This window comes from Cervus canadensis, chromosome 18 (genome assembly GCF_019320065.1).
Source record: "Cervus canadensis isolate Bull #8, Minnesota chromosome 18, ASM1932006v1, whole genome shotgun sequence".
Lineage (NCBI taxonomy): Eukaryota > Metazoa > Chordata > Mammalia > Artiodactyla > Cervidae > Cervus > Cervus canadensis.
In genome coordinates this window covers 18,754,300-18,825,477 of record NC_057403.1, presented here as the reverse complement: position 1 = coordinate 18,825,477, position 71,178 = coordinate 18,754,300, and the positions used below count along the sequence as shown (strand labels likewise).

The 71,178-nt window shown below is 48.0% G+C and overlaps 2 protein-coding genes across 2 annotated transcripts; both read left to right on the top strand.

Annotated features, from left to right (window-relative positions):
* The first annotated feature begins 6,996 nt into the window (after positions 1–6,996).
* On the top strand, positions 6,997–14,534 carry AP2S1 (adaptor related protein complex 2 subunit sigma 1). Its single transcript, XM_043437634.1, has 5 exons — positions 6,997–7,154; positions 9,560–9,709; positions 13,346–13,459; positions 13,914–13,973; positions 14,163–14,534. The coding sequence occupies exons 1-5, from the start codon at positions 7,152–7,154 to the stop codon at positions 14,262–14,264; spliced, it is 429 nt and encodes a 142-aa protein (XP_043293569.1). The 5' UTR covers positions 6,997–7,151; the 3' UTR covers positions 14,265–14,534.
* A 44,757-nt stretch (positions 14,535–59,291) lies between these two features.
* SLC1A5 (solute carrier family 1 member 5) lies at positions 59,292–70,874 on the top strand. Its single transcript, XM_043436468.1, has 8 exons — positions 59,292–60,509; positions 62,858–62,900; positions 63,339–63,386; positions 64,225–64,391; positions 67,143–67,376; positions 68,146–68,340; positions 68,487–68,621; positions 70,033–70,874. Exons 1-8 carry the CDS (start codon positions 59,941–59,943, stop codon positions 70,265–70,267), a joined length of 1,626 nt encoding a protein of 541 aa, XP_043292403.1. The 5' UTR covers positions 59,292–59,940; the 3' UTR covers positions 70,268–70,874.
* Positions 70,875–71,178: the final 304 nt, after the last annotated feature.

Genomic DNA, 71,178 nt, shown 5'->3' with positions numbered 1-71,178 from the left:
GGATAAATAGATAAGCAAGAAAACAATTAGCTGACAGAGAGAGGTGCCGACTGTCAAGTTGTCAAAATGTCCCCAGCATGGCCCTAGAGGCCCAAATAGCTGGGACTGGATTTCCCACTAATTGTGGAGCTGGAGTAGGTCAGAAGAAGGACCCGAGAATCTAGATCCGCATTCAGGAGATGCACAGATAGAAAAGTCTGCAAAAGAGTTTTACGCAGAGGGAGTAAATGCTAGGGCATATTCTCTCTCCATTCCTCCCAGTCTGAAAGAATCAAAGGGTGGGGACCAGGTCTCAGATTGACCAAAGAGTCAGTGAGCTCACAGCGCCGCCTACAAACCGAACTGGGGAAGCTACAGCTAGCTGATGCTTCTGGGGATGTCCGAGAGGGGTGAACTCTTCTGCCATTGGCCGGAAGAGCAGCCAATAACGAATAAGGAACAGGAAGCGGGGATGCATGGATTCACTGCAAAATCCCAGCATGGTGGGTACAAGAAAAACGTCTGATGGAAAGGTCGATGATGAACCTCCCAATTTCCATCAGCTTTACAATGGAGGGAATTCCCTGGCGCTCTCAATCCCTGATAAGGGGACTAAGATCCCACAAGCCGTTCCGCTGGACCAAAAAAATAAAATAAAATAAATTTCTAAAACAAAAAAATAAATTTAAAAAGAGACAGATCCTGGACTTTCCTGTCAGTCCAGTGGTTAAGACTCCAGGCTTCCACTACAGGGGGCGCTGGTTCGATCCCTGGTCAGAGAACTAAGATACCACATGCCACACAGTGTGGCCAAAAAATAGAAAGAAAGAAAAGATTGATCGTATTTTTTTCTTTTTAAAAAGTCTTTCTCTTTTAATTAATTAATTTATTTATTTTAGTCCTGAGGCGTGGCATGTTCCAGACCAGCGCACCCTGCAGGGAAAGTCCTGATAGGTCCTGTATTTTTAAATGGAAATATAACACACATGGAACAACAGACTGGTTCCAAATAGGAAAAGGAGTACGTCAAGGCTGTATATTGTCACCTTGCTTATTTAACTTATATTCGGAGTACATCATGAGAAATGCTGGGCTGGATGAAGCACAAGCTGGAATCAAGATTGCCGGGAGAATATCAATAACCTTAGATATGCAGATGATACCACCCTTATGGCAGAAAGTGAAGAAGAACTAAAGAGCCTCTTGATGAAAGTGAAAGAGGAGAGTGAAAAAGTTGGCTTAAAGCTCAACATTCAGAAAACTAAGATCATGGCATCCAGTCCCCATCACTTTATGGCAAATAGAGGGGGAAACAGTGGAAACAGTGTCAGACTTTATTTTTTTGGGCTCCAAAATCACTGCAGATGGTGATTGCAGCCCTGAAATTAAAAGACGCTTACTCCTTGGCAGGAAAGTTATGACCAACTTAGACAGCATATTGAAAAGCATAGACATTACTTTGTCAACAAAAGTCCATCTAGTCAAGACTATGGTTTTTCCAGTGGTCATGTATGGATGTGAGAGTTGGACTGTTAAAGAAAACTGAGGGCTGAAGAATTGATGCTTTCGAACTGTGGTGTTGGAGAAGACTCTTGAGAGTCCCTTGGACTGCGAGGAGATCCAACCAGTCCATCCTAAAGGAGATCAGTCCTGGGTGTTCATTGGAAGGACTGATGTTGAAGCTGAAACTCCAATACTTTGTCCACCTGATGTGGAGAGCTGACTCATTTGAAAAGACCCTGATGTTGGAAAAGATTGAAGGCAGGAGGAGAAGGGGATGACAAAAGATCAGATGGTTGGATGGTATCACTAACTCAATGGACATGAGTTTGGGTAAACTCCTGGAGTTGGTGATGGACAGGGAATCCTGGCCTGCTGCAGTTCATGGGGTTGCAGAGTCGGACACGACTGAGCAACTGAACTGAACTGAACTGATAACACGCATACTAAGAAGAACACAAATCACAAGTGTACAGTTCAATGAGTATTTCAAAAGAACACGCCCCTGTAGCCAGCACCCAGGTAAAAAAAAAACAGAATATGACCAGTCTCTGAGAAGACCTCCCTCCGTGTCCTTCTCCAGTCATTGATTTCTATGCCTTTTTTAATTTTGCCTGTTTTAATATTTTACATAAATGGAATTAAGTGACCTCTTTTGATCAACGTAGTTTGTTGGATTCACCCATATGATTTTAAATAAATGGAGACTGCTCATTCTTGGTGCTGTGTAGCATGCCACAGAATGAAGGCTCCAGTATGTATTTGCTTCCCCGGTGGCTCAGCTAGTAGAGAATCCACCTGCCAGTGCAGGAGACACAAGAGACATGGGTTCAAACCCTGGGTCAGGAAGATCTCCTGGAGAGGGAAATGGCAACCCACTCCAGTATTCTTGACTGGAAAATTCCATGGGCAGAGGTGCCTGGCAGGCCATACAGTCCATGGGGTCGCAGAGTCAGACATGACTGAGTGTGAGCACGTGCATGTGTGTGCGTGTGCACGCACACACACATACACACAAAATGTATTTACTCATCCTATTGTTGATGAGTAGTTTCCACTTTTTGGCTATTATGAATAGGGCTACTATGGACAGTCTAGAACATATCTTTTGGTAAATATGTGTACTCGTTCCTGCTAGGTATGTACCAAAGTATGGAATTGCTAGTCACTAGGTGTACATGAGTACTCCAACCAGTTTCCCAAAGTGGATGTTATTTATATTCCTAGAGACATTTAGAAAAATTTCAGCTGCTCCATGTTTTCCCAAACACTTGATATTGTCCAATCTTTTTTAATGTTGGCCATTCTAATTGGCTGTGTAGCGGTATCTCGTTGTGATCTTAATTTGTCTTTCCCCAGTGATTAATGAGGTTGAACATCATTTCATATATACATGAACCTTCTGAATAGCAGCTTTTATGAAATGCTGTTAAAAATCTTTGCCCATTTTCTGTTGCTATATACTCTTAATTATTTTTAATACCTAATAATACATGAATTTCTCATCCTTGAAAAAAATACTCCAGCTAAGATGGAGTCTCCTTGGACAACCCAACCCCATCCTCTTGCCTCTCCCAAAATGTGGTTTCTTCTAGACTTCTCTATATATTTGCCTGAATGCAAATATTTTGTGGTGATTGCATATGTACTAGCTGACTTTCCCTCATCAATGTGCATTTTGTCTCTTCCCAATTTTTCTCTATGACAAGCATGTTGTAATGGGATCGAAAGGAGAGGATCCTTCTGGTTCTAAAGAGGAAGTGCTGGGACTGGCCCTTTCTGTCTATAGCTATAGAAAATAGATAGGGACTTCCCAGGCAGCCCAGTGGTTAAACCTGCATGCTTCCACTGCAGGGGGTGCAGGTTCAATCCCTGGCCGGGGAACTAAGATATCAGATACTGTGAAGTGCAGTCGAAGAAAAAAAAAAAGATTAAAAAATAGAATATAGATATATATTCTAGACAGATTTCTGTCTATATTTATAGAATACATGGATATATTGTTAGATATCTGTTATATATATTGCAATACAAATGTATATATATAGTTATGTGCTTGTGCTTAATCACTCAGTTGCGTCCGGCTCTTTGCAACCCCATGGCCTGTAGCCCACCAGGCCCCTCTGTCCATAGGATTTTCCAGGCAAGAATACTGGAGCAGGTTACCATTTCCTTCTCCAGGGGATCTTCCTTACCCAGGGATTGAACCCAAGTCCCCAGTGTCTTCTGCATTGCAGGTGGATTCTTTACCGACTGAGCCATCAGGGAAGCCCCCATATATTGTTTTATATACATATATATGTATACATATGCATACATATACATGTGTGTATATGTATATATACATGTATATGTGTATATACATGCATACGTATACATATGTATATATACGTGTATGTATACATACTTATACACACATATAGATATAGATAGACTCACACTGCAAATAACCCGAGCCATGAGATTCTTGAGAGCAGAGACAAAGTCTGTTCCCTGCTTGCACACTCTACCTGACTTTGTCCCTAACACCTCATCCGGACCAGGTGCTTCTACTTGAAGCAGTTGTGGTAGCTGGGCCTCCAAGACGGACCCCACTGATTCTCACTTGTATTCAGGTCCCCTTTTACATTGGATAGGGCAGTTCCATGTACTGATAAGATATTGTGGGACTTTGAAGCCAGGTCATAAAAAATAGGGCAGCTATTGACCTGCCTCTTCTTGACTCATTCACTCTGGGGGAAAACGACTGTCACGTGAGGACACTCACGTGTCCTAGTGGAGAGGGCCACTCGGTGAGGAACTGAGGCCTCCTGACAGCAGCCAGCGTCAATCAGCCAACACTGTTAGGGAGCCCCTGGGAGGGAGGTCCTTCAGCTCCAGTTGAGTCTTCAAATGACTGCATTCCCAGTTGACATCTGACTGCAACCTTGGGAGAGACACCGCCCGGAATCACCTAGGTAAGGAGCTTCCAAATTCCCAATCCACGGAAGATAAGAAATATGCATCATTGTTTGCTCAGCAATTTGTTGTTTATTTGCATATGTCATTTAAGTCTATTGCATATTGTCATTTAAGTCTATATGCATAAGTCTATTACATATGTCTATTTCCTCTGCTAGACCATGAATGCTGTTGGGGTGGGGACAGTGTCTGTTTTCTTTTCTTTCACTTTTTTTATTATGGAAATTTCCAAGCATAAAGTTTGAAAGCTTTACACAGTTCAGTTCAGTCGCTCAGTCGTGTCTGACTCTTTGCGACCCCATGAACAGCAGCACGCCAGGCCTCCCTGTCCATCACCAACTCCCGGAGTCCACCCAAACCCATGTCCATTGTGTCGGTGATGCCATCCAACTATCTCATCCTCTGTCGTCCCCTTCTCCTCTGCCCTCAATCTTTCCCAGCATCAGGGTCTTTTCAAATGAGTCATCTCTCCACATCAGGTGGCCAAAGTATTGGAGTTTCAGTTTCAACATCAGTCCTTCCAATGAACACCCAGGACTGATCTCCTTTAGGATGGACTGGTTGGATCTCCTTGCAGTCCAAGCGACTCTCAAGAGTCTTCTCCAACACCACAGTTCAAAAGCATCAATTCTTCGGTGCTCAGCTTTCTTTATAGTCCAACTCTCACATCCATACATGACTACTGGAAAAACCATAGCCTTGACTACACGGACCTTTGTTGGCAAAGTAATGTCTCTGCTTTTCAATATCCTGTCTAGGTTGGCCATAACTTTCCTTCCAAAGAGCTTTACACAGTGTATACCCATATACTCAGTGTCTAGAGTCTATAATTTTGGTTGATTTATTTTTCACCTCTCTATCCTTTAATCTATCCACTAATCTAACTTCTTTTTCTGACATATTTTAAGGTTAATTGCATGGACTTTCCTGACTGTCCAGTGGTTAAGAATCTGCACTTGCACTGCAGGGATCTATGGTTCCAATTCCTGGTCTGAGAACTAAGATCCCAAATGCTGTGCAGCACAGCCAAAACACAAAAAACGAAACAGTATGCATATCATCAACTAGGGTTCCATTATTTTGACTTATTTTGTTCAGGTAAAAAAGATTTTGGGGTGGGGGCACAGTCCATGGATACCCCTTAGGTAAATTTTATGTAAGGTGAAATGCACAAATTCTGTGTATTGTTTGTTGATTTTTGACGTGTATCTACATCTATGTAACTAAAACCTCTTTCAAGATATAGAATATTACTATGCCAAATCCAGCATAACCCTTGCCTCCTAGCCCCCTGTCCACGGAGATAATCACTGCTCCTGTGTTTACATCATAGATCAGTTTTACCAACTTTCGTCTTCATGGTCATTCAAACAAATTACATACTAACTACTCATTCCTGTAAAACTTCTTTTACTTAGCCTTAAGGGTGTCTGTTTCCTTGATTCCTATTCATTCATTCATTCATTCAGGAAACTTGTCAAACACCAGACTTGTGCCAGGCACTTAGCTGAGTGCTAGAGATCAGGGCTGGGACCAAGGGGAGGCAAGCCAGCTGCTCACTTTCAGGCTCTTGCAAGGACTGGGTCAACATCTAAGAGTGGGTGCCTTTTAAAATTTTGCACCCTGGGCACATTGCTTACTTTATCCTGGTCCCAACCCTGTAGGAGATAGAGGAGTGCAAGAACTGAAAATGTCTCTTACCTCTTTTTGCCCCTACAGTTATTCAACACCTATGTGTTAGTTCTTCTGCTAATACTACACTTTTAATTTACATCCAGGATATGTTTTGTTTTTATTATGGCAAGTCTGCCCTCAGTAGCAATACCTTTATCGAGTGCTTACTGTGTGCCACCGTGTTCTAGTAAGGGGTCCCCAATAGCCAAGCCGTGTAAGAAGACAGGTATACCTGTGAAAAGGAAGCAAGAAGACCCCTATTACCTGATGGAAGCAGTGAACATTCATGATTTTAACTCATATTTATCGAGCGCTGACCATGTATCGAGCACTATGCTAAGTACTTGGGAAACTGGCCGAAGCTTTAAAACCACCCCACTGAGGTGATCCCTTGATCACTTCTCTTTAACAGATGAATAAATTGAGTTAAGAGGTGAAATTGCTCGCCCAAAGTCAGAGCTAGGGAATGCGACGGCAGGATTTGCACAGTTCTGACTTCCAAATTGATGCTGTTAAACCACTGTCTGTCTCCCAGAGAAAACACTCAACACATTTTAAACAGAGCACTAGGTAAGCACGTAAACATAATTACATTTCCCAACGCAGTTTTTTATTTAAAACTGTTATTCCCAGCATGTCCTTCTCGCCTAGGCTGGGAGGTGGAGGGAGGGCTGACGGAACTACTTTTCCCAGGATGCAACGCTCCTGGCTGTCAAGCATGTCGGGAACTGTAGTCCTCCAAGGAGATAATAACCCATGGCTCCCAAAATGCATTTGGAGACTGAACCTTGCCGTAGGAAAAGCCCAGTCGCGCGGCATGCTGGGAAGCGGGACCGGCTCTTTTCCTGGTTTGTCTCCCGGACGAGCGAGCCTATTTTTTTTTCAGGACTACAATTCCCAGCGGGCTGTGCGCGAGAGGGCGGGCGAGTTCTTCTGCCGGAAGTCCGCTCTACCCCTGGGTCCCCCAACAGCTGCCAGAGCCGCAGCCACCCAGAAGCCGCGGGACCGGGGCCGCTGGGGTCCGGACGGGGGTCGCCATGGTAACGAGGGCGCGCCTATGCTGGGGATGGGCGACGGGTGGGCCCACGTGCAGGTACTCCAGGCTCGGTGCGGTACTGACAAGCCGCCCCTGCTGCGGTGCGATGGTCTGGGCCGGGTGCGGGCTCTCGGCATTGGGGCCGATCAAAGGCCGGCGAAGGGGGCAACTGGGGGTGGTTCTGGGCGCGAGTGTGTACTGGGGTTATCGAGGCTTGGGGGGCTTTTGAAGACCAGGTGCCAGGGGAGAGGGCTGTGCGGAAGGGAGACATTCGAGGTGGCTGGAGGGTTTTGAACCAGGGAGGCAACTCACGAGGCAGGATCTCAGAAGCGGGGAGAAGGAACTGGAGGTGGGGAGGGGGCGTCCCAAGCGGAGGGCTTTCCGGGAGTGCGTCAGGAGAGCTAGAGAAGAATGGGAGACGTTGGGATAGGAGAGAGGGGGTCTCTAGGGGCGGGAAGCTGATGTTGCGGGCGGAGGGGGCTGTTGGAACTGGGTGGGATACTGCTGGTGAGAGAGAGTCTTAAGGGTAAGAGACTGGGCACTGGAGACAGGAAGTACTGTAGAGAGTGGGCCTTTAGAGTTAGGAAAAGTGTGCTGTAAGAGGGAAGAAGGCTTGGAGTAGGGAGTGAATACTACACATGAATGGGGCGCAATGGAACAGGTCTCTGCAAGAGGAGGGGTCTCAGAGGGCAGTAAGCATGGGAGGGAGTAAGCATGGAAGTGAGAGGTGGGGAGGGGGTTTGGGGAACAAGGGCTGGGCATTGGAGCTGGCACCAATCCCCAGGGATGGGGCACCCTGACAGAAAGCACTGAAAATGAGAAATCAGGAGTCAAAAGAGAGCAACTCCAAGGGGGCGGGGAGGACTTGGAGGTAGAGAAGGCTGGGGGGGGCGGGGGTACTGAGAGGGGACATCAGAGGGGTGAGGATACAGAAAGGGTGGGACTTCTCAGTGTGGATTCCCTGAGATGGAGAGACTCTAGTTGGGAGGAGAAAGAGGAAGAGGTGTATGAGGGAATTCAGGAGTCAGAGACAGAGCTCTGCCTTAGTTCTGCAGCCTTGCTCCCATCTCTCCTCCCTATCGCCTCCATCTATCTCTGGTTCTGGTCCCCAGGCTGTGGCTGCCTGGTGTGGGTCCCACCCCCACCCCCCACCCCATGCCCTTTGCCTGCCTGCCAGGACCCCTGCCTTGCTAGGAAGTGGTTTTCCCTGGCTCAGCAGAAGGGGTTCTTGGAAGGAGAGCGTAACATCCTGTTCCCGTCCAGCTCAGATGAGTTGGGGGAGGAGGGATGCAGTGTGTGGAGAATGAGGATTACGAAACAGAGCAGCCTCTCATGGCCCGCTGGAGGCTTCCACAAGTTAGGATAAGGGGATTCAGAGCAAAGCCTTTGGATTCCCAGCTCTGCTTTCTGGCTGTGAGACTTCCATTCTCTGAGCCTCGATTTCTTCATCTATAAAATGGACATGAGCACGCCCACCTCCAACAGAACTGGGCTCAAAGACAGGCTTCCTAGCTGCATGCACTTGGCCCATGATTTTCTTAAAGTCAAATGACAATGAATTATATCGAAGAACTAATAGTTGTATAATGCTTAGCATGTGCTCGTCACTGTGTTATCCCTGTTGTGTTCATGAGCTCATGCAACGGTCTCATGAGGGAGGTGCTCTCATTATGTCCGTTGTGCAGACAGTGAAACTGAGGTCCAGAGAGGTGAAGTAACTTGCCTACAGATTCACAGCCAACAGTGCCAGGATTCATTCGGGCTCTTGAGTCTGTGTTTTTAGCCACTTGGTCAAATGCGTCAGTCATAATAGTTAATCTTATTGAGCACTCAGTATATAAACAGGACTGCACAAAACACTTCTGGGATCAACTTGTTCAGTGTTCATAGTAGCCCTGTGACAGTTGAGCTGGCTTTTCAGAATCTTAAAAACACCTTGCGTCTCCTAGCCATCACTGATGATAATTGCAGCTGACACCTGGCTTGCCTGTTAGTGCCAGCCACTGACTAAATTTATAAACTTATTTAACCTTCAAAACACCCTGACAAGGTGAGTCTTCTAAGGAAAACTTGTTTCACTGTGGCGAAACTGAGGCGTAGAGGGGTGGGTCTTTTGTCTAAGGTCAGGGAGGCAAGACTTGGTGGAGCTTGGGACTCAGCGCCCTAGAAACGACTGCAGAGTTGGCCAGTGGACGAGAAATCACTCCACGGGGTGTTGGAGGGACCTGGGACCAGAGCATGTGGCCAGGTCAGCCTGGCTGGGCTCAGGGGAGTGGCCGAGACCCTTGGAAGGCAGGCAGCTGGACCCTATCTTCCCCATGGGGCAGGGTGGGGCTGTTGGGCAGGGCCACCCTGCACTGGCTCGCCCACCCCACCTCTCTCCCTGCCTCCTCCTCTTGCCACCCCCAGATCCGCTTCATCCTCATCCAGAACCGAGCAGGCAAGACGCGCCTGGCCAAGTGGTACATGCAGTTCGATGATGATGAGAAACAGAAGCTGATCGAGGAGGTGCACGCCGTGGTCACTGTCCGAGACGCCAAACACACCAACTTTGTGGAGGTGACAGCTACCTCCACCCCCGCCAGTCCCTCCCATACTCCCCTGCTTTCTTTTGACCCCCCTCTTCCCAGCCTCCTACCTAGCCTCACATGGCAATAACCCCTCAGATTGTCCTTCCTTCCCCCCCCCCCCAATCATTTATTCAGCTTGCCTGCTGTCTGCTTTCCTTTGAGGAGGGTGAGTTACTTTTCAGGGTGAACATTTTCAGACATACAGGTTAGTACAATGAGAAGTCAATTGAAAACTCCTCCAGCTTTCATCAGTATTAAGAGTTTGCATTTTTGTTCTTTTTTCCTCTCTTTTTTATTTTTTTTGGCTGAAGAACTTTTTTTTTCCCCTGGCGCCTTTTAAAAACTTACTACAAAAATGCTCACACACATAAGCGTAGAGAATGGTGTAACGAACCATCCCTGGTTGTCATGTTTTCAGTTCAGTTAGAGAGATCATGGGGGAATCCCCTGGAGGTCTGGAGGGTAGGATTGCGTACTGTCACTCCCAAAGGTGCGGGTTCAGTCCCTGATTGAGGAAGTAACATTGCATGAGCCATGTATTTCAGTGAAAAAAAAAAAAAAAGTATAGAGATAATGACATTTCATCCCTAAATATTTCAGGGTACATCTCAGAAAATAAAGACACTGCCTTCCATGACCACAGTATCATCAGGCCCGATAAAAGGAGTCCTACTTCCTTACTAATGTTACTCTAAATCCAATCAATATTTAAATTTCCCCCAGATCATCAGAGGGCTTCCCAGGTGGCCCTAGTGGTAAAGAACCCACCTGCCAATGCAGGAGACGTAAGAGACACAAGTTCAATCCCTAGGTCAGGAAGATCCCCTGGAGGAGGGCATGGCAACCCACTCCAGCATTCTTGCCTCAAGAATCCCATGGACTGAGGAGCCTGGCAGGCTACAGTCCACGGGGTCACAAAGAGTCAGACACAACTAAAGCGACTTAGCATAGCACAGGTCATCAAAACTGATTGTCCAAAGCCAGTCAGGGATCTTGGCATTGCTTTTGGTCTCTTGATTGAGATGCTTCTAGCTTTAATTCCCACGGTATTAGCCTGTTAAGAGACCAGGCTGATTGTCCTGTGTGTGTGTGTGTATGTGTGTGTGTGTGTATGCGCGCTCAGTTGTGTCTGACTCTCTGTGACCCTGTTGACCGTGGCCCGCCAGGCTCCTCTATTCATGTAGAGTTCAACAGATATTTATTGGTGGCTCGCTATGTACCGAGTACTGTTCTAGGCACTGGTGATACGGCAGGGAATGAAACAGACCCAGCCCCTTCCCTCGGAGAGCTGACCGCTGAGGTTTTTAGTTTTAGTCCATGGGAGGCTGTTATTATAATGAAGATATAGTGTATCAGGTATGATAGATGCCAGGGAGAAAAAGGAAGCAGCTGTGGGGGATGGAATGGCTGGGGTGTGTACAGTGGGGAATGGGGAGTGGAACGTAGGTTTAAATGGTTTTATCAGGAAGTCTTCACTGAACAGGGGACATTTGAACCCAGACCTGAAGGAATGGAGAAGTGGAAGGAGATGATATCTGAGAAAGGAACGTTCCAAGCCCAGGGAACAATAAGTGCAAAGGCCCTGAGGCAGCAGGGCGTACAAGGGCATTCCTGGAATAGCAAGAAAGCCAGTGTATCTGAGGTGGGGTAAGCCAGGGAGGAAGGTGGGAGCAGACTGAAGATATAACAGAAGCAGGAGGTTCTGGGCCTTGTGACCTGTCATGAGGACTTGGGCCCTTACTCTGAGCAAGAAGGGAGCCACAGGAAGCTTTTGAACTGAGGACGGAGGTGGGCTAGCTTAGGCTTTAGGGATCCCTCTCTAAGGGGCAGGAGCAGAAGCAGGGGGACTGCTCAGGAGGTGACTGCTGCGGCCCAGGTGAGAGATGCTGGTGACTTTCACAGTCATGGAAACGGGGTGGGGAGAAGCATTTTGAAAGGAGAGCCAACTGAAGGGCCAAAGATTGGAGGTGGTGTGGGAAAGAAAATGGAGCCGCCAGTAGGGGGCGCTGTCATTTCCCCAGATGGGCTGACTTAAGCAAAGAGCAGGTGGAGGGGGAAGATCAGCAGTGGGGTGTCCATTCCCAACGGAGTGGAGATGTGGGGGGCGGGGTGATGAAGGGAGGGGAGCCGTAGCATAAGGGATGTCGACTCTCCCGGGGCACCATGCTGCCAGTGCAGGGCTGGTCCCACGCTGAGTGCTGGAAAGGACAGCATCTGAGGGACCCGGAGTGGGCAGAGAGGCTGGTTAGGAGGAGCCAGAAAGATTTGATGCCAGGTGAGAATGTCCCAAGGGGTCTGGACCATCTTAGACCCCTCCCGACCCAGGCCCACTCCAGACTGTCGCCCTGTGCAGGGCAGCACTGGTGACACAGTGGTGACAGGAAGGAGCCAGGCGGATGATAGCAGGAAAGAAAAGAAGAGAGCTGTTCAGGGTCAGACCCTGCCAAGGCCACACCAGCAAGTAGAGTTAACATCCTGATATATTCTTACTAATCCATGGATTATGTGCAGGAGCTACTGTCATAATATTGGGCTTCCCTGGTGACTCGGTAAAGAATCTGCCTGCCAATGCAGGAGACGTGGGTTCAATTGCTGGGTCGAGAAGATCCCCTGGAAAAGGAAATGGCAATCTGCTCCAGTATTCTTGCCTGGGAAATCCCATGGACAGAGGAGCCAGGACGGCTGCAGTCCCTGGGGTCTCAAAAGAATCAGACACAACTTAGGAACTAAAGGACGAAACAACAACAGCGGGAAAGTACAGGCATTCACAAAGATAAGCTAGGGGGAAAAAAATGAGAAATCAGGGGCTTGAGTTGGCTTTTGCAGTTGCCAGCAGATGGCGCCACACACATACACGCTGGACGGGATTTTTCAGATGCTTTGCCAGCCAGTACATCATGGATCTCTGTCTATGGCTTTATCTACTTACAAATGGCATAAAATTAGAGTATGCATCCCTGGCTCATGAATATTTATTCCTGGGTTGTATTTATGTGTTATGGTAGGAATATTTATATTACGGTTCAGTTAAGGGCAGGACTAGGATTGTCTTGGTTACAGGAGGCAGTGAGCCTGTACCGCTCAGCACAAAGCCTGCCACCCAGCGTGTACTCAGGCAGTGTCTGTGGAAGAATTTGTTAGATTAGTTCCAGGCTGAGTAGTTTGACTCCTTCCAGAGGCAACAGCAAGTCAAGGAAAGGGGCAGATGGATACCCTGGAACACCCCCACCTCTCGGCCCTGGGCTTTTGCACAGTACTGTTCCCCCTGCCTAAAGCACTCCTGTCTGATCACTCCTGCTCATCCTCCAGATTTCAGTGCAGATGCCCCGTCTTCCAGGAAGCCCTCCCGGACTCCTAGGGTGGGTCAGCCTCTTGTCCCCTCTGAGCACCCGCAGCCCCTCGCTGCCCACTCGGGGGGTGACTAAGGATGACACGCCACTGGACTGTGAGCCCGAGGCAGGGAGAGCCAGGCCACCCCTCCGTCCCCAGCACAGAGTCAGACCACAGAGCAGGGCCTCCGGGACCACGTGGGGAACGCAGGACTGCACATGTTGGTGCCATCCTGCCCAGTACGTGGGGTCCTGGGCACGCCCTGTCGCTGACCGCCTGCCTCTCTGCCCCGCAGTTCCGGAACTTCAAGATCATTTACCGACGCTATGCCGGCCTCTACTTCTGCATCTGCGTGGACGTCAACGACAACAACCTGGCCTACCTGGAGGCCATCCACAACTTTGTGGAGGTGCGCAGGTGGGGGGCGGGGGGCGGTGGACGCCGTCCAGACCCCTCTGTTAGGAGGCAGGGCCCTCAGCTTGGGGGGAGGGGACCCTGTCTTTCTCTGCCCACCTTGATGTTTCCTCAGGCCTCTGTTTCCCTTCAGTTTCTCTCTTGTTTCTTTCCTTTTAATATTTACTGATTTATTTTGCCTGCACCGGGTCTTAGTTGCAGTGCTTGGGATCTTTGATCTTCACTGCAGCACGCAGGATCCCTAGTTGTGGCATGTGGCATCTGATTCCCTGGCCAGGGATCGAACCCCGGCCCCCTGCATTGGGAGCATGGCGTCTTAGCCACTGGACCACCAGGGAAGTCCCTGTCTGCCTTGTTTCCATGCCATCTCTTTCTGATGCCTCTGCTCCTGTGTGTAGGTGTGTGTGTCTCCTTGCTTATCTCGCACTACCTCTGTCGTCTTCTCCTAGGTCTTAAATGAATATTTCCACAACGTCTGTGAACTGGACCTGGTATTCAACTTCTACAAGGTGGGATCAGGGGGAAGATGAGGAGGAGGGAGCCAGAGGAGGGGGCCGGTGGGGGGCCAGAAGCCCACAGCCACCCCGGTGCCTCCGTTGGGGTCTGTTTCCTGGTTCTTGGGCATCAGAACTCCCCAGCTCCCCGGGGGTCCCCCCACTGCTCACCCCAGGGTCTCTCCACGCCCTCGCTTCCCTCAGGTTTACACGGTCGTGGACGAGATGTTCCTGGCCGGCGAGATCCGTGAGACCAGCCAGACGAAGGTGCTCAAACAGTTGCTGATGTTGCAGTCCCTGGAGTGAGGGCGGCCGGCCCCTCCTGCCCCGGTCCCTCCCCGGACTAGCCTGCTCGCTTCCCCTTTCCGGGCCCGGGGTCCACCCCAGCGGCCCCCTCCCTCAGCTGCCCAGGAGGAAGGCACCCAGCTGGGTCTGGGCCACCAGGGAGGCGGCCACACCCCACGGCCTCGGGGCCCCAGCTGTGGGCGGAGGCCACCTCGCGTGTAACCGTGCTGTCCTCGTGTGATGCCGTGAGCGTGTGCGTGGAGCCCCCAATAAACCTGTGGTCCCCGCCTGGCCTCGTGTCTTTGCGCCTCTGCCTGTCCTCCTGGGGACCACGGGCAGCTCCAGGGGCCCTGCCGTTGGTGCGTTGGGTGGTCAGTCAACAAACACACCTTGGGCTGAGTGAGGTAGCGGAGTGGGGGCGGGGGCATTCATACCTGCTGCTGCCCGCAGACGGCCCCGGGGGACTGGGAAGGGTGACAGATTTAGACACCTAACTCTCGCTCCTAAAATAACGACACTCAGAGAGCCAACACCGACGTCTCCCAGGCCGCTCTAAGCCGTGACACGGCGTGCCTTCGTTAACCCTCACAAAATGATGCAGAAGGGATGGTTAGAGGGGATCACTTAGCTCAGACGGTCTCAGAGTGAGTCTGTGGCTGAACCAGATTTTCTGATTTTTTTTTTTTTAATCTAGTTTATTTTTGGCTGTGCTGGGTCTTCGTGGCTACGCGGGGGCTTGCAGCGAGGGGGGCACCGGCTTCTCACTGCAGTGGCTTCTCTTGCTGTGGGGCTCGGGCTCAGTCATCGTGGCATAGCATTAGTTGCCCCGCGGCACTGGGATCTTCCCAGACCAGGGATCGAACCTGTGTCCCCTGCGTTGGCAGGTGGATTCTTAACCACTAGACCAGCCCGAAAGTCCTGAACAAGGTGGGTTTTGAGCCCAGGCAGGCGGCTCCAGAGTCCTAGTCCTCAGGCAGAAGGCCCGAGGTGCAGGCTCCGGGCCCCGTGTTCAGTGGTTCTCAGCTGCGGCCCTGCCGGCCGTCAGGGCGGGTCAGTTCTTCACCGTGTGAGGCTGTCCCGGGCGTGGCCGGCCTGCCCGCCCCCATCTGCCAGGTGCCCGCGCCAAGTGGCCCTCAGCCCTTCTGGCAACAGGAAACAGTCCTGCATGTTTTCTTTGTTTTTGGCCACCTCGCTCTGCTTGCAGGATCTTAGTTCCCCGACCAGGAATTAAACCCGGGACCGTGACAGTGAAAGCGCCAAGTCCTAACCACTGGATCACCAGGGAATTCCCCGCGCATGTCTCTAGTGCCCTCTGGGGTGGCTGTGCCCCCTCCCCCCGTGCCCATTGAGAACAGAGTGCTGGCGGCCAGCTGCAGCCATGGCCGGGCACCCCTGGCAGAGCTGAGAACGCCAGGCATGTGGCATCCGTTCCTAGTGTGACACAGCTTCGTGTCCGTCTCCCACCTGCAGGGGGCGGGTGTGTCCCAGCCCAGTCCCAGGCATGCTGTGCAACCTCCGGGTCAGCCACTTAACCCCACCTGCCTCTTTCTTCATCTGGCAAGTGGGTCGACTATAGTTCTTACTCTCATGGAGTGTCCCTGAGGAGTAAGTGAATTAATCCTGGGCAGTACCTAGCATCGGTCGGCACGCATTCACTGCACAGACATTAAGTGCCTGCTGTGTGCATGGCCCTATGAGAGACACAGGATGCCTATAGACGTGGATGGTGAGCACATCATCATCTCCATTTTACCTGGGACACTGAGGCTTGGGGAGGTGAATTCTTTTTATAGATAAATCGTTCCAACAGTGTATTTGTTTCTTGTTGTTGCTGTAACAAGCTATCATGAACTGGGCGGCTTAAACCAACAGGACTCTGATCACTCGTGAGGAGTGAGAGCATGGGTGGGGGGCACCCAGATGAGGCTTGGATCTGCAGCTGGGTGATATAGGGTGGGAGGTGAGATTTCCACGTGCCACTATGGAAGACCCAGCACAGCCTAGATAAATGAATAATAAAAATATTTTCCAGAACATTTCATCACCCCCAAAAGAAACTGTACCCTTAGCTATCACCCCTCAATCCCTCCATCCCCTCCTCCCCCCGCCCCAGCCCTGAGTCAACCTACTAATCCACATCTACTCTGTGGATTTGCCCATTTTGGATTTTTCACAGAGATGGAATCATACATTATGTGGGGAATGAGAATGTTTTGAGCTGAGGAGGGATAACTATCGGCCATGTTCAATGAAGGAAGTCAAGGGTGGGAGCCAGGGCCAGTCAGGAGGTGACTGCAACAATCCAGGTGAGAAGTGATGCTGGCTTGGGACAAGCTGGGGATGAGGTGATGGGAGCAGAGAGACGTGATCAGATTCTGGACACATTTTGGAGGTAGAATCAATAGGATTTGCTGATGATTGATGTGCGGGGGAGAGAAGTCAGGGATCACTCCTAATTTTATAAGCTGAGCATCTGGAAGACTCGAATCACCTTTTCCAGAAGTGAGAAGACAGTGGCAGGGGAGTTCTGTCAACCTTGAGTTCTTGGGCCTCCAGGAGGAGATGCTGGGGAGGCAGCGGGTCTGGGGTTCAGAAGAGAGATGCAAGGTGAAGACAGACATTTGAAAACACCACAGTGCTGTTGGTGTTTACTGCCATGAGATCAGCCAAGATCACCGAGGGGGCAGGCGTGAAGGGAAAAGAGATCTACAGACCAAGATCAGGAAAAGAAGGAGAAATCAGAAAATGAAACAGAGGCGGGACAGCCAATGAGAAAGAAGGAAAAACGTTCAGTGCAGCACCCTGGAATCAGAGAAAAAAGCGTGCTCAGAAGAGAGTATTCATACGTGAAATGCTGTTGAGGTCACCGCAGCTCTATGAGAATGGCTCGTTAAATACACCAAATGGAAAGGAACTTCCCTGCTGGTGCGCTGATTAAGACCCCGAGCTCCCAATGCAGGGGCCCAGACTCGATCCCTGGTCAGGGAACTAGATCCCACACGCCACAACGAAGGGTTTGCATGCCACAGCGAAGACCTGGCACGGTTACATAAAAAATAAATATTTAAAAAGAATGCACAGTGTGCCAGGCAAGCTTGCAGAGCAACCAGAACTCCTGTACATTGTTGCTTGGAATGGAAAATGGGGCGGGTTCTCTGGAAGGATCTGGCAGGTTCTTATAAAGTTAAACATTACATTTACTTTATGACTCAGCAATCCCACTCCTATTTGTTTACCTAAGGGAAATAGAAACTGATGTACAAAATTTCTACATGAACCCAAGTTAAATGAAGACCTAGGTTCATGCAGAAACTTGTCCGTGAATGTTCATAGCAGCATTACTCACCTTAGCCAAAAGATGGAGACAACCCAGAGACTTGTCAACTGATGAAGGGATAGATAAGATATTCTATGTCCACATTGATGATTATTAATTGTGTAAAAAGAATGAAACATGGATACGTACTGCAATATGAATGAACTCTGAAAATGTATGATGACTGAAAGAAGACAGTGGTAAAAGACCACATATTACATGATTCTGTATCATATGAAATTTCCAGAATAGTCCATGTTTTGTTTTGTTTTTAAACTCCTGTGTGTGTTTGTTTATTTATTTTTGGCTGCACTGGCTCTTCGTAGCTATGCACAGGTTTTTCCAGTTGCAGTGAGCGGGGGGCCACTTTCTAGTCGGGGTACAGGGGCTTCTCTTTGCGGTGGCTTCTCTTGTTGCCAAGCACAGACTCTAGAGTGAGGACTCAGTAGTTGCGACTCACGGGTTTAGTTGCCCTGTAGCATGTGGGATCTTCCCCGACAAGGGGTCAAACCTGTATCCCCTGCAATGGCAGGTGGATTCTCATCCACTGGACCACCAGGGAAGTCCTAGGCCAATTCATGTAGACAAAAGCAGATTAATGATTGAGAATGGTTGAGGAACTGGGATTTGGGGGTTGATAGCTAGAGGGTGCAAGGCTTCTTTTCAAGGTGAAGAAAATGTTCTAAAATTGTGTTGACACAATATATGTCTGAATATATGAAAAATCATCAAATCATTCACTTTACTTTTTGTCTTTTGTTATATTTTCAAACTCTATACTTTAAACAGGTTTATTGAATGTTATATGAGTTATAGGTTAATAATGCTGTTAATGACTGAATAAATAAATCTCACCTTGCAGTGGCAAACAGAAAAACAAAACCCCAACCCCTGCCCCCCCCCACAGATGTTATTGTTACACTGGCTTTATTCTTAACCATCAAAAACTGGAAACAATCCAAATGTCCTTCAACAAGTAAATAGATAATAATCTGTGGTCCCTCCAGGTGATGGATGGATATTCTTCAGCATGGGCAAAGAACAAGCAGCTGATACAACTCAACAAGGTGGATAAATCTCAAATCTCATATCTTTTTGCTGAGGGAGAGAAGCCAGACCCAGAAGGGTACACGACACTGTGAAATTATTATTTTTGGTTTTGTTTTCTGGCGGAGCCACACGACAGGAAGGATCCTCATTCCCAACCAGGGATTGAGCCCATGCCCCCTACATTGGAGCATGGAATCTCAACCACCAGACTGCCAGGGAAGTCTTTTTTTTTTTTTTTAATAGCACTGCAAGGCTAATGTGATCTCAGTTCCCCGGGCAGGGATTGAACCTGGGCCACAGCAATGAAAGCCCGGGATCCTAACCATTAGTGTAACCAGGGAACTCCCACAATGTTGTTATAAGAATGAAGTGACTGAGGACAGATCAGGGATTGCCAGGGGCTGGTAGATGAGCTGGGGGCCAAACCACAGAGGAGCACCAGAGGACTTCTGAGGGCGATGGAATTCTTCCATGTCTCCATTGTGACCGTGGGCCATCTGACCTTCTGCCTTGATCAAAGCTCATGGACCTGTCCATTAAAAAGGGTGAGTTTTAGAGACATCCCTGGCAGTCCAGTGGCTAAGACCACACGCCTAATGCAGGGGGCCCGGTTCCATCCCAGATACACGTGTCACAACTAAAGATCACCCATGCTGCAACCAAGATCTGGCGCAGCCCAATAAATATATTTTTTAAAACAGTGAATTTTATATGCATGTTATACCCCCATCATCTAACAAAATTGCTTCTGAAGTCTAAATGTTGATCAACTGAAGAATGGATAAACAAGACCTGGAACCTGTGCCCCCTGCATTGGCACTCTGGAGTCTTAACCACCAGACTGCAAAGGAAGTCCCTAGAGGTTTTTTTTATTTTCAATTGAAAAATTTTTCATTGAAGTATGACTGATTTACAACAACCTAGAGGTTTTCTGTTTGTTTTTTTTTTAATGTGAAGTCCTCTCTGCTTTACTCTTTGCTTAAAAAAATTTTTTTTAAATACACTAGGTCAAAGAAAACACGTCCAGCGGTCAGACTGGTCAGAGCCATGTGTTCTGCAGTCCTTGGTGTGACTAAAGCAGAAGCCAGACTCAGCCCTGGGCTTTTGAGGAAGTCTAGTGTTTAACTGGGAAACAAAGAGGAACTTGAGAAAAGTCACCGAAGCAAGCTGCTGAAATGTTACTGGCAGGCCTGTTCCTGGCCCCTGTAGGTTCCAGGGTTTTGAAAGACATCCTCCCACTTAATCTTCAGAACAAGGCTGCCCAGTAGCTGTTGGTATTATCAGTGCTGTTGCCAGGAAGAGCTTCGCTATGCAAATAAGGAAATTCTGGTTCCCAGAGGGAGGACCACTTGCCCAAAGACACACAATGAGATGAGATTGGAATGCTGGGGGCAGGATGCTTCTGTTCTTTTTAAGGGGACAAATTTTTGCAAAGGATCCCCTCAAAAGGTAAGAAAGGAAGTAGGGAACAATTTCAGAGATGCAATGAGAATGTAATTCCACTCAGTAGCCACCCCACCCCTCGTAAAAAAAAAAAAAAAAAAAAAAAAACTTTCCATACTTATGAAACTGATTATCAAGTTTACGTAGTGTTACGGGTTGGACTGTGTCCCCCCTTAAAAAACTAAGTCCTCCCCACCAACACTTCAGAATATAACTTCATTTTTAGATTTTTGGGGGTTTTGGTTTCTTTTTTTTTTCCCAACTGAGGAGAGGGGGACAACAGAGAATGAGATGATTGGTTGGCATCACTGACACAATGGACATGAGTTTGAGCAAACTCTGGGAGATAGTGAAGGACAGGGAAGCCTGGCGTGCTGCAGTTCATGGGGTCGCAAAGATTTGGACACAACTGAGTGACTAAACAACCACAACAGTAACATGTGGGGTCTTCGTGACCCAACCAGAGATGGAACCCATGCTCTCTTGCAGTGGAAGAAGAATTCTTAACCACTGGACCACCAGGGAAGTCCTGGACATCAGGTCTTTACAGAGATGATTAAGTTAAGATGAGGCCATTAGGGTGGGCCCTAATCAAATAGGACAGGTGGTCCTTTAAGAAGAGGAGATTTGGGGAGTTCCCTGGCAGTACAATGGTTAGGACTCAGCACCTCCACTGCTGTGACCCAGTTCAGGGAACTAAGATCCTGCAAGCCCTATGTACGGCCAAAAAAAAAAGAAAAAGGGGAGATAGACAGGCTGAGAGGAAAGACGAAGTGAAGAGACACAGGGAAAAGATGGCCATCCACAAGCCAAGGAGAAAGGCTTGAAACAGATTCTCCCTTCCAGCCCTCACAAGACTTATTATTATTGTTATTACTTTTTGCCACATTGCACAGTTTGTTGAAATTCCCCAACCAGAGATTACATTAGGCTTCCCTGTCCATCACCAGTTCCCAGAGCTTGCTCAAACTCCATAGAGTCCACAGAGTCGGTGATGCCATCCAACCATCTCATCCTCTGTTGACCCCTTCTCCTCCTGCCCTCATTCTTTCCCAGCATCAGGATCTTTTCCAATGAGTCAGTTCTTCACATCAGGTGGCCAAAGTGCCCCCTGCAGTGGAAGTGTGGCATCTCAACCATTGGATCACCAGAGACATCTGATCCTGCTACATCTTGATCTTGAACTTCTAACCTCCAGAACCATGAGCCAACACGTTTATGTTGTGTAAGCTCCCAGTTTACGGGACTTTCCTCAAGTAGCCCTAGGTAACGAATTCATGTTGGAAAACAGAGAGACAAGAAAAAGCAAAATGATCTTGATGAATACAAGAGGGCTGACCTCAGCAGTCATCCAGATAAGTATTATTCAGCCTTAGCAGCTAAAGGAACATGATATTTACATAGGATTAGATGAGCAGATTAACCAAAAAGTACAGAGAGCCCAGAAACAGACCTACGTATCCAGGGAGATTTGATATAATAAAGAGGTTGCCTTGCAGGTCATGGGGGCAGGGTGTGACTTATCCATATGGGATAGGAGAGCCAATCTCCACCTCGAATCATACACAAAAGTCATCCCCACTAGGTTGCAAGACAAAATGCTTAGAGGAAAACATGGGAGAATAGTTTTATGACCTTGAGGTTAAGAAGGATTGCTGCACTTAGACTAGTTGTAATGATGGGACTTCCCAGACAATCCAGCGGTTAGTGCTCTGTGCTTCCCCCAGAGGGAGCACGGGTTCCAACCCTGGTCAGGGAACTAATATTCCACATGCCATGTGGTCCAAAAAATTGTAATTGTTTCAGTTTTTAAAGAATGCTTTCCTATATTTCAAAATTTATGCCTCCTCAATCTTGATTCCCCCAACTACCTTGTTCCCTTCCTTGGAGTCAACTGGTATGACTATTACTTGTTATCTTGCTGATATACCTTATGTCTGGAGAAGCACTATAAACACACACACACCCTCTCCCTCTCTCTTCATGCAAACAATGGCATGTTGATCACACAGTTTCTTCACCTTGGAGACGATTCCCAAGGAGTATGTAAAAAACCTTCGTTACTCCTTTTTATGGCAGTGTGTGAGGTAGAGAAAGACTTCTTAGGATACAAAAAGTACTAACCGCTGATTTTACATTAAAAGTAATATCTCTGGGCATCAAAAGATCCCATCAACAAAATGGAAAGATGAGCTGCAAGTTGTGAGAAGATGTTTGCAATACATGTAACTGACAAAGGGTGTCATAGCCACCGTATATAAAGAACTCCTACAAATCAATAAGAAAAACGCAAATAAGGAGTTTCCTGGTGCTCCAGAGGTTACGACTCCGCCTGGCAATGCAAGGAACACTGGTTCAATCCCCGATCTGGGAAGATCCCACATGTCCGGGAGCAACTAGGACCTTGCGCCACAGCCACTGAGCCGGCGCTCTAGAGTCAGGCAACCGAGCCCATACGCTGCAACGACTGAAGCCCGAGTGCCTAGAACCTGGGCTCTGCAACAAGGGAAGCCACACCAATGAGAAGCCTATGCACCGCAACTAAAGAGTAGCCCCTACTCACTGCAACTAGAGAAAGCCCGTGTGCTGCAACAAAGACCCACCACAGCCAAAAATCAATCAATCAATCTTTTAAACAGTAAATTATTATAAAAGAAAAAAGAAAAAGACAAACAAGAGATTTCCCTGGGTGGGGGGTCCAATGCTTCCAGTACAGGGGACATGGGTTTGATCCCTGGTCAGGGGACTAAGGGAACTAAGATCCCACTTGCCGCAGAGAGTGGTCAAAAAATAAGAAAGCAGAAGGGGAAAATGTGCAAAAGAGGGAGAAGAAAATAGTTTCAGAAGTCCTGAAAGAGGGGAAAGGGGGCAGGTTATGTACACGGGGTGCAAGATTGGATCTCTGTCTCTAGCCACACACACACACACACACACACACACACACACACACACACTCAGAGCTGCAGTGTGGTCCATTAGTAGTTGTTATCAGTGACCTGAGTGAAGACAGGCCTGGCAGAAAGAAGGAGTCTCAGTAACCTGGCTGAGTGTGAATTCAAGGTTATTAATGGGAGAGGTTATTTCTTTCTGGCCCAGGGAAGGGAGAGGCTGGCCCAGCCCAGAGGGAGAGGGTTAGGGTGGTAATTTGGCTTTGTGCCCGACACCTGCCCGAGGAGTCTTGTCAAGGTTGGGTCAGCCTTGCCTTGCCTTCTCTGTGATGCAATCCAACACTTGGCTGACAATATCCTCTTAAACTGACTTAGTACAGGTCAGGCACATTCCCAGGTGCGGCTGTGCGCTAGGCGCCTTGAGCACCCTATTTCCTTCCGCAACATAGAAACTACCATCTTTCCAGCTGCTCTGACTGGAGGGACTTTGAAGGGATTCATGCCTCTTCTCTGCTTCTCACGGCCCACATCCTAGCCAGCAGGATATCCCGTTGGGTTGACCTTCAACGTACATCCAAAGTCTGACTGCCAAACTATACGCTGGTCCAGCTGCCAGCATCTCCCACCTGGACTGTTGCATTCACTTCCTCCCTGTTTCTGCCCTTGCCTCCAACAGAAAGGTCCTTCCTTGCCTGCTAGCTGAACCCTTTTACAGGAAGTGAATGATGTCACTTTCCTCCTCAAATTCCTCCTGTGGCTTCTGCCTTACTCAGTTGGACCCATGAGGACCCCATCCCATTTCCAAGCTCATTTCCCTTTCTCTCTCCCATGCTCTCTCTATCTCAGACACTGGCCTCATTGCTCTGCTCTGACCTTACCAGGCCCAGACCTGCCTCAGGGCCTTTGCACTTGCTGTTTCTCTGCCTGGGACCCTCCTTCCCCAGACTTCTGTGTGGCTTATTTCCTCACCTCCTTCTGGTCTCTTCTCAGACATCACCTCCTCAGTTGGGCCTTCCTGACCTCACCAAAGAAAATAGCTATCTCTCTCTTCCTCCATGGTATCACCATTTATCTCAGAACCTATTTTATTTCTTGATTTCTTCCTAGTACATTTATTATTAATATCACATAACATAACAGATAGATAGATAGACAGGTCATCACTAGAGCATCAGTTCCATAGGGCAAGATAGTTTTTTTTTTTTTTGGACTGTTCGGGTCTTAGTTGTAGCATGCAGAATGTTTTTAGTTGGGGCATATGGTATCTAGTTCCTTGACCAGGGATTAAACTTGGGTCCCCTGCATTGAGAGCATGGAGTCTTGGCCACTGGACCACCAAGGAAGTCCCAGGATAGGTATCTTGTTCACTGCTCTACTCCAAGCCTAGATATTCAGTAATTATGCTTAATAGCTGCTCAATAAGTAGTAAGTACATGAATAAACAAACAGCTGTAAAAGGTAGGTACTCTGGCTATGTCATCTTGCTGATGAGAAGACTAAAGGTGAAGTCATCCACCCATGAACTTCCCACTTGTTGAGTTCTTGTGGCAGGTCAGCCCTGGACGTTCAGGCTCTCAAAGGAAGTCAGGATTGTCTCCTTGGCAGGTGAGGGGTCCCAGATTCAGAGACATGAAGTCGCTTAGCTGGAGCAACACAGCCAGGAAGTTCTGAGATGGAAGGAGGTCTGCCTGCAGCCAGGGCCACCCTCTCACCTGTACAGGCTGGAGAGTCTCCGTGCCAAAGCCTTTATCAAAAGATCAGGCAGCCTCAGGACTTCCCCAATGGTTCAGTGGTTTAGACTCTGCGCTTCCCATGCTGGGGCCGTGGGTTCAATCCCTGGTAGGGGAACGAAGATCCCATGTGCTGCATTGTGTGGCCAAAATATTACAAAATAAAATAAAACAGGGCTTCCCTGGTGGTCCAGTGGTTAAGACTGTGCTTCCACTGAAGGGGACACAGGTTCATTCCCTGGTTGTGGAACTAAGATCCCACATGCCATGCAGCATGGCCAAATTAAATAAATAATAAAAATTTAAAAGCCGTTCTTCTTTAAAAAAAATAAATAAATAAGTAAAACAGAATCACACAGCAGGACCTCCCTAGTGGTCCAGGGGTTAAGAATCTGCCTGCCAGTGCAGGGGACACAGGTTTGACTCCTAGTCCGGGAAGATCCCACATGCTGAGAGGCAACTAAGATCACACTCCCCAACTACTGAAGCCTGCGTGCTCTAGAGCCTGTACTTCACAACAAGGGAAGCCACCACAGTGAAAAGCCCTTACACTGCAACCTGAGGAAGCCCTTGCAGCAACAAAGATCCAGTGCAGCCAAAACTAAAATTAAATGCATAAGTAAAATTTTAAAAAAGAATCACACAGCTCAAAAACTAAAGAAAAAAAAAATGATCAAGTGTCCTTATGTCACTTATTGTTTGAGCGTTTGTTTGCTTTTCATCATCAAGTCCTTGGCTCACCCTGGGCCTTCTCTATGCCACCCAGTACCCACCCCTGTGTTTATTTTTGAAGCAAATCCCAGAAGCTATATCAGCTATGGGCACATTCCTTGACGTCCAGGCCACTTTAGAATTCCCACATCTTCCAACACAAGAATCCTGAAATGACAGACCGGTCAGCCTCCAGAGGTGATACCAGGAGCTCCTCTCTGCTGACTGACTTTGTGGAACTGAGAAGCAAGATGGCCCAGATTCAAAGCCAGCTTCCCCCCTCACTGGCTGCAGCAGCCCTGGGGACCGAGCCTCAGTTTTCTCAACTGTCAAATGGGGGCACAATAATAACAGTCCCTCCTAGGCAGGGCTGTTGCAGGCGGTTAAATGAGTGAATATGCACCAGCACTTAGAACCTACACTTTGGTCAAATGTTTGTCTTTGAAGCTTCAAATGCTTGAGCTATAAAACTCCCAGCAATCAACCAAAACAAACACCACAGCACAATTTCCTGTGACTAAACCAGTACTTTGGTACATGTTTTGAAAAATGCCAAAATGCTATTAGTAACACAGATACTTTAGTTTGAAAAAAAAAAAAAAAAAGATACTTGAGCTCCAACTTCTTTGCTTTCACACCAAAGAGTCAAGCCCGATCCATCAACTGATGAATGGATAAACAAAAGATAGTGGATCCATACAATGAAGTATTATTCAGCCTTGAAAAAAGGATGAAGTTCTGATCTGTTCTACAACATTGAAAAAGTAGCTCTAAGTAAAAGAAGCTGTGGGTTTCCCTGGTGGTTCAGGGGTAAAGAATCTGCCAGGAAATGGAGGAGACACGGGTTCGACCCTTGACCTGGGAAGATCCCACATGCCACTGAGCAGCTATGCCCATGTGCCACAACTATTGAGCCTGTGCTCTAGAGCCCAGGAGCTGCAACTACTGAGCATGTGTACCCACAGCTACAGAAGTCCACACGCCTTAGAGCCGGAGCAGCACAACTAGAGAGGAGCCCCCTTTCTTGGCAACTAGAGAAAAGCCTTTGCAGCAACAAAGACCAAGCACAGAGAAAAAATCAAAAATAAATAATTAAAAAAAAAAAAGAAGCCATACACAAAGACCATATAGCACATAGCCTATGATTCCTTTCTTTCTTTTTTCTTTTTTTAGTGGCGATGCCTTCTGTCTTGTGGGATCTTACTTCCCCCAATTAGGGATTGAACCCTCGCCCTAGGCAGTCAAAGTGCAGGCTCCTAACCACTGGACCCCCAGGGAATTCCCCTTGACTCCATTTATACTAAATCCCCACTGTAGGCGAATCCATAGGGACAGAAAATTGATTGATTGGTGGTTACTAAGGGCTGAGAAGGATGGAGGGAAAGGGACTTGATGGCCAAGGAGTGTGAGGTTTCTTTGGGGGGTAAAGAAATGTTCTAAAATGGATTGTGGCGATGACTGCATAACTCTGTGAGTGTAATAAAAATCATTCAACTGTACACTTGAAAAGGATCCCCCAAAGATACAGGCTACGTGATCCCACGCATATAACATTCTTGACGTCACAAAAGTCTAGAAATGCAGAACAGATCAGTGTTCCCCAGGGGTTAAGGAGGATGGTGGGTGGGGTCGGCCGGGGTTGAGCGTAGAGAAGTGGGCGTAGCTATAAAAGCACCAGGCGTGAGCTGGGGCGGGAAACGTCTGTCTCAACCACATCAGAGTCAACATCCGGGATGTCTTACTGAACAGCCAATCCTCATTGTCTGCGGGTTTCCTATTTGTCAAAGCAAATACAAAAAAACCCCTAAAATCAATAGGGTTGCGAGGTCGCTTCCAGGAATGCGCAGAGCGGCCCAAGAAATTGAGTCGCCCGACACACGCATTCCCAGGCGAGGTCGAACGAGGCGAGCGTCGCTCTGCCGGCTCGGTTCAGCTCTCAGACTGTAAACAAGGGTCCCTTTCACGGTCTGGTTGGTGCCACGTTTTTCACATTTTTCTGCTTTTTGTTCGTGATGTTGTTTAAAATGGCTTCCAAGCCCTAGGGCTGAAGTGCCGCACGCTGTTCTCCTACGAGCCAGAAAGCTGTGATGTGCTTTGCAGAGAAAATGCAAAAGATTTTTAGAATGTATTTGTTTTGTAAACTTCCTTTAGGCGCCACTGTCGTGCTGTTGGTCTGAGCTCAATGCGAGCGAATCAACAATGTACATTACAGAAAGAATCTTTAAACAGGAAGATACATAAAACCAAGTTATATATTGACCGGTTCAGGAAGTGTCGTCACCAGAAATTTCTGGGGACCCTAACCCCGTGTGCCCCTAGGAGCGGTGGTTCAGTATTCATGAATTCAGTGTTTCCGGTCACATTACAGAACATAATTGCCTTCAGTAAGGGGCTTCTCTGATGGCTCATGGGGTAAAGAGTGCGCCTGCAATATGGGAGACACAAGAGGTGGGTTCCATCCCTTGGTGGGGGATATCCTCTGGAGGAGGAAATGGCAACCCACTCCAGTATTCTTACCTGAAAAATCCCATGGATAGTGGAGCCTGGTAGGCTATAGTCGTGTCTAAAGGATCATCAAGTATCAGACATGACTGAGCACCGGGCTTCAGTAAGGAGAATCAGCTGGTATGTAGTTTTATAAAATGGGGGAAAACTGGGTAAAAGGCACACAAGGATCTCTTTGTATTATTGCTTCAAACTGCATGGGAATTTACGATTATCTCAAAAGAAAAAGTTTAATTTAAAAAAAGAGAGAGAGAAGGCAATGCTTAGCCCCTCTGATGAGCCAGGAAAAATGACCTTTCCTAGTAAGATACTTGTAAGATTTTTAACAGCAAGGCATGTGGTCAGAAAGCTTCTTACTGAGTGAACTCAGTTCCTCTGAAATAATAGTCTGCAACTCTCTGGGTTGCAAATGTCTGATTACCAAGAAATACTGAAGCCCAAAATACCACTATTTTGGTGATTAAAAATAGCATGCTATAGGACTTCACTGGTGGTCTAGTAGTTAAGACTCTGCGCTTCCACAGTAGGGGGCGTGGATTTATTCCTGGTAGGGGAACTAAGATCCCACATGCTGTGCAGCTGGGCCCCCGAAAAAAGCATGCTAGCCTGTAATACTGAAAACAGCTTTTGTAATCACTACATCACATACATACAAACATACCCTGGTTGACTGTGGAGATTTATCTGTCTTTTCACTGAGTGCTTCCTGTGTGTCCACCCTGTGTTAGGCAGTGATGGGCACCCAGCAGTAACCAAGACATTCCCAGTCCTGCCTCCATATGACTACAATCCGGTGGTGGAAACAAACCCTTCCCAGACTGGGCAGGACTGAGAGAGGGGAGCTCAGGATCCACTGAGGGATCCCAGACTGGGTATTGCATCTAAGGTGGAAGGAAAAATCAAAGAGGGCTTCCTGGAGGATGGGGGGCATTTGAGCTGTACTAGCAAGGATTATGGAGAAGGCAATGGCACCCCACTCCAGTACTCTTGCCTGGAAAATCCCATGGACGGAGGAGCCTGGTAGGCTGCAGTCCATGGGGTCTCAAAGAGTCGGACATGACTGAGTGACTTCACTTTCACTTTTCACTTTTATGTGTTGGAGAAGGAAATGGCAACCCACTCCAGTGTTCTTGCCTGGAGAATCCCAGGGTCAGGGGAACCTGGTGGGCTACGGTCTATGGGGCTGCACAGAGTCGGACACATCTGAAGCGACTTAGCAGCAGCAGCAGCATCAAGGATTAAAAAAAAAAAAAAGATCAACCAAAAGGAAGCAGGGTAAGGAAGGAGTTTCAGGAGTGGGATGCAAATGTGCAAAGGCCAGGAAGAAGAAGGCATGTGGCATATGGAACTTCCCTAGTGGTCCAGTGGTTAAGACACTGTGCTCCCAATGCAGGGGGTCCGAGTTTGATCCCTGGTCAGGGAACTGGAACCTGCCTACCAAAAGAAAGATCCCGAGTGCTTCAACTAAGACTCTGCACAGCTGGGAAGAAAAAAAAAAAAGGCACATGGCATAATCTGGGGGAAATGACTGTATTTCTTTGTGGCTGCAACATTATGAAAATAATAATAGCAAAAACTTTTAAAAGCACCTACTAATTTCTAAGCTTGGTTCTAAGTACTTTGCACGAGCTACCTCATTCATGCCTCACCATCACACTATGAGGAGGGCCAGATTTATAGCTGCAACAACAGAGGCACAGGGAAGGGTAAGTGATTCCACCAAGGTCATATCACTGGTGAGCAGCAAATCTGGGAATCACTTGCAGGCCGTCTGACTTTGAGTCTGTCCTTTAACTCTGATGTTGTGTTTTAGCAAGTGCAAAAGGCAGGGGGAGGGGGAGCCAAAGGAGTGAACAAGGAGATGTGGAGGCAGAGGCCGTGATGCATGCGTTTGTGCTAAGTTGCAGTAGTTTCAGCATGTGGGCTCAGTAGTTACGGCACACGGGCTTAGCTGCCCCGCGGCAAGTGCAGTATTCCTGGACCAGGGATTGAACCCGTGTCCCCTGCACTGGCAGGCAGGTTCCAACCACTAGACCACCTGGGCAGTCCACAAATGTTTATTATCTTGCACATTTTCTGGGTGTAAGGAATCCAGAAGCAACAGAGCCAGGCATCTGTGGCTTCGGATTCCTTAAGAGCTTGTGGTCATGCTGTTTGCTAGGATCTCAGTCCCTCGAAGACTCAAGTGGGGCTGGAGATCGGCCGGAGACCTCATTGGCTGTTGGCTGGACCTGTGGGCCTCTCCTGAGAGTCCTTATGACTTGTGTTAAATTAATTAACAAGGAAAACTTTAGACTAGGGTGGCTCAAATACCTTAGCAGCCTACGTATGTGAACCCAAACATAAGCCCATAAATGTGTCAAGGTAACGTCAATTGAAGAAAAACACGCAACATAAAAATTGTGACTTAGGTTTTATTTGGGGGCCTTGCTGAATGAAGACTAAGCCCAAGAGACAGCGTCTCAGATAGCTCTGAGGAACTGCTCCGAAGAGGTAAGGGAGGAGCCAGAATATATAAGAATTTTTGCTGGAAAAAGGAAACCTAACATGTACCCAAAAGATTACTGCTAGTGACAAATATCAGACATGTCAAGTTAATGCTTTTCTAACTATGGGAAGATGCTAGAGTTTGGGGTCATTGAAATTATTCCTTAGATGCGAATCTTAACTATCTAGGGCCAGTATTTTGTTTTTCTCCATCCTGAATTCCCCTCAGGGCTCATGGGGTTGGCAACAGTGGTTGATGGCTTGATGGTAGGCAACATTCATTATTTATTGAAATGGCAGGCAATATCTTTTGCCAGAAGTAAGAATCAAAATACAAGGACAACCAATCACAACCAATGAATCTTTCCCCAATAAAGCAAATGCTTAAGCTACAGCCAATCAAATAATTTCCTTGCTTTGTTTCCGGGTCTTCTCCATAGAAGTCTTTCCCGAGCTCCTGATAGGGTAGTGCTCCTAACTGCTTCCAGTTTGGTACTGCCTGCTTGGAATTAATTTTTGATCGATTAAACTGTTAAAAAATTTATATGCCTCAGTTTATCTCTTAACACAGGGCAGCTGGATTCCTCCAGGGCAGGTGATGTGAGAGGACCCAATATGGAAACCGCAATCTTTTTATAATCCAATCCAGGCAGTAACATGCCTTTGGTTCTGCTATATTCTATTCATGGCAAGTTGAGTTACTAAATTCAGCTCTCACTCAAAGAGAGAGCAATTGAGCTCCTTGACTTGAAGGGAGGATATTATGCTATAATAAGACATGTATTTGATCTTTGTCCCTGATTCTGGCACAGAGACCCTAAATCCCTTGGAATTTCCTGAGCAATAGAAGTGTCTTATTATCCATAAGGAGCCCCTTTGATCATCCCTAAGATTATGCTAAAGGGGTAACATCTTGAGTCACCTCATAGCCTACGGATGGAGCTGCTCACCAGAAAAAGCAACTGATTAGGAGCCTGAAACTTTCAGCCCCACTTGCCCACCTCTGGAAAGCTGGAGGGAAAGTGGATTGCAGATGAAAGTTTTCTAAAAATTATTGCCCCTAGACTACTTTCCATTTTATTTATTTATTTATATTTTTAAACTTTTTGGCCACACCCCGTGGCATGTAGGATCTTAATTCTTTGACCAGGGATCGAACCCATGTCCCCTGCCAGTGGAAGTCTGAAGTGTTAACCACTGAAACCACCACCACCCTCCATTTTAATTTAAGTGAATTTTCTATCAGTTCTTTTTTTTCTTTTTAATCACAAATACCATCATTTACAGTTTTTGTTTTTAAATGGATGTATTTTTAATGGAAGAATAATTGCTTTACAATATTGTGGTGGTTTCTGCCATGTATCACCATGAACCAGCCATAGGTATGCATATATATGTCCCCTCCCTCTTGGACCTCCCTCCCACCTCCCACCTTATCCCACCCCGTAGGTTGTCGCAGAGCCCCGGTGTGGGTGCCCTGAGTCATAAGGAACAGTCCCACTGGCTATCTCTTTTACATATAGTGTATATGTGTCCATCCTACCCTCTCCTTCCCCCAGCTTGAGTCCACAAGTCTGCTCTCTATGTCTCCAATCTCCACACTTTAAAGTCTTTGTTTTCCTTTAAAGTTTTTTTTTTAATATTTATTTATTTGGCTGTGCAGGGTCTTAGTTGCAGCATGTGGAATCTTAGCTACCTGACCAGGGCTCGAACCCAGGCCCCCCTGCGCTGGAAGAACAGTCTTAGCCACTGGACCACCCGGGAAGTCCCTGTTTTCCTTTAAAGTTTTATACTGGGGATTTGGTAAAAAGAAAGGCAAGAGTCATTTTCAGACTCCACTTGTGAATCCATCTTCAGTTTCACTGTCTAGGAGAAGTGCGTAGTAGTACTATTAGTGGGGCGTTGTATGGAGCTTAAAACAGTAAGGAAGTTCTCTGTGATTTCAGTTATTGGTTCAGTTTTAATCATTCTATCTCTGTGTCTCTGTGGATGTACCTTCTGAAAGATTTTGTTTGCATCATGACCAGAGACTGTACTTGAAGGTGAATTTCAACGGTTAATTTCACTTCCGAGGTTGGTGGGTAGGATTTCTCTCTCGAGAGCAGAAAAAAATAGTTGCTGTTCCTTTTATTTCACAATTTTCTTCCTACAAGAACCATGTGATGAATGGCATCTCACTTTTAGATTCTGAAAGTCTCAGCAAGGATTTTTGCTTGTGAAAACAAAATTTTGTTGAACAGTGACAGATGTATAACCTTGATAATGTGACTTTTATGTCACAAACATTTACTAACTGGCAGCAGTTTATTCACTTCAGGGATGTGTTGACATCCTCCCATAAAGCTCCTCTGAAATGTTCTATTTTCTTCATTGCAAATCAGTCCTCATTTCCATAAAAACTCATTTTAAAATTATTTGTTTAGGGCTTTCCTGGTGGCTCAGGCGGTAAAGAATCTGTCTGCAAAGCAGGAGATCCAGGTTCCATCCCTGAGTCTGGAAGATCCCCTGGAGAAGGGAACGGCAACCCACTCCAGTATTCTTACTTGGGAAATCCCATGGACAGAGGAGGCTGGCGGGCTACAGTCCACGGAATCACAAAGAGCTGGACACGACTTAGGGACTAAACAACAACAACTTATTTATTTATCTTTATTTTGGCTCTGCTGGGTCTTCATTGCTGTGTGGGCTTTTCTCCAGCTGTGGAGAACAGGGGCTTTCCTCTAGTTGCGGTGAGCAGGCTTCTCATTGTGGCGGCTTCTCTTGCTGTGGAGCGGACTCTAGGGCACGCAGGCTTCAGTAGTTGTGGCTCCCGAGCTCAGCTGCTTCTTGAAACATGGGATCCTTCTCAGATCAGGAGTCGAACCCGTGTCTCCTACATTGGCAAGTGGATTCTTTACCACTGAGCCCCCAGGGAAACCCCCTAAAAACTCTTGAACAACAAGACCTGATGAGCTTCTAGATTGGTAAACACATCCACGTGCTTGGAAATGGCATATTCCAGTTCTCTGGTGCCACAAGCACCTGTGCTTGGAACCAATCGGGACATCGCCCTGTTCATCTCTTCACCTGGTTGTTCTGTATCCTTTATAATATTCTTTATAATAAACTGGTGAAAAGTGAAAGGGTTAGTCACTCAGTCGTGTCCGACTCTTTGCAACTCCATGGACTCTAGTCCGCCAGGCTCCTCTGTCCATGAGATTTCCCAGGCAAGAATACTGGAGTGGGTTGCCATTCTCTTCTCCAGGGGATCTTCCCGACTCAGGGATGGAACCCGGGTCTCCTGCATTGCAGGCAGATTCTTTACCATCTGAGCCACCAAACTGGCCCATGCAAGTCAACGTTTCCCTGAGCCTCACGAGTCATGCTAACAAATGATCCAACAGAGGAAGGGGTTATTTATAGCTGTTTGGTCAGAAGCACAAATGACCATCTGGATTGGTGAGTGGGTACGGTCTAGTGGGACTGAGCCCTTAACCTGTGGGATTAGAGGTTATCTCCAGGTAAATAAAGTACCTGTCTACCTACTACCTCTCTAGAAAATCTTCAAGTAGTCAGAATTGAGCTGGATTTGTGGTGATGGTTGGTTTAGTCACTCAGTCATGTCCAACTCTTGTGACACCATGGACTATAGTCCTTCAGGCTCCTCTGTCCATGGGATTCTCCAGGCAAGAATACTGGAGTGGGTTGCCATGCCCTCCTCCAGGGGATCTTTTCTACCCAGGGATCAAACCCAGGTCTCCTGCATTGCAGGCAGATTCTTTACCATCTGCGCCACCAGAGAAGTTAAATTTTTAGGACTCTGTATAAAAGGATGAGAAAGAAAGAGGGGAAGGCCTGAAAGTTCTTCAGTCCAAAGAGAAGCAGGCCCAGGATGGGGTGACTTGGGAGGGATTATATATATAATATATATAAATATTACTTAAGTAAAAGTATAGTAAATAGAAATTTAAAAACATACTGTATATAGGATTATTGTATATAAGAATATTATGTATATATGAATATATTTAGAAATATTCTACATATGGAAATATTTATATAGGAATATTATATAGAGAAACATATGAAGGGATATAATATATTAATATAGATATATTTATGAATGGTATGTGAGAATAGCATATATATAAGCAAGTATAAATATTATATTTAAGAATATTTTATACACCATTACCTTATATAGGTAGTTATAGCTATAAGAATATATATGGGGAAAAAAATATACATGGTAATATGATATATAGGAAAACTTTTATTAATATACACAAATACTATACATATTTACTATTAGATGTAAAAATACATGTATTACATATAAATACTACATATAGAAACATATATAGGAGTATTATTATATAGGAAGATGAGAGTTATCTAGGAATATTAATACATGAAAGTATGACTATATATTTGTATATAAGTCTTCTCAGGTGGCTCAGCAGTAAAGGATCCATCTGCCAATCCTAGAGATGCAGGAGATTCAGGTTCGATTCTTGGGTTGGGAAAATCCCCTGGATTGGGAAATGGCAATCCACTCCAGTATTCTTGCCTGGAAAATTCCAAGGACAAAGGAGCCTGGCAGGCCACAGTCTGCAGGGTCACAAAGAGTCGGACACTACTAAGTGACTATGCACACGTATACACATAGGTATATAAAGTTTAGCAATTAAGCACCCAGCGAAGTTTTAGGAGCCAGATGACCTGGGTTCATATCCCAACTCCACCACTTAATAGCCCATAACTTCAGGCAAGTGCTTGAACCATGCTGAGACTCAGTTTTCCCATCTGTAAAATGGGGATGATAACAGGCCTACATCATAGAGTTATTATGAGGAGTCAATGCTTAGAAGAGTGCCTGGCACATACTTGATAAACCAATCCACAGGGGACTGTTGTTTTCTCACAGAGATGTTACTCACATCTCTGCAGTTTCCTTTTCTTAGTTTATACCACAAGAAATCCCTCCAAGTCAGTGGGTTTCACTCTGGCTATCACTTGGAGAAGCTTTTACAAAATACTGATGCCCTGGCCCCCAGGGACTCTGATTTGGCTGTTTTGCAGTGTGGTCTGAAAATCATGGTTTTTAAACAACTGGTGGACCACTGGACCAGGTCCGCCAGAATGGGTTCTTTGGAATGACTGCATAAGAATTCACAGAGTGGACCTCCCTAGTTGTCCAGTGGTTAAGAATCCTCCTGCCAATGCAGGGGACACAGGTTCGGTTCCTGGTCTGGAAAGATACCACATGCCACAGAGCAACTAAGCCCCTGCACCACATCTACCGAAACCTGTGTTCTAGAGCCCAGGAGCCACAATTACCGGGCCCACGCTCCACAACAAGAGAAGCCACTGCAATGAGAAACTGATGCACTGCAACTCAAGAAAGAATAGCCCTCACTTGCTGCAACTAGAGAAAGCCCACAGGCAACAATGAAGATAAATAAAAATAAATAATAAACAAATAAAACTTCTTTAAAAAGAGTTCACAGAGTGAGTAGACTATCATTTATTCACCCCAAAGATAGGTTTCATCTTTGATTCGCAGCTTCTAACTACTGTGCTGTTGTCTATTAGTCAATCAGTTGTGCCTGACTCTTTGTGACCCCATGGGCTGCAGCACGCCAGGCTTCCCTGTCCCTCACTGTCTCCCGGAATTTGCTCCAACTCATGTCCATTGAGTAGGTGATGCCATCCAACCATTTCATCCTCTGTCACCTGCTTCTCCTGCCCTCAATCTTTCCCAACATGAGGGTCTTTTCCAAAGAGTCGGCTCTTTGCATCAGGTGGCCACGGTATTGGAGCTTCAGCTTCTGCATCAGTCCTTCCAATGAATATTCAGGGTTGATTTCTTTTAGGATTGACTGGTTTGTCCTTGATGTCCAAGGGACTCTCAAGAGTCTTCTCCAGCACCACAGTTCGAAAGCATCAATTCTTTGGTGCTCAGCCTTCTTTGTGGTCCAACTCTCACATCCTGTAGTGAGCACCTTCACATATAAGCCCTTACCTCCTGGAGGTTTGATTTCTATAGTATGCTTTCTCAGCAGTAGGGTTGTTAGGTCAAGGGTAAAATGTATTTTTTAAGAACTTTTTTTTTATGTGGACAATATTAAAAGTCTTTATTGAATTAGTTATGATATCGCTTCTATTTTATGTTTTGTTTTTTTGGCTGCAAGGCATGTGGGAGCCTGGATCCCCAATCCAGCATGCTGGACCTCAGTTCCTTGACCAGGGATCGAACCTGTATCCCCTAATCCATGTATCCCTGCACTGGAAGCACAGTCTTAAACACTGGGCCGCCAAGAAAGTCCCAGGAAGACACATTGAAAAAAAATTTTTATTGGAAATTCCTTGGTGATTCAGTGGTTATAGGACCCAGCAATTTCTCTTCTGGGCCCAGGTTCGATGGCTAGTGGGAGAACTAGGATTCAAAACATCATGCAGTAGATCCAAGGTAGAAACCAGATTGCATGGGAGGGGGTGAGGTGGGGAAGGGACATCTGGAAGAATCCTGGAAGGCCTCTTAGAGGAAGAAGTAAGGGTGGTAAAAGAAGGAATCCCAGACCAGTAAAGGTCTTCCAGATAATAACATTCTCCAGGATGTGAGCCTGGCTGTTTTCTTGGAGTTGGGAGCCAGATCCCATCCTCTGACCCAAAGGGATGGAGACATTGTCACCATGACAACCCCACATCCTCAGGACAGTGAGATCTGTTCCAGCCAGATGCCCTTTAGGTGGAATTAGAGTGATAGGGGATAAAAATAGCAGCTTTCAGTTCAGTTCAGTCACTCAATCGTGTCTGACTCTTTGCAACCCATGGACTGCAGCACACCAGGCCTCCCTGTCCATCACCAACTCCCGGAGTTTACCCAAACTCATGTCCACTGAGTCAGTGATGCCACTGAACCATCTCATCTTCTGTCGTCCCCTTCTCCTCCTGCCTTCAATCTTTCCCAGCATCAGGGTCTTTTCAAATGACTCAGCTCTTCGCATCAGGTGGCCAAAGTATTGGAGTTTCAGCTTCATCATCAGTCCTTCCAATGAACACTCAGCACTGATCTCCTTTAGGATGGACTGGTTGGATCTCCTTGCAGTCCAAGGGACTCTCAAGAGTCTTCTCCAACACCACAGTTCACCTTCCATTTTGAAGCTCAGCAGTCACTCTACCACCTGTTGGGCTGTCTGGTTACAACCAATGGTTGGACCCCAAGCTGTCTGTCCCTCAGTCCTCTAGCTTCTGTCACTCTTCCCTGTCCTAATTCTTGGGCTTTTCCAAATGGTCAGAGATGACTGTTTCAGGACACTTGCTCTTCAGTGCCTTGATTTCTTCTCCCCTAAAGATCTTGCCTTCCACTCTCAGCTCCTCCGGAGCTCCACTCCTCTCTCGGCTGATCTCTTTGGATTAGAGAAGACAACTTGTTACAACCAAGAACCACGGTTTGCTCATTCCACAGTCTCAGCTTCAAACATCCTGCACCAGCCCCACCACATGAAACTTTCCTGCTCACCCATCTGTTGTTATTGTTTTAGTCACTGAGTTGCAGCCAACTGTTTTGCAATCCCATGGACTGTAGCCCGCCAGGCTCCTCTGTCCATCGGATTTCCCAGGCAAGAATATTGGAGTGAATTGTCGTTTCCTTCTCCAGAGGCTCTTCCCAACCCGGGATAGAACCTGAGTCTCCTACATTGGCAGGCAGATTCTTTACCACTGAGCTACCAGGGAAGCCCTACCCAACTCCGAAATTCCTTCAACTTCCCCAGGATCTCCATTCCATTAATCTGATCCTTTTCAGCTGTCTCTGTTCCCTTGATGACTATTCTGCCCTCACCCAGCGTAGAGCCTGTGGCTGGTCATTGCAGATTCTCTCCAACGCCCTCAACCCTTGGTCCCTCTGACTCATCAGTCTCAAGGAGAAGACCACCCCCCACACACACCCGCAGTGACTCTCCCCCTGTGGTGGGCTGTCCCTGAGAAGCATCTTAGTGGTCTACTCTTACTTCAGGACCGTGAACCTCTAGGGGGAGCTCATGTTGTCCAGCAACTCTTAGATCCCTAGGCCACTGGCTCCTCCAGTACCTTTGAATTTTTAAAAAAAAATTGTTGTCAAAAATACAGAAAATAAAATTTTACCATTTTATGCTGGACAGGGTGTGGAGAAAAGAGAATCCTCCTATACTGTTGGTAGGAATGTAAACCAATGCAGCCACTATGGAAAACAGTATGGAGATTCTATAAACAGAGTTACCATTTGATCCAGTAATCCCATTCCTGAGCATATATCTGGAGAAATGAAAACTCTAGTTTGAAAAGATACATGCACACCAGTGTTCATAGCAGCACTGTTTACAATAGCCAGGACATGTAAGCAGATGAATGGATAAAGAAAACGTGGTATATATAAATATATATATATATATGTTTATAGAATGGAATACTACTCAGCCATAAAAAAAGAATGAATAATGCCATTTGCAGCTACATGGATGGACCTAGAGATTAGCATACTAAGTGAAGTAAGTCAGACAGAGAAAGACAAATATATCACTTCTACATGGAATCTAAAAAATAATACAAATGAACTTATTTATGAAACAAACGGACTCACATAGAAAAGTAAATTTTGGTTACCAGAGGAGAAAATTAAGAGTTTGGGATTAACAGATACACACTACTTGATATAAAATAGATAACAACAAGAATTTACTGAGTAGCACAAGGAAACTATGTTCAATATCTTGAATAACCTACAAAGGAAAAGAATCTGAAAAAAATCTACACGTATATCTGAGTCACCTTGTTGTACACCGGAAACTAACACAATATTGTAAATCAGTCATTTGTTGTTGTTGTTTATTAAGTCTTGTCCGACTCTACAATCCAATGGACTGCAGCACACCAGCCTTCCCTATCCTTCACTATCTCCTAGAGTTTACTCAGATTCATGTGCATTGAGTCAGTGATGCTATGTAACCATCTCATCCTCTGTTGCTGTCTTCCTTTTGCCTTCAATCTTTCTCAGCATCAGGGTCTTTTCCGATGAGCTGGCTCTTTGCATCAGGTGGCCAAAGTATTGGAGCTTCAGCTTCAGCATCAGTCCTTCTAATGAATATTCAGGATTGATTTCCTTTAGGATTGACTGGTTTGATCTCCTTGCAGTCCAAGGGACTCTCAAGAGTCTTCTTCGGCACTACAGTTCAAAAGCATCAATTCTTTGGTGCTCAGCCTCCTTTATGATCCAACTCTTATATCCGCACATGACTACTGGGAAAACCAGCTGAGCTATTTTTAAATCCTAAAAGACTACGCTGTTAAAGCACTGCACTCAATATGTCAGCAAGTTTGGAAAACTCAGCAGTGGCCACAGACTGGAAAAGGTCAGTTTTCATTCCATTCCCAAAGAAGGGCGGTACCAAATAATGTTTGAACTCCTGAACAATTGCATTCAATTTGCATGCTAGTAAGGTTATACACAAAATCAATCATACTTCAGTTTTTAAAAAAAATTACCATTTTAGCACGTACAGTTTGGTATCATTAAGCATGTTCATAATGTAATGCTACCATCACACTATCCATTTCCATAGCTTTTTCATCATCCCCAACAGACACCCTGTACCCATTAAGCAATAACTCCCCACTCCCTCCTCCTAGTGCCTGATAACCTTTATTCTCCTTTCTCTGTGAATATACCTCTTCTAGGTACTTCGTGTAACTGAACCGATGCAATATTTGTCCCTTTGTGTCTGGCTTATTCCATTTAGCATAAGATTTTCAAGGTTCGTCTGTGCTGTAATGTGTCAGAATTTCACTTCATTTTTTTTCCATTGAGGTATATTATCTGTATGTTGTGTTATATCTCTAGAAAAAAGAATCTGAGGACTGGCCCTCCTGTGTGTTTTCTCGCTTCTTCTTGGTCCACGATGCCAGCTGTGGTCATCAGAACAACGAAACTAAACTAACGGGACGGGCTTGTGAGGTTCACAACAATTCACCCAGCTCTGTGATCATCAATGTTTTCAAATTTGCCAATGTAATCATGCTTCATCATCACTATTAAAAGTTGGGAAATGACTTTGGAACATAGCCTAACAAGAACTTAGCATCTGCCTCTCATTTTGGCCTTGTTGATGCTCTCGAGAACTTCATCCTGGTCAATCATGCCAGCATAATGGTGGCACATAAGGGTGGCAGCTTAATAATATTCCATTGTGTAGACATACTGTGTTTTGTTCATCCCTTCATTTTTTGATGTCAGTTGGTTTGCTTCCCAGGCTTTAAAAATTCTTTTAATTGATTAATTAATTTTATTTTTTGGCTGCACTGTGTCTTTGCTGCTGTGCTCAGGGTTTCTCTAGTTGCAGCAGGTAGGGGCTACTCTCTAGTTGCGGCGTATGGGCTTCTCATTGCGGTGGCCTCTCTTGTTGTGGAGCATGAGCCCTGGGGATGACAGTCTTCAGCAGTTGTGGCTCCTGGGCTCCAGATCACAGTGTCAGTAGTTGTGGTGCATGGGTTTAGTTGCTCTGAGGCATGTGGGATCCTCCTGGAACCAGGGATCGAACCCTTGTCTCTTGCATTGGCAGGCGGATTCTTTACCCCTGAGCCCCCAGGGAAGCGCCCCCCCCCCACAGGCCTTTCGAGTCCTCTGAATTCAGCACCCCAACCAGTTCTTATCCATTTAAATTAATAAATGACAATATTTTAAAAATTAGCCCAGCACCTGGCATGAAATGAGTCAGCACCTGGAAGTTATGTGTTTATGACCATGGGGAAACAAATGGGCCCCTTGGCTGGCTCCATGTGCTCCCTCCTCCTCAACCCCCCCCCCCCATTCTCCACTGCGGACCACTCCTGCCTGGGAAGCTGCATCTCCTCTGAGCCTCCCCGACGCTGGCCCAGCCCAAGGCCAGCTCTAGAGATGTTTGATCTGACCACTTCAGAGCCTTCATCTTGGGCCTGCAGCCCATCAGAGGTGGCTGGAACTGGGAATCCTCCCCACATGGGCCTTTGAGGATAAGATGAAAGAGGCTGGGGATCCTCCCCAGAGGACTCTTTGAGGATGGGATGAAAGAGGCTGGGCTGGGTCGGGAAGAGGCATAAGCAGAAGGGAGGCCAGGAGACAGAGAAGGCAGGCCTTCCTGGTGATGACCAGGGGATTTACTGAGCACCAGCTGTGTACCCAAGCTTGTGCAGTGTAGTGCTGGAGACACAGTTGTGACTGGCTCTGACTTCACAGGGCAGAGAGGGAGACAGGTCTGTGACCAGGGAACTACAACCTAGAGTGAACAGGATTAGGGTGAGGGAGCCTAATGCAGTCAAGGAGGGCTTCCTGGAGGAGGGGACACCCAGCTCCTTGCAGTCTCTGACATCCCTCATGGAAACCTACCTTTACGGCTGCCTCTGATGACACTTTCCCTCACTCCCTTGAATGTAGCCACACTGGCCTTCTTTCTGATTCCACAACTCTCCGAGCTCATTCCCATCCTCTGAGCCATCATACTTGCTGTTCCCTCCTCCTGATTCTCTTCCCAGTTCTTCACCAGGTGAGCTCCTTCTCCTCATTCAGACTGCAGACCACTTACTCTTGCAGTTTTTAGTTCTTTTAAAGACTTCTCTTGTTTCTAGTTCCTACTGACTCCTTTGTTTCCTGCCCTTCCCAGCTAGGATGTGGCCTCTCCTTAGCACTTGCTCGCTGACCCTTGGCAGGGTGCCTGACAAACCCTTGATGCCTGGTAAATCTGTGACGTCAAGGAAGGAAGCTGAGACCTCCGGGCTAAACCAGGGTCCAGGGGAGAAGCAGGGGAAAGGAGTTCCAGGCAGAGGGAACAGAAGCGACAAAGGCATGGTGCCTTTGGAGAGGCAGTTGGTGTTTCAGAGGCGCTGGGGAGGTGGTGTGGGGCTGGAGGGAGGCTCCAGACGAGGGAAGCCGGGAAGCGGGAGGAGGAGGCGGGGAGAGGAGCAGGGAGCGGGAGGAGAGAGAAGGAGGTCGGAGGATGAGTGGGAAGGCAGAGGGAGCAAGAGAGAGGAGCTTTTATCCGCTGACGCTGACCGGCTGGGGAAGGTGGACGCTTACGCGCAGTTGCCTTTTTTTGGGAGACCCGCCTGTCTGGCTTGCAAAAACCCCAGGCTTGAGGGCCAGGCCTGGCCTCCCAGAGCCTTCTAAGGGCTTTGTCGAGAACATTCCACAGTCGGACCTTCTGGAACAGGCCATGAAGGCTTGGCAGCCGCATCCGCCCCCGCTCCCGGGTCACTGCCCTGGCCTCCTCCTGGCTCAGGCGTGTTCTCCTCCATGTCCCAGCTCCCCACGGCAGCCTGTGGCAGTACTTTTAATAGAACACTTGAAAAAAATATTAATAGGTAATTAAAGGCACATGGCACAGATTTCCAAAGGTACACAAGGGATACAGCGAAACCTTTCTCGTCTCCGTTCCCCGGAGCGCTTCCTGCGAGGCTCTGGGGCCGGCAGTCTCTTGGATTTTCTCCCAGAGACTGTCTGTCATATGTAAGTACAGCTAGGGGAATATTATTCAGGTTATTTACACGATTCTGCAGCTTACTTAAAAAAATTTTTTTTATTCCCTTTTTAAAAACTGACCTAGGGTTGATTTACAATGTTGTGTTAATTTCTGATATACAACAAAGTGAGTCAGATATATATGTGTGTGTGTATTTTCAGATAGTTTTTCATTTTTGGTTATTGTTGCTGTTATTGTTCGGTTGCCAGGTCGTGTCTGACTCTGCATGACCCTGTGGACAGCAGCACGCCACGCTTCCCTGTCCACCACCTCCCAGAGTTTGCCCAAGTTATAGGTTATTACAAGAGATTGAACAGAGTTCCCTATGCTATATACAATAGGTCCTTGTTTATCTATTTTATATATGGGAGTTTGTACCTGTTAATCCCATCTCCTAATTCATCCCTCCCCACTTTCCCCTTTGGTAACCATAAATTTGTTTTCTGTGTCTGATTCTGTTTTTTAAATAAGTTAATATTTACTTATTTATTTGGCCACAGTGAGGCTTGTGGGATCTTAGTTCCCCAAGCAGGGATCTGACCGAGACCTCAGCAGTGAAACTGCTGAGTCCTGCCCACTGGTTGTTATTGTTATTGTTCAGTTGCTAACTCGTGTCCACTGGACCACAGGGAACTCCCCATCTGTATGATTATTTTTTAGATTCCACATATAAGTGATAGCATATGATATTTGTCTTTCTTTGTCTGACTTACTTCACTTAGTATGATAATCTCTCATCTGTGTTGCTGCAGATAACATTACTTCATTCGTTTTTTACGGCTGAGTAGTATTCTATTCTGTCTATGTACCACATCTTCTTTACACATTCATCTGTTGATGGATATTTAGGTGGCTTCCATGTCTTGGCCATCGTAAATAGTCTATGCTTCATTTATTTACCTAAGTGTATACTCGTTTATTCAATAAATATTTATTGAGCACCCTATATGCCTGGCACTCTTCTAGGCACTGGAGTTAAAGCAGAGAAGAAAACAGACAGAACCCCTTGCCTTCAAGGAGCTAATATTCTAGTGCGGGAGACAGTCAATGAATAAAATGACAAGTACTTTTTTTATTTGGCTGCAGGGTCATGTGGGGTCTTAGCACTGCATGTGTGATCTTAATTCCCAGACCAGGGATCGAAGCCACGCCCCCTTCATTGGAAGTGTGAAGTCTTAACCATTGGATCACCAGGGAAGCCCTGGCAGGTATTAATACATTTTAACATTACATAGTAGGTTGGCTTCCCTTGTAGCTCAGTCAGTAAAGAATCTGCCTGCAGTGCAGGAGACCCAGGTTCAATCCCTGGGTTGGGGAGATCCCCTGGAGAAGGAAGTGGCAACCCACTCCAGTATCCTTGCCTGGAAAATCTCATGGATAGAGGAGCCTGGTGGGCAGCAGTCCGACTGAGCGACTAACGCTTAGACTTAGTAGGTCGGATAGCATAGTCAGTGCTGTTGCTAAAACATAAAGGCAAGCATAGAAGGTGGAGTGTTGAGGAGGCTGGGAGGTTTCTATTTATTTAACAGGGTGGTCAGAGAAAGCCTTAATAAAGGTGACATTTGAGTAAAGGCCTGGAGGAGGTGAGGAAGTGAGTCGTGTGGGTTAAGTGAGAGGGAGAGGGGGAATAGCAAGTGCAAAGGCCCTGAGGTAGGTGTGAGCCTGAAGTGTTCCAGATCCATCCTGGGAAGGAGAAGAAACAGGGAGGGCATGTGTATATGTCGGGAGTGAGATACAGTCTTGCAGAGCCTTGTCCATAAACTGACTTTGCTATTTCATCTTGGAACTGTTCCGTGGTGTGGGTGCCAACTTGTAACAGTTTGTGAGAGCTGATTGCTAAACTTCCAGGAATTGTGCAAGCCTGTCGTTAAGGATAGCTTTTACTGAAACTTAAATTATAAAAACTTACAACTCAATAAGTTTGTACATTGCCTGTGAAATCCACTGGACAGAGGAGCCAGGCGGGCTACATTCCATGGAGTGGCAAAGAGTTGAACATGATTTAACGACTAAACAACTCAATTCTATTATGCACAACGATGAGTAATCACAATTTATCACTTCTTAACTGTTATCCTAAAGGAAATCAATCCTGAATATTCATTGGAAGGACTGATGCTGAAGCTGAAGCTCCAGTACTTTGGCCACTTGATGCAAAGAGCTGACTCATGAGAAAAGACCCGAGAAAGATTGAAGGCAGGAGAAGGAGGGGATGACAGAGGATGAGATGGTTGGATGGCATCACCAACTCAATGGACGTGAGTTTGAGCAAGCTCTAGGAGAAGATGAAGGACAGGGAAGCCTAGCGTGCTGTTGACAATGGGGGGACAAAGAATTGGACACAACTGAGCAACAACAGCCGTTATACTACATCTTACTGCTATCTTTGCTCTAAAGGTTATGAAACTCTCACATCATGGTGAGCTATTGAGGAGATCTTCCAAGTTCTGCCTTCAATGAGGCCACGTTGGGAGCTTAACATCAGCTGTGATAGAAGTATTAACAGTTCCGTGCGTGCCTGTGTGCTAAGTCACTTCAGTCATGTCTGGCTCTGTGACCCAATGGACCGTAGCCCACCAGGCTCTTCTGTCCATGGGGATTCTCTGGGCAAGAAAAATGGAGTGGGTTGCCATGCCCTCTTCCCAACCCAAGGATCAAACCCACTTCTCTTATGTCTCCTGCCTTGGCAGAGAGATTCTTTACCACTAGTGCCGCAGACACTGGCAAACGCTACACGTCAGGGCTGTTTCTTTCCCCAGAGAGCAGGCAGTTAAACATTTACCAGCCCACCAACCTATGTAGCAACGTGGCTCACTCTTTTGTAAAGCTGCGTAGTACTCCAATGCACGGATGGGCCATGGCATAGTTTGCTGCTCCCTTCCTGACGGTTGTTTGACTAGCATCCAGTCTCTTACGCACACAGTGTTGATTTCCCACGTGTGTTCCTATAACTGTAGAATCAACTCCTTGAGGAACTGCTGTGTCAGAGCCCATGGGACCTTCTAATGTGAATGCCTCTTGCCTAATACATCTCCATGGAGGTTGTACCAATATCCACAACCTCCAGCAAATGGGTCAGAGTACAGAGGCTTCTTCTAAGGACGCAGATTTGATTGTGTCACTCTGCTGCTTAAATCCTTAGATGACTTCTGCTGCTCCCAGGACAAAGCCTTCAGGTTTTTCCCAAGGTCTAGGCCCCTCATCATCAGGCCTTGTCCTTTTCTTTCTGCGAGTGGAGGGTGGCACCATGACCCTGCTGTGACCCCTCGTAAATTCCACATTGCAGCCACCTTGATCATCTGCTGTCTATTCCCACCGTGTTCCCACCCACTCTTGTTTGCTCATGCCTGTCCCTTCCCTGGGAATTACTTCCCAGCATCTTAATCAACTGGCTAACTCCCACTCCATCGGTTCTGTCCCTTAAAAAAAAAAAAATTTATTTTCGTTTTGGCCACAGTGCACGGCATGCGAAATCTTACTTCCCCAACCAGGGATTGAATTTATGCCCCCTGCAGTGGAAGCTCAAAGTCCTAACCACTGGACCGCCAGGGAAGTCCCAATTATGTCCCTTTTTGTTTCAAGAGGCTGAAAGCCCCAGGGTAACTGTCTTCTGCAAAATCGGGAATTGATCAGGTCATCTGAGTAAAGAAATCATCGAGTCAACTGGTTTCAGGCATAGCTGGTTTGAGGAGTTTGGATGATCCCATGAAGCCAGTTTTGGCCTGTCAGTTCTGTTCTCTTCAACACCGGGACCCTTTGGCACCCCTGCCTTCAGAAAGATGGCTCAGCAGGTAGAGAATCCACTTGCAGTGAGGGAGATGCAGAAAATGTGGATTTGATCTCTGGGTCGGCAAGATCCCCTGGAAGAGGGTATGGCAGCCCACTCCAGTATTCTTGCCTGGAGAATCCCATGAACAGAGGAACCTGGCAGGCTACAGTCCATGGGGTCGCAAACGAGTCGGACACAGCTGAACTGCTGGAGCACACACGCACACACGCCTTTAAAAAACTCCCTCATGGTCAGAGGAGGCAAAGAGTTAGAGATGGAAAAGAAGGGTCTAGGCAGAGAAAACAGCCCAGAACTGTTGTTCGTAAACCCAGATCCTGACTGGGTGTGGTGGATAACCTGATAGGTTCATAACATCCTGCAGGGTGAACTCCAAGGAGAAGACAAAATCTTGCCCCCATGCTAAATTCTTCAACTGAGGGGACTTCCCTGATGATCTACGGGCTAAGACTTCACATTACCAGTGCAGGGGGCCTGGGTTCAATCCCTCATCAGGGAGCTAGATCTCGAATGCTGCAACTAAAGATCCCAGATGTGTGTGTGCTCAATCGCTTCAGTCACGTCCGACTCTTTACGACCCTATGAACTGGAGCCTGCCAAGCTCCTCTCTCTCCATGGAATTCTCCAGGCAAGAATACTGGAGTGGGTTGCCAAGCCCTCCTCCAGGGGATCTTCCCGACCCAGGGATCGAACCCCAGTCTCTTACATCTCCTGCATTGTCAGGCGGGTTCTTCACCACTAGCGCCACCTGGGAAGCCCCAACTGAGACCCAGCACAGCCAAATAAAGAAATAAATATATGTTTTGAGATAAATAAATAAATTCTTCAACTGAGAGGCAAGGTAGGAAGAGCTGCTTGGGTTCTGAAGGTAGAAAACCTGGGGTGATGAAAAATATTCAGGTAGGGGTGATGGTTACACAACAATAGGAGTGTGTTCAAGGCCACTGAACCGGACACTTGAAAATGGTTGACAGGGTCAGTGTCACGTTATGTATCTTTTACCGCAGTACAAAAGTAATGAGGCTGACGATGCTAAAAAAAACATAATAGAACAAAAACACAAAGAGGAAAAAAAGCCTGACGTACCACTTACCAACCATACGACTTCCCTGTTGTTGTTCAGTCGCATCCAGCTCTTTTCGACCCCATAAACTGGAGTACACCATACTTCTCTGTACTCTTGTTTATTGGACTATAAAATGAAGACAATAATAGGACCCCCCCCCCCCACCACCACATCTGCTTATTTAGAGCCTCAGGTAGATTAACACATGTATAGTCTTTGGGGTAGTACCTGGGATCTAGTTAAGTATTCAGTAAATATTAGTTTTTATGGTTAAATCAAAATATTGGGTGGATGGCCCTGTGAAATAAGCCAGATGCAAAAGGTTACTGCCTTAGCTTGTTCGGACTGCTATTCTAACAAAAAGCACAGATGGGGTGGCTTATGAACAACATAAATGTATTTCTCAAGAGTTCCCTGGAAGTCCAGTGGTTAAGACTCTGCTTTTTTAATGCAAGGGGCATACATTTGAACTCCCTTAGCTCCTGGAAAGATCCAGGAACTAAGATCCCACAAGCTGAGTGGCGTGACCAATAAAAATTTTTTTTTAATGTATTTCTTACAGTTCTGGGGGCTGCAAGTCCATGATTAGGGTAAATGGTTGGCTGAGGGTGCCCTTCTGGGTTGTAGACTTCTCACTGTATCCTCCTCACATGGGCAGAAGGGGTGAGGCATCTCTCTGGAGCCTCTTTAATAAGGGCACTAATCCTAACCTTCGGAGAAGGCAATGGCACCCCACTCCAGTACTCTTGCCTGGAAAATCCCATGGACGGAGGAGCCTGGTAGGCTGCAGTCCCTGGGGTCGCGAAGAGTCAGACATGACTGAGCGACTTCACTTTCACTTTTCACCTTTATGCATTGGAGAAGGAAACGGCAACCCACTCCAGTGTTCTTGCCTGGAGAATCCCAGGGATGGGGTCGCACAGAGTTGAACACAACTGAAGTGACTTAGCAGTAGCAGTAGCAATCCTAACCTTAGGGCACCACCCTCATGACCTAATGACCTCCCAAAGGCACTACCTCCTAACATCGTCATCTTGTGGGTTACATTTTTTTTCTTTACATGCAGATTTCAACATATGAAATTGGGCTGTGGTGGGGTGGATGCAAATACTCAGACTATCACAGTCACATATTGTAGGATTCCATTTGTCTGAAAACATCCAGAATACACAAATCCTTAGAGACAGAAAGTAGACTAGAGGTTGCCAGGATCCGGTGGGAGGGGACGCAGAGTGACTGCTGGATGGCTGTGGGGTTTCCTTTGGGAAGATGATGAGAATGATTTGAAACTACCTAGAGGCGATGGTTGTGCAATATTGTGAAGTTACTAAAGGCCGTTGTGTCATACACTTTAAAATGGTTGATTTTTATGTGAATTTTACCTGAAAAGTCTTTTTCCATTAGTACTTTGGAAAAAAAATGGATGGAATGTATCTTGATGTCCTTCTCAGGCTGCGAAGCCTTGAGACTTCGTTGTCCTGAATGGATTGGGCCCTTCTCTCTTCCAGGGACTGATAAACCACCCCTACCCAGGGCCTTAGCTGGCTTGGCTTACAACTCATCCTCTGGGTCTTGCAACAATTAGCTGTGGGTCTTTGGAACTCAGTTTCCTTTTCTGTACCCAGAGGGACTTGGACCCATTGGTTTCTCTTTTTTTTTTGGCCATGCTCTGAGGCTTTCAAGGGCTTCCTAGGTGGCTCAGTGATAAAGAGTCCACCTGCCAATCCAGGAGATGCTGGTTTGATCCCTGGGTTGGGAAGATCCTCTGGAGAAGGAAATGGCAACCCACACCAGTATTTTGGCCTGGGAAATCTCATGGACCGAGGAACCTGGCAGGCTACAGTCCGTGGGGTTGCAAAGAGTCAGACACTACTGAGTAACTGACCATGCATGCACACACACATGTGAAGCTTATAGGATCTTAGTTCCCCAACCAGGGATTGAACCTGGACTATGGCAGTGAAAGCGCTGAGTCCTAACCACTGGATCACCAGGGAATTCCCCAGACCCATGGTTTCCAATGTGTTCTCAGATTTCACAGGCCCAGGCATTACTTGAGTCCAGTGCTGAAGCTCCAATCCTTTGGCCACGTGATGCGAAGAGCCAACTCACTGGAAAAGACCTTGATGCTGGGAAAGACTGAAGGCTGGAAGAAGAGGGGGCGACAGAGGGTGAGATGGTTAGATGGCATCACCGACTCAATGGATGTGAGTTTGAGCAAATTCTGGGTGATGGCTGAGAGACAGGGAAGCCTGGCGTGCTACACTTCGTGGGGTTGCCAAGAGTCAGACATGACTTAGCGGCTGAAGAACAACAAGCTTGTACCCCCTTCACCCTACCCTTCCCCCCCTAAATGCAGACTCTCTCTCCTAGCTCTAGCAAGATTTTCCGCAGGGCCTGGGAATCAGCATTCAGACACCCGCCCCACCCTCCCATACTGGACTGCAGACTCCAACACCTCTTGAAGTCAGGCCACCTGCTCCTCACTCCTCTCAGAAAGGGAGGCCGGGATTCTTTGGACTTTTCTCCTGGGATCCAGCCGGCTGCACACAGTGATGGGAGGGACCGGGCATTCCAGGTCTCTAGCCCCAGGCGGTCAGAGGTGGCCATTGTCTGCAGACTCACAATGTCCTGGTCCTTTGGACTGCCCGCCTTCAGAGATGGTGCCCACACAGTCACAGGAACAAACTGTGTGGTTATCCACCCTCAGAACTGGTTCCCGACAGGGCCTCGTCCTTCAGAGCCCCAGGGCAGCCCAGCGTCCCCTTGGCCTCCCCCAACTGTGGCTTGGCTCGCCTCTGACCAGGGCTCTCTAAAGAGAAAAGCTAATAATCGCAGTAATGAAAGCCTCCCCAACATACTGCCTCTTAATATATCGTCCAGACCCACGCGAAGGACTTTTGTCACGTCATTTGTTTGTTTCTTGTTTTTTTGGTTTTGTTTTTTGTTTGTGCTCTGCTGGATGTGGGATCTTAATTCCCCGGCCAGGGATCGAACCCATAACCCACTCCAGGGGCAGCGCAGTCTTAACCACTGGACCGCCAGGAAAGTGCCCTCTCGCACGGTTTTGTTTCATTCTTTTACACCGGTGGGGCGGAAACTCCTTTCATCCTGTTTTAGACCGGAGGATCTGAGGCTCGGAGGTGGAATCCTTTGTCCAAGGCTCATCTCTCTGGCCCTGCCCCCTCTGCCTTTGACCATTTGATGTTGTTGGTCAGTCGCGATGTCAAGTCTGACTCTTTACAACCCCATGGACTGCAGCATGCCAGGCTTCCTTGTACTTCACTGTCCCCCAGAGTTTGCTCAGACTCATGTCCATTGGGTCGATGATGCCATCCAATCATCTTGTCGTCTGTCGTCCCCTTCTCTTCCTGCCCTCAATCTTTCCCAGCATCAGGGTCTTTTTCAATAAGTCCACCAATCCTAGCCTATCTCCCTGGAGGCATCAAATGTCTTTCTCTTCAGGTCACCTGAACTCCTGGACACTTGTGGGGTCCCAGGGCAGGGCCTGGAGTGGTGGCAGGGTCGATTGCCTTGGAAAACAGCTCCCATGGCCTCGGCTGGATCTGGGTGAAGGGCACTGTCCGACTCTCCCCGCTCTGGGCCTCAAGAAACCTGAGTTACACGTTGCACCACAAGCCACCGGGGCCGGACAGCCTACAGCTGGGGGAGGTGGGGCAGAGCAACCCAGACAAGCCAGCTTTTAAATAAGTAACTGCAGAGGTAGGAAAGGAAGGCCTGGGCCAGTCTCCAGTACCCCCAGTTGCAGCTTCCCAGCCAGGCCAGAAAGCATGAAGTCCCCATGATTGTTGGCCCTAATAGACCCAAGGGTTGTGCTTCCTCATTTCCTTCCTGTTTCTTAAAGACTCAATCCACACTCCCAGAGTCCCTACTATGTGCCTGGCCCCACGCAGAGCAATGCCTAGGGGGATTCAGCAGTGGTTGAGAAGGTCCCCATCCCCAGTCCAAGGGAAGGCACAGGCCCATCCCCAGAGAGTGGCCACCCAGAGTGGGCAGGGCTGGGTGGGGGCGTCCAAGGCACTGGTGGAGACTAGAGGGACACCTGAGCCGGCCTCAGGGTCATGGAGACTCCGGGGCTGCCTCAGGGGAAATCTGAAGATCTTAGTTACTTGAAGAGAAAAGCATGTGAGAAAAAGAGGTGAGGAAATAGGTCTAAAAATTTAAGGAGGGAGATCATGCAGGGCTCCTTTGGCCAACCATTTTTCAAGCTGTTTTGAATCAGAGACACCGTAAAGTGTTTATTTTGCATGCAACACAGTATATGGATGAACAAGTATATACACACACACATAAATTAAAATTTCCCGAAACAGTAGTGACTTGTACGATATATTCTATTTGACCTTTTTTCTCTTTTTAAATCGGAGTATAATTCCTTTACAATGTTGTATTAGCTTCTGCTGTACAATGAAGTGAATCAGCTATATGTATGCATGTATCCTCTCCCTCCTGAACCTCCCTCCCACAACCCTCTTCTAGTTGATATTTTGAAAAATTAACTGCTTGGAACCCACTACTTTATTTCACATCCTACTAATAGGTTAACACTGGGGTTAGAAAATTTAGATGTCCAGGCTGTGCTTAGAACACTTGGACTCCAATCAAAGGAGGGGAATTCTAGAATCAGCAGGTGTGATGTCTTAGGTCTGCTCAATGATTCTCCCATCCTCCTATCCCTCTAGGCACGTGGTGGGATTGTACTTACCTCCCTTTGGAAGGTAGCCTTGAAACCCAGGAACCTGCATTTTAACAGACAACAGGAGCTGTGAGACTTGGGAAATTTAAGAAACAGTGACATAGTGATAAACTCCAAGAGGACAGGGCAGAACCTGCCTTGGCCATTGCACAGACTCCAGCAGGACCCAGCGCAGAGCTGGGTGCTTAGATAACATGTGTTCAAGGAATGATTTTAACTTCAGTCTTTTTATTTCTGTCTACCTGATCTAAGGCTTCCCTGGTGGCTCAGCGGTAAAGAATCTGCCTTTAGTGCAGGAGCCGCAGGAGATGTGGGTCCAATCCCTGGGCCAGAAAGATCCCCTGGAGGAGGGCATGGCAACCCACTCCAGTATTCTTGCCTGGAGAATCCCATGGATAGACGGTCGCAAAGAGTCGGACATGACTAAAGTCAGACACGACTGATAGCGCTTACCTCTCCAGCTTCATTTCTTAGCAATTTCCTCTGTTTCCACTCTGGCCAGATGGAACTCCTCTGGGTTTCATAAATTTCCGATCTCCAGGTCTTTGCCCTTGTTGTGTCCTCTGCCTGTTTCCTTTTCCTCCTCTCTTCACTGTCTGGCTCTGACGTCCTTCCAAATGCAGCTCAAATGTCCCCTCCTGCAGGAAGCCTTCCCTGACTCCATTTCCCGAGCTGGGTTTCCCCTCTGAGCTCCTCCATTCCAGTACTACTCTGGGTCATCACTGTCTGTCTATCCCACTGGATTCTGAACCCAAGAAGAATAGGAACTAGGCTTGTCTCAGCCACTGCTGGGTCCCCAGTACCACCCAGCACAGGGCACCCAGTAGGTACTCAGGAAAGGTCCAGTGAATGCATGAATGCAAATCTGAAGTAGGAGGAGAGGCCTGATCACAAGCCTAATGGAGAAGGCTGAAGCCCTGGAGTTTACTCAATCCCTCCCAAGGTCAGACACCTAGTCCTCTCAGGGAGGATGAAGTTCAGAACTATGCCCATTTCACAGGCGATAAACTGAGACCAAAAAGGACCTTCTTGCTCTCATCCCAGCCGCCTCCTGGACCCTCTCACCTCCTTCTCAGAGTCTTTTTTTTTTCCGCCTAATGATGAAATCTGAATCTGGGTAGGAGGTTTGGCTGAATAGCAAGAAAGCTGGCCGAGACCAGTTGTCTGTTTTTCTCTCCAAGCCTGAGGAGGACAAGGGGTGGGACATTCCTGGCCAATCCTGAACCAAACCCTAAAACCCTGACCTCATGGCTGGGACCCACTGTGTACTTCCTGAAGGTTCTGGGATTCTAGGATCCCTTGAGTTCTGGAGCCTTCTCCCTTCCTCCCCTCCCTGTCTGGCACCCCTGTAGGTGGCCAGTGACTAGCCCAAGCCTGGTCCACGCTCACGTTGCCCAACCGGCCTGGGTGGCGTCTCCGTTGCCAGGGGCTCTAATTACCAGGTCGGCTGCCAGCAGCTTGCTGGCCCCCAGCCTGGCCACCTGGTGCTGGGTCCCACCTGGGACCTCTCAGGCTCTTCTGCTCCGTGGTCCCTGGGGCCTGAACATTCCTGGGCAGAAGCACCAGTCCGTGAGTCTGCGGGAACTCACAAAGAGGTTTTTATTACTTCCACCCTTAGGTATAATGTTGATATCAAAAGGTCATCGGAGCTTAAAATACCATGAGGCTATGATTTGCCAGACACCAAGCCAAGCGTTTTACACACATGAACTTGGTTCACCCTCCGTGACCTTGGAGGCAGATGCTATCCTTGAAGCTCATTTCACAGTCAGGCAAACTAAGGCTGGAGGATTGAGTGACGTGCTGGAAGTCATTCAGCTGCTAAGCCATGAGACAAGATGACGTTTTCACCGTGCAGTGCTGCCAACGACTTCCTTCCTGTAAGTTCCCATTCTGAGCAGTTTCTGTGAATTCTTGCAGAGGTAGTCAATTCAGAGGAAACATTTATATATATATATATATTAAACTTATTTTATTTATTTTAATATATTTTATTTATTTTAATAAACTTTTTTATTTATGGTAACTAATGACGTTTTATTTTTATAAATATTTTTATTTATTTTAATTAATTTATTTATTAACATTTTTGTTATATATGTTTTATTTATTTTAGTTTAATTTTTGACCTCACTGGGAGGCATGTGGGATCTTATTTCCCATCTACCTAACAGGATTGAACTCGAGCCCCCTGCAGTGGAAGCAGAGATTCTTACAGATTCTTAACCCCTGGACCACCAAGGAAGTCCCTATATACATATTATTTATGTATACAAATATATTTTTTTGTTATATAGATTATTTGTTTTTTTTTTCTCGCACAGATGGTAGGGTGCCCTGCCTTATATACTTCGCCTGTATCTTACCTTTATTTCCTTAGCAATATTTCTTGATCCCCTGATTTGGTATTGAAACCTGCTCTCCACCCAGTTCCCCATCTGTCTCATTCTACTGGTGCTTCTCAGCGGGTAAGGAGGGCTTCCCAGGTAGCACTAGTGTGAAGAATCTGCCTGCCAGTGCAAGAGACTCTGGTTCCATCCCTGGGTGGGGAAGACCCCCCTGGTGGAGGGCATGGCAACCCACTCCTGTGTTCTTGCCTGGGAAATCTCATGGACAGAGAAGCCAGGCGGACTACAGTCCATGGGGTCTCAAAGAGTTGGACACGACTTAGTGATGAAGCAATAACAACAACAAAATGTTCCATTCACTGGATATGGTTTGTTAAATGATTGAAGGAATGAACTACTGAATAGACAGATGCCTGGCTAAAGAGCTTGGACTTTGTCCTGAGAGAAGTCACTGGGGTGACTAGATTAGATCTGTGCTTTTGAATATTCTAGGCTCTTCTCATGTACTTATCCCTTCACTCTTTCCCTGGGTTTGGTCCAACCCCTCCCTATCCCAACAGGGATGCCTCCTCTTCCAGGCAGCCCTCCCTGACCCCCAGTATGGGTCAAGCATCCCTTCTGGGCTCCTTCATCCCAGCTCTGCTTACTCTGTGTTGTCACAGTTGGAGGGTGTTTGTCTGTCACCCCCTTTGGACTGTGATTCTCCAGAGGATAGGGTTAGGACTATCTTGGTCATTCCTAGATCCCTGGCATCGCCCATCATAGGGCCCACTGCAGTGATCAGAATAAATGATGGTCCCTTGAAGGAAATAGCTCTGCTTGGGATGAGGACCAACTGTAGGATAGCTGGGACATCAGATAAGGGTTGAGGACCCCTGAGTTCAAATCCCCTGCCCAGGTAGGGGTGGGGCCACAACAAACCTCATTACCCTGTCTGCTTCCAAGTCACTAAAACAGGATTGATCTCAAAGATTAGTGAAGATCTGAAAACCTTTGATAGCATCCACACAAGGGCAGAAACCCCTCCTGCTGCCTTAGAGGTTTGGACCGGGTTCGATCCCTGCTCAGGGAACTAGATCCCATGTGCCACAACAAGAGCATGCATGCCGCAACTAAAGATTCTGCATGTTGTGACTCAAAGATCCTGCCTGCCATAACGAAAAGTTTCCACAGGCCACAGTGAAGATCAAAAATTCCAGGTGTGGAAGCTAAGACCCAGGGCAGCCAAATAAGTTAATTAAATAAATATTTTAAAAAGAGAGAGTTCTTCCCAGATTGTCCCAGTGGGCTCCTCCTTGTCATTCAGATCTCCTGGCAAATGGCACCTCCTCAGTGTGGTCTGTCATGGACTGTTCTGTCTGTCTCTGCTGGGCAATGAACGGGTTCTTTTGTTTTGAATGGTTTCTCTTTCTCCAGCTCTTATTCCCACCTGACAACCCAAGTTCATTTCCTCATCTCCCCTCGCTGGAATGCTAGCGAGGAGTTTTATATGAGTTATTATTTTTTAATTTTATTTAAAAAGTTTTTATTGAAGAATGGCTGATTTACAATGTTGTGTTAGTTTCTGATATGCAACAGTGATTCAGATATATATGTATATGATTCAGGTGTGTATATATATATAGTTTTCTTTTCTGTTATAGGTTATTGTAAGATATTGAAGGAATTCCCTGGTGGTCCAATGGTTAGGATTGATGTTTCACTGCCAGAGCCCGGATTCAACCTCTGGTTGGGGAACTAAGATCTTGCAAGCCACATGGCATGGCCAAAAAAAAGATAATGAATATATTTCCTGGGCTTTATTTTTCATTTTTTCCGTACTGTGGAATCCCCAGCCCCTTGAACGGCACTTGGCCCCTAGTAATGGCCCGAGGAGTATTTGTGGAATGAGCAGAGTGCTGAGGAATTGTCCCCTCATGTTTTGCGTCAGGGGTCTCTGTGTACGTCATCAAATTTACACTCACAGTGACTCTAGGACAAATGAAGAAACTGATGCTTAGCTGATAAGTGGTGGAGTCAGGATTCGAACTAGTCTGTGTGGCTGAAGTGCCCATGCTCTGCATCTAGCAGAGAGCCGAGCATGCGGGAGTTTAATGTGAGTGTTAAATGTATATGACTTTAGAGTCAGAGGGTGGGGTGAGGGACCGCGGCTTTCTGAAGTAGAAGGCGTGGAATCTGGGGGAATTTGGGAGGGAGAGCATCCAAGAGACCCAGGAAGGAGGTCCATATGGCCACTTATGCCTAGGTGGTGGGCTCTTCAGGTCCTGGGCAAATTCTTAGCTCAGTTTGGCCCCTTCCGTTCCTGCCAGATGTCATCATAAGCTCTCAAAGCTCCTGTCCAGGCAGGTCGAGGGCTAGGGCTGGCTGAGATCAAGTGACCAGGAGGAATAACTCACCACCAGGGGCCAACACCATCTGGAGCTGGCTGGGGACTCCCAAACCATGTTCTTCAGTAATAATGACAATAACAACATTAGGGTCTTCCTTGGTGGTCCAGTGGCTAAGACTCTGCATTCTCAACGCAAGGGACCCAGGTTCAAATCCTGATCAGGGAACTAGGATCCCACATGCCACAAGGAAGATCAAAGATCCCGTATGCCACAACTAAGACCTGGTGCAGCCAAATAAATAACATAAATACTAAAATATTTTAATTAATAATATGTATTTATTTCTTGCTTCTGGGAAGAAAAGCTACGACCAATGTAGACAGTGTATTGAAAAGCAGAGACATTACTTTGCCAACAAAGTGATGGCAAACAGTCAAAGTTATGGTTTTTCCAGTAGTCATGTACAGATGTGAGAGTTGGACCATAAAGAAGGCTGAGTGCAAAAAAAAAAGAAGAAGAAGGCTGAGTGCCAAAGAATCGATGCTTTCAAACTATGGTGCTGGAGAAGACTCCTGAAAGTCCCTTGGACAACAAGGAGATCAAAGTGGTCAATCCTAAAGGAAATCAACCCTGAATATTCACTGGAAGGACTGATACTGAAGCTGAAGCTCCAGTACTCTGGCCGGCTGATCCTAAGAGCCGACTCATTGGAAAAGACCCTGATGCTGTTGAGGACAGGAGAAGAGAGTGACAGAGGATGAGATGGTTGGATGGCATCACCGACACAATGGACATGCGTTTGAGCGAACTCCAGGAGATGGTGAAGGGCAGGGAAGCCTGGCGTGCTGCAGTCCATGGGGTTGCAAAGAGTCGGACACGAGTGAGTGGCTGAACAGCAGCAGCAAATATTTTAGAAAGATAGTGACAACAATAAGAGTAGTCATAGTTAACTTTATTAGGAGTTAACCTGTACCGCATCTAAATACTTTGAATATAGGGTCTCATTTAATCTTCAGTACCCGAGGAGGTCTGAGCTACTATTATTCTCCCCATTTTATAGACTTATAAGTGAAAACAGGCTTATAGAGGTGGTGACTTGCCTAAGGCCCCACAGTTGCTTCAGAAGGAAGCCTCTGAGATGATCACTATCAATACTCTTTACAAGTGTGAACACCTGATATGTTATCAGAGAACAGTCCAGGTGGGAAGGAAGTAGGATTTCAACATGGCCAGGAGAAATAGATCATAACTGATTCCCTTTAAGGTTAGGGTCTTGAGAGGCAGGCTTGCAACTCCCAGCTCCCTTCAGGTGTGGCTTCAAGGTGAGTGACTTCCTCTGGCCATAAGGCCCAGTTTTGCCCATCTGGAGAATGGGTATATTAGTGGACCCAATTTCACCAAGTAGTTATGGAGATTCCAGTGAAATCAGGCATATGCATTTGTCAAAGACCAGTAGGCATCACTAATGGTTTGTGCATTTTGTGAAAAAGGACTGTGTACAGGGAATTCACTGGTGGTCTAGTGGTTAGGATTTAGCACTTTCATTGCCCAAAATGTGGGTTCAAGCCCTAGTCAGGGAACTAAGATCCTACAAGCCAATCAGCGGCCCAAAAATAAAAAAAAAAAATAAAGAAGACTGAGTACAAATATTGAACTCTGATTAATAAATGCATACTGAATTGTTTAGAGAAAAAGGGCGCTGATATTTGCAACTTACTTTGACATGTATCCAAAGAAGGTGAATGCGTAGATGGCTAGAGAAAGATAAATGGATAGAAATTGTTTCACCATACTTTATACTTCGGTATAAAGTATGGTGAAATAACTCTAGACTCTAGGTCTAGGCTATATGGATGTTCACTGTAAAATCTTCTAAACTTTTTTGTATGCTTGAAAATTTTCATAATAAAAAGAGGAAAATATTTGGTGAAAGCAAAAGCCTTAGATTAAACTGAATTACCATTTAAAATAGATAATTGCAAATTACCTACCTAGGGGGAAGTGGATTACAATCTTAATAACTGAAGTCACCCCTGTTCTAAGTCCTGCCCCTCGAGCGGGAGAGCCAATCAGCAGCGGCGCGCTGGTTTCCACCCCCCCCCCACCTCCCCCCCCACCCCCCTCCACCCCCGCTCTCTCAGGCCTCGCCCCGGGATTCTTAGTCCCTCCAGCTTCCGCCAGAGCCGCTCAGAGCCACGCGGCGCGCCCGGGAGGTTTGGTTGTAGGCTAACAGCTGTTTACTCCCGGGGTCTCGGGCCGCCGCCTTCGGCACCGCGGGGTCGAATCTTCCCTCTTGGACCCAGGAATCTGGGCCCCTCTCTTCCCGGAGCTCCGTCTTCTGGCTTCCAGACTCACTCCCCAGCCCTGTTTCCAGGACCCCGCCAACCTGCAGGTTCCCGCCTCCCGGATCCAGGCGTCCCGGATCTGAGCCACCAGGACCTAGCCTCTTGAAGACCTCCGCCGCTCGGGCGTCTTCAACCCTTCCGGAGCCGAGGACCCCAGGGTCCCATTTCGAGAAACTCCCGTGTTCCTAAACCCTACGGTCAAGAACGCCAGCGCTCCCACCTCCCTGCTTTCAGCGCCGGGCACAGACCGAAAACAGAGGAACCGCAGCGCCCAGCCAAGGTACTCTCAAACATTTCAGCTTATAAGAGCCAAGGAACTTGAGCGCTGTGAACTCACAACTGCAAAGAATTCTTGAAAGTTCTAGCCTCCGGACTCTGTTAAAGTTTTAAGGAACGTCAGCGTCCTGGAAAGGAACCCCCAAACGCTCCCAGCTTGCAGGCGCTAAGGAACCAGCGGCGTTCATCATGGTGGCCGATCCGCCTAAGGGAGACCCCAAAGGGTACGCGGCGGCGGAGCCCACCGCCAACGGTGTCTCGACGTTGGTCCCCATAGAGGACGCAGGCTCGGTAAAAGGCGGCCGTTGCGGTTCCTGGGGTCAGGTGCGTCGCTGCCTTCGCGCTAACCTGCTCGTGCTGCTGACGGTGGTGGCCGTGGTGGCCGGTGTGGCGCTGGGACTGGGGGTCTCGGGAGCCGGCGGCGCGCTCGCCCTGGGCCCCGCGCGCCTGCAAGCCTTCTCCTTTCCGGGAGAGCTGCTGCTGCGCCTGTTAAAGATGATCATCTTGCCTCTGGTGGTGTGCAGCCTGATCGGCGGCGCCGCCAGCCTGGATCCGAGCGCGCTCGGCCGCCTGGGCGCCTGGGCGCTGCTCTTTTTCCTCGTCACCACACTGCTAGCGTCGGCGCTCGGCTTGGGCTTGGCGCTCGCGCTGCAGCCGGGCGCCTCCTTCGCCGCCATCAACACCTCGGTCGGAGCCATGGGCCGGATGGAAGAGGCCCCCAGCAAGGAGGTGCTCGATTCGTTCCTGGATCTTGTGAGGTCAGACCCCGCCCTACCTGGTGGAGGGGTGGGGGGTAGGGGTGCTTCAGCCTGGTGGGGAGGGGAGTCGCCCCGTGGACGGAAGAGAGGTTTGGAGTCCTCCGGTAGGGGGCCCGGGACATCCCCAGGGCCTCAGGAAAACGGGGTGGCATAGTTGGGGGGCTCTGGGGAGGGTCAGGGTATGGAGGTTGAGGACGCACTCCTGAGGTTTCTAAATGTGAGGGCTTGGGTACATAAACGGGACCCCACAGGAGAGTGATAGGCGTGGAAGTCTTAGGAGTGATGCTTGGCGTCTGGGGTGGCGGGGCGGGGATGTTGAGGGGGGCCTAAGATGGTCTCTGCTGTGAAGAGGGAGGATGCTGAGGGGATATTGGAAGGGAATCTTTGAGTGTTGGAGGGCCCCAGGATGAGATTTCTGGATAAACATTGAAGTCCCCTGTCCGGATAGAAGTTTGGGGAGTCTTGCATCAGGGGGCGCTGAAGGACTTGAGGAGATTGGAGGGACCCCCCCAACCAGGCCCTCTTCCCACGTGGTTCCCCCACCATGTGTCACCCAGACAAAGCCAGGTCCTTTTCTGAGCCTGTCTTCCCCGCCCAGTTCATCTGTGTTGGACCCTGTGTGCTGCCACCTGTGTAGGCTTTCTATCCCATTTCCTGCTCTGTCTGGTCCCTGGCCACCCTCCGCTGGCACTAGGCTGCCCAGAGAAGGGGCAGATTCTTTTCCTTCCGGCTTTTGCTCCCGGCTCCTCGAGAATGGCTCTTCTCCCTTCTGAAGGAGGGCGGACAGGCTGGGTCCGCGTGGCCTTGCCTCTGAGGGCTGCTGATTCAGTGTCTCCAGGTTGGTTGGGGCCTTCCTGGAAGTGGCGGAAGGAAATGACGAGTCACGTTACAGGGTTCTCCCCTGGCCTCTTGACATCGGCACAGGCTGATATTGGGGGAAGGCTTGGTATCCAAAAGTTAACGTGGGTGGGCACCTCCTGGCCCAGGCAGATAGCTGTGTCCCGACCCAGCCCTGGCTGGCCTGGGTGAGTACAAGCTGACCTGCAGACAGGCACAGCCCCCTGAAGGCTGTTTGTATGTGTACAACCTTTGCGGTTGTGCCAGATCCACGTAACGCACTTGGCCAGTCACTCGACAGCTGACCTGGAACGTCTTAGAACCGCCCAGCTTTATAAGCAGCTGACACACAGCTGGACACAGGCATGCAGACACGCGGCTGTGCCATCTCCCCAACACGTGGGCTTATACCCTCACACACGCCGGGCACTGCCACCTTTTCAGCACAAACAGACACTCACTGATGCTGCCGATCACACCAACATGTGAAACACTGCCTAAACACAGCTCAGGAGCGCATAGACACTCACATACACCTTCAGGTCGCACATCTCTAAACACTAACCCGTGCCCCCTGCCCCCAGCTGAAGACCAGCACCTGACAAGCTTTACCATCCACCAGCAACAGCTGCCTACCCATGGCTTTGGTGAGAGAGAGGATTTGAGGCTACCGAGTGGTTAGGACTGTGAAACCAGCCAGCAGGGCTCAAATCCCAGCTCTGCCACTTCTGCAAGTTTCTTCACCTGTCAGTGCCTCAGTTTTCTTTCCTGTCAAATGGGGATAATAGGGCCCCACCCCAAGGGCTGTTGGGAGGATGAAATGAGTTGATTTATATACAGCACTTAGTCCAACGCCCATAGTTGCCTTGGCTGTTATTTTTGTCTTAACCTGAGAGACAGGAGGCTGCTGTCTGACTCCTTCACATGCTCCATGGGGTTTAGTGCATGCCACTGTACCCTTAATCACACCCAGACACCCTCACACAAGAGTGGCCGCATAAACAAAGATGCCTTCACGACAGCACAGCCAATCCTTGTCACTTTCTCACCAACACACCCAGATCTTCCCCACACCCTGCAACCCACCAGCCAGCCCCCAGGGCCAGCCCTTCCTCAGGCCTGCAGGAGGAAGTGGCTGATGCAAGATGTCCAGGGTATTGAGGCTGCTACAGGGGTGGAGCCCAAGCCCTGTAACCCTGCCCCAGCCAGCATGGGAAGCTGGCATTCATCAGTCTCAATCAACACTCCCTTGGGGCTAGAACACTAGTCTCCTGGGGCCCCAGGAGTCCAGCTCAGACTCTCCACACCCTGGAAAAATGTTCAGGGCCAGGTCCATCTCTGCCTGGCTGAGCCTGGCTGAGGCATGGTTGGGGTACCACGTCTGGGTACAAATGGGGCCTCTAAGGTTCCCTTCACCCCAAGAGGCCAACCCAGTAACCCTGATACCCCCTGATCTCCTGCCTTATCTAATACTCCCTCCCCCCCGACCCTGCCCATGTTTCTCTCTGCAGAAATATCTTCCCCTCCAACCTGGTGTCTGCAGCCTTCCGCTCTGTGAGTCCTCGGGGGTGTCCCTTGGGGTTGGGGGGGTGGGCAGGGAGGGAATGCCTGATTTTGGGTGGCGCCTGGAAAAACACACATGCCTACCTATTTATAGGCCATAGTGCGGGGCTTCTGGGTGACCTATGAATGAAACCCATCCACGCCTCTCTGAGAATATGGGTTCTGAGCCCCGTCTGGGTTCTAATTCTAGCTGGGCGACCCTGAGCAAGTGCCTTTACCTCTGTGAGCCTCACAGTTTCCACCTCTGGAAAATGGGGGTATGAATGGTCCTACTGCAGTGGGGTTGCTGGTGGGATGGAACAAAATCGCTATAAGGGATGCCTAGGGCGGGCTTTGAGTATTAACAGAGCCAGGGTGGGGTAGGGGAGCCTTGATGACAACTGACAATGACAATTGACCCTGACTCTTTCTTCCCAACCCCTCCTGCAGTACGCTACCTCCTATGAGGAGAGATTTTTCGACGGCACCGTGGTGAAGGTAAGAGGTGGGAAGGGTTGGGTTGGGCGGGGGCTGCACCTTGGCCCATTGTTGTGGGTTTTTTCATTTTGTTCTTACCCCTGTCTTCTGGGTCTTCTAGCATTTGGGGTGCAGTCTGTTTTAAATTCTCTGAAGCCCCTCCCCAGTTTCTGTCTTTTCTGCCTTCCTGGAATCTCCATTTTGCCCTTCTTCCTCCCTACATCCATGCTCTGATCTGGGTTGTTATTCTCACCCCCACCCCCCACCCCACCCCACTTCAGCTTGGCTTTCCAAAGCACAAAACTGACCTCTCCTGTCTTCCCCCTAAAGCCCTCTCATGCCCCTGAGTGCCCTTGGAAGAAAGCCCAGACGCCTCGCCATAGTCCACGGGGCCCTGTGAGGTCCCACCCCTGCCCATCCGCCCACTCAGCCCCATCTTGTGACTCTGCCCGGCCCATTCTACTCCAGCCACACTGAATTTCTTTCTCTTCTTTGAATGCCTGAGTTAGAGTCATTTCTAGGTTGTTGCATATTGTTACCTCTCTAGAACCTTCTATCCCTTCCCTGGTTTACCTTGTTCACCCCTAGTCTCCAGGTCTCAGCCCTCTCCTCCAGGAAGTCCTCCTTGATTCCCCTCCTCCGAGCTTGGCAGCACTGCCTTCCTCAGTTCCCATACTCCCCTGGGTTCTCCCTTGCCCACTCTGGGTGGTCCCTGGACCTGGACTATGGGCCTTTGGAGGAAGGGGCCCGGCGAATGGTCTTGTCTCTGCTGGGTCCCAGCAGTGCTCAGGACAGACCCCCAGTCCCTGTGCAGGTTGACCGAATGGCCCCTCCCGTCCCCATCTGTTCTTGCCCAAAGGTGCCCATTGGGAGCGAGGTTGAGGGTATGAACATTCTGGGCCTGGTGGTGTTTGCCATCGTCTTTGGCGTGGCCCTGCGGAAGTTGGGGCCCGAGGGAGAGCTGCTCATTCGCTTCTTCAACTCCTTCAATGATGCCACCATGGTGCTGGTCTCTTGGATCATGTGGTAAGTGATGGGAGTGGGGACATCTGTTCCTTCAAACCAGATTGTCTAGATTCAAGTCTCGCATTGACTGTTCCCTGGCTGTGTGACTTTGGACAAGTGACTTACTCTGTCTGTGCCTCGGTTTCCTTATCTATGAGATGACAGTGCTGTATTCCATGAGAGTTAAGACTGATCCCAGAACCTTATTGATCCTACTGCTAAGTCCCTTCAGTCATGTCCAACTCTTTGCAACCCTTTGGACTGCAGCCCACCAGGATCCTCCATCCATGGGGATTCTCCAGGCAAGAATACTGGAGTGGATTCCCGTGCCCTCCTCCAGGGGATCTTCCCAAGCCAGGGATCGAACCTGAGTCTCCTATGTCTCCTGCGTTGGCAGGCGGGTTCTTTACCACTAGCGCAACCTGGCACCGGAAGGTAACAAAAAGACAGCCGGGCTGTGGGCACAGTCTGGCTAATGCATCTCAGTTCTCCTGATTTCAATGTCATCAAATGTTTGCCTTTGGATCAGTGATCGAAAATAGTGCCTGCTTTATAGTGTTATCATGAAGATGAAATGAGTGACTGGGGCGTAAGTAAAGCACTTAGAAAGTGTTGTAAATCTTTTGCACCTACTGAGCATTCACTTAATGTCAGCTACGATTATTATTAATATGTATGAGCTTTTGTTAAATGGCCTCAGATAATGAGGGGACAAAACACATGCTGAGGCTTTTGGCTTCACCCTTGCCACCTCCCTCTGCCGTGTCTCCACATGGTGTCACATTGATTCTTAGCACCCATCCTAGATCAGAAGGTCAGAAATCAAGAGGCGGGGGACTTCCCTGGTGGTTCAGTGATTGACTCTGTGCTTCCAATGCAGGCTGGTGAGGGTTCAATCTCTGGTTGGGGAACAAGAATCCCACATGCCATGCAGCATGGCCAAAAAAGGAGAAATCAGGAGGTGGGTTAGGGCTGCTGCGTTTTTACCAAATCTTCCACCCTGACCTTGATTCCAGTGTAGCTGACATCTACAAAGCTGCTGTTGGAACTAATAGAAAAAGTTTGTTGTTTAGTCACTCAGTCGTGTCCGACTCCTTGCAACCCCATGGAGTTGCCTGCCAGGCAACTCTGTCTGTGGGGTTTTTCCAAGCAAGAATACTGGAGTGGGTTGCCATTTCCTACTCCAGGGGATCTTCCTGACCCAGGGATGGAACCTGTGTCTGCTGCACTGGCAGGCGGTTATTATTATTATTATATTTTTTTTACCACCGAGCCACCTGGGAAACCCAGTAGAAACACTTGGTGGTTGGGTCAGAGTAGGCTCTGAAGCTGGATAGCCTAGTTCCCATCCTGGTGCTGCCACTTCCCAGCTCTGTGCCCTATGACATGTTACTTATCCTGCCATGCCTCAGTTTCCCCAGGTGGAAAATGGGATTGATAGTACCGGGCACGAGTGAGTTAATATATGTAAAGTTCTTGGGTTAGTGCCTGACCCATAGCATGCCTACGGTAAATAAGCTTAGCTAATATTTGTCAAGTAATGATGTAATTTCTGGGCGCATCCCAGTGGCTAAAGTTTGGGCATTTGGCCAAACCGTGGTACACAGGTGGCTGGGAAATGGTGCTTTTCTTCTGTTACTAAAGAGGAGAAAGGGGGGCACCTCCCTAGTGGTCCAGTGGTTAAGACTCCACGCTTCCAAAGCAGGAGGCCCGGGTTCCATCCCTGGTCAGGGAACTAGGTCCCACATGCTGCAACTAAGTCTCCGCACAGCCAAATAAATGTTAAAAAAAAAAAAAAGTAGAGGAAAAGGGGTTTGGAAACAACTAGCCATAGTGATCAGACAGTTGAGGTGATGATGGGAGCCCTCCTGGTGGGGATGCACGAGCAGCAACCCCTGGGATCTTCACTCCAGGAGTTAGAAAAAATCCCAGCTGCAGTCTAGTTGTTACTGTTTAGTTGCCAAGTCGTGTCTGAGTCTTGAGACCCCATGAACTGTAGCCCTCCAGGCTCCTCTGTCCCATGGCATTTCCCAGGCAAGAATACTGGAGTGGGTTGCCATTTCCCCCTCCAGGGGATCTTCCTGACCCAGGGATTGAACCTGCATCTCCTGCATTGGTAGGCAACAGGGAAGCCTAGCTGAAGTCTTTAGATTTCACTTATTTGGGCACAGAAAGCTTTCAACTCATTTCAACTGGCATCTCATTTAATCCTCCCACAGTTCTTGTGAAGTTGGTAGCATTATGGGTCCCTGTTTTATAGACTGATTTGATTTTGTTTAATGCAATGGTAGCTGCAAGAGTCTCAAAATAAAAGCTCCCTCATGGGGTTGTGGTGAAGATTCCATCCTCTTCAAGGGCTCAGCGCATCATAAATGCTTCATACCTGGGAGCTGTCATTAAGACATGAGTCAGGATCCTTATTTTTCCGGGAGAGACAGTATATTAGTTTAAGTCATGTCAGCTGCTGTAACAAACCCCAGAAAATGTAAATGGTATGCAGGGTGGGTGTTTCTTTCCTGGTCATGTGTTAAGTGCAGATCTGGTGGGTGACTCTACTCCAAGTGGTGATGGAACCACCCAGACTTCTTTTACATCCCAGCGGCACCATGTTCAAGGGGAGAGAGTGGCAGATGACAGGGGAGGTGTCTGAACGTCAGTCCACGATGCAGTGGGCGCTTCCTGACTTTGAGGAAGGCTGAGATGTGCCCAGCACAGTACCTGACATGGGTGAGCATGTGATCTGAGGTGGCAATCTGTCTCTTGTGTAATTAGGTATGCCCCTGTGGGCATCTTGTTCCTGGTGGCCGGCAAGATCGTGGAGATGGAGGACGTGGGGCTGCTCTTTGCCAGTCTCGGCAAATACATCCTATGCTGCCTGCTCGGCCACGCCATCCATGGGCTCCTGACACTGCCCCTCATCTACTTCCTCTTCACCCGCAAGAACCCCTACCGCTTCCTGTGGGGCATCATGACGCCGCTGGCCACCGCCTTCGGGACCTCCTCCAGGTGTGACCTTGGGGCGGACCAGGGCAGGGCTTTTAAGAGTAGGGGATCTGGAGTGGGCATCTGATGTCTAAAGACCCCTGGAATTTTGTTTGTGGGACATGGGATCTGGGCACAGAAGCCATACTTCGGTATGTTTCTCATAAGGTCCTGGAAAACCCCTCTTGTTAAGAAACTACTGTCTTGGAGATTTATTACTCCCTTTCTGAGAAGCCCTCCCCGCCCCTAGGCCTGCCCCTGAGGGACTCTAGGACCCTGGATCCAACCTCTCAAAATCGCCTTCCACCTCTCCTGGGTAGTTTGTCCATCTGCTGGCCCTGTCCCCTCGGAATCTAACCTTCCCCACAGCAGCTTAGTCGAGGTATAGGTAGATAGGTACCTATTATACCTGTTATAGGTAGATAGGGAAGGAGAGTGAGTCAGCAAGCACTCAGAATTTAGGTATGAGTCTTTATGTGTATTTGGCAAGTAGTGGTTGGTACTCTCCCTGGCGGTCCTGGACTCTATATTTCGGAGTGCTTTCATTCTATGGGATCCCTAGTGCCTTATGTTTCTGGGAAAAGAAGGGCATGGAGAGCTGGGGAGGGCTGAGGACTGTGGGGGGAGGTCTGGGGATGTGGGAAGCAGGGGGCGGCTAGGCTGGTGAGCGGAGCTTGTGCCCCAGTTGAGGCACTGTGGGCGGGGCCGGACCCAGGGGCGTGGCTGGGCAGTGGGCGGGACCCGGCTGGCCCGGCCCAGGGAGCGCTGCTGACTGATCTGTGGTCCCTCTCAGCTCCGCCACGCTGCCGCTGATGATGAAGTGTGTAGAGGAGAAGAATGGAGTGGCCAAACACATCAGCCGCTTCATTCTGCCCATCGGTGCCACGGTCAACATGGACGGTGCCGCGCTCTTCCAGTGTGTGGCTGCAGTGTTCATTGCACAGCTTAACCACCGGCCCTTGGACTTCGTGAAGATTATCACTATCCTGTGAGTGTGGGGTGGCTGTGGCGAGGACCCCCGACCCACCTGACCCCTCCCTTGACAACAGAGAAAACCTAGGCGGAGCAGCTGCACCCCCGCAGCTTCTCCCACTACCGAGGGACCTCCCCGTGACCTCCCTTCTCCTCCCCCAGGGTCACGGCCACAGCATCCAGTGTGGGCGCAGCGGGCATCCCAGCTGGAGGGGTGCTCACTCTGGCCATCATTCTCGAGGCGGTCAACCTGCCGGTTCACGACATCTCTTGGATCTTGGCGGTGGACTGGCTAGTGTGAGTGTGGGTTTGGGATTTCGGGGGTTGCTCGGGGTACTCCTGGAGAAGGGAATGAGCAAGAGGGTCATTGATAGCCTCTGAGAAGGAGAGGAGAGGAAAGAAGGAATTCTAGAAGAAAGGGGAAGGGACCTGGAGTGTTCCAATCAGAGGGAAGGAAAGGATCTTTGGGGTTCTAACAGGAACTGCCCTGGTAGTTAATAGAGCAGACTCTTCAGCCAGGCTCCCAGATCAGCTGTTGCTAGCTATTAGGACCTTGGACATAAGATGTGTACGATTATTACACATAAAAACTTTATTACACATAAAAATTTAATCTCCTTGTGTCTCAGTTTCTCCATCTGTAAAATGAGAATAGTTTCTCCTGAAGGATTAGATGACTTAATACAAGCAGCTTTCTTAGAACAGTAAGTAGTAAGTGCTACATCATTGTTAGCTATTATGAGGAAGCTATTAAGAGCCTAAAAGATTAGAAGACAGTTTGGTTTAAAAACTTAGAGAGTTACCATGTATCTTAGCAATACCACTCCTAGGTTTAAACCGGAGAATTGAAAACATGGCCACAAAAACTTGTATATGATTGTTCATGGCAGTACCATTCATAATAGCGAACAGGTGGAAACAATCCGAATACTGATCAGTTGATAAATGGATAAGCAAAGTGTCATATGTCCATACAATGGAATATTACCCAGCAATACAATGGAATGAAGCAGTGATAAAAACATAACATATGACCCTTGAAAATATTATGCTAAGTGAAAGAAACCAGACACAAAGGACCACATTGTATATGATTCCATTTATATGAACTGTTCAGAAGAAACAGATCTATAGACAAAGTAAATTAATGGTTGCCTAGGGCTTCGGGGTGGGAGGAAATGGGAAATAATTGCTTAATGGATACAAGGGTTTCTTTCTGCCATGATGAAAATAATCTGGAATTAAATAGTGGTGATTGCCTAACTCTGAAAAAAACTAAAACCCACTGAGTTGTATGCTTTTAAAGGGTGAATTTTATATCTGAATTATATCTCAATTTTTTTTAATGGCATACACACCCACACAAAATGTATACAAAGAGGAAGGAAGAAGATCCTTAGGGTTCTAGGGAGTTCAGGGGGCCTGAGGGAGAATGTAGTATTTCAGAAGGAAAAAGAGGCATTGAGGGGTCTTCTGGGGCCCCCAGGAAAGGGAAGGGTGACTTTTTGAGGTTCCAGAAGAAGCGAATCTTGTGTTTTACTGGAAGGAGGATCACTGGGGATCCAGGGAGGATGGAGGAGATCTTTGAGGTTCTAAAGCAGAGAACTGCATGATGGGGCACTTGGGATTACGAAGATTGCGGGGGCGGCGGGGCTGGGGCCTGACCTCTCCCCTCCCGCTCACTTCCCTGTCACTGTTCCCCCTTCAGGGATCGGACCTGTACCATCCTCAACGTGGAAGGTGACGCCTTTGGGGCGGGACTCCTCCAGAGTTACGTGGATCGCACAGAGAACCGCAGCTCCGTGCCGGAGCTGATCCAGGTGAAGAGTGAGATGCCCCTGGCCGTGCTGCCGGTCCCCAGCGAGGAGGGGAACCCTCTCCTCAAAGGCTGCCCAGGACCTGCTGGGGATGCTGACACCTGTGAGAAGGAATCAGTCATGTGAATCCCCATAGAGACCTTCCCTGCCCCGATGGGGGGCACTTTGGACATCGGAATCATGGGGGATGGATGAACGGACAAACAAGGCTCTTGGAGGGCCCTGCCCACACATTTGGGAGCGATGGGCCTCAGTTCCCTCCCTGACATCAGATCCGGAAGGCCTCGCTGCTGGGGTGTATGTTGTTTGTGTGTGAATGAGTGTGTGTGTATGTGTGTGACTGTCTCCAAATCTGCCCAGTCCTCAACTCCTGGCCCCCACCCAAGGCTAGGAAACCATATGAGATGGAGAAGTAGCAGTGGCCTCCACACCCCATCCTGGCAGCTTGCTTCGCCTTCCTGTCTCGGGGCACAGGGCATCATGGGAAATTCTGTCCTCTGAGAGGAAGGATGTTCTGACAGGTTGCTGGCTCCTTTGCTGGTTATTTTGGTGGCTGTAGCTGCGTGTGTGTGTGTGTGTGTTCTGTGACTCCACGGTACATCCCACCCTGTCCCTGGGCCCTCTGTTCCCTCCACAATAGCAAACACTCCTTGGGAACACTGAAGGGAGACGGATAACACATTGCTGTTACTCTGAGGATGTTTATAACAATAAAATTGTCAGTTATATCTCATCAGATGTTTGTAAGAATTTGACTAAAAATGCTAGCTATGCAGAAAACAACAGAAAATATATGATAAATAGGACTTCACTGAAATGAAATCTGCTTATCGAAAAACACCATTGGAAACCACCATGAGATACTGCTTCATGCTTATTGGCATGGCAGCGATCAAAAACCGCCAAGTGCCGATGGGGATGTGGAAGTGGATAGAGCCCATGTTGTTGCTGGTAGGAATGCACAATGGTCTAGTCATGCTGGAAAATCACTGGGTGATTATGAAAACGGGTGTTTTAATGTCAAAGCATATATTAAA

Coding starts and splice junctions, on each gene's coding strand:
- AP2S1 (XM_043437634.1), top strand. Junction 9,710..13,345: donor AACACACCAACTTTGTGGAG/GTGACAGCTACC, acceptor TCTGCCCCGCAG/TTCCGGAACTTCAAGATCAT. Junction 13,974..14,162: donor TGGTATTCAACTTCTACAAG/GTGGGATCAGGG, acceptor CGCTTCCCTCAG/GTTTACACGGTCGTGGACGA.
- SLC1A5 (XM_043436468.1), top strand. CDS start 59,941: ATGGTGGCCGATCCGCCTAAGGGAGACCCCAAAGGGTACGCGGCGGCG. Junction 67,377..68,145: donor GCCTTCGGGACCTCCTCCAG/GTGTGACCTTGG, acceptor GGTCCCTCTCAG/CTCCGCCACGCTGCCGCTGA. Junction 68,341..68,486: donor GTGAAGATTATCACTATCCT/GTGAGTGTGGGG, acceptor CTCCTCCCCCAG/GGTCACGGCCACAGCATCCA.